This window comes from Diadema antillarum, unplaced genomic scaffold (assembly GCF_040938485.1).
Source record: "Diadema antillarum isolate AM-2024a unplaced genomic scaffold, OU_Dant_1.0 scf00000120, whole genome shotgun sequence".
Taxonomy (NCBI): Eukaryota; Metazoa; Echinodermata; class Echinoidea; order Diadematoida; family Diadematidae; genus Diadema; species Diadema antillarum.
Window position 1 is genome coordinate 1,310,452 of NW_027271009.1, and position 60,948 is coordinate 1,371,399.

Genomic DNA, 60,948 nt, shown 5'->3' on the forward strand with positions numbered 1-60,948 from the left:
AGGAAAGTACCACAGGATAGTACCACAGGACAGTACCACACGACTTGTCCTGTGGTATTTTGGGACGTACCACAGGGCAATACCACAGGACAGTACCACAGGACAGTACCACAGGATAGTACCACAGGACAGTACCACATGACTTGTCCTGTGGTATTTTGGGACATACCACAGGACAGTACCACAGGAATTGTCCTGTGGTATTTTGGGATATTACCGCAGGACAGTACCTCACGACTTGTCCTGTGGTATTTTGGGACGTACCACAGGACAGTACCACAGGGCAGTACCACAGGACAGTACCACAGGAAAGTACCACAGGATAGTACCACAGGACAGTACCACACGACTTGTCCTGTGGTATTTTGGGACGTACCACAGGGCAGTACCACAGGACAGTACCACAGGATAGTACCACAGGACAGTACCACACGACTTGTCCTGTGGTATTTTGGGACGTACCACAGGACAGTACCACAGGGCAGTACCACAGGACAGTACTACAGGATAGTACCACAGGAGTGTACCACACGACTTGTCCTGTGGTATTTTGGGACGTACCACAGGACAGTACCACAGGGCAGTACCACAGGACAGTACCACAGGAGAGTACCACAGGATAGTACCACAGGACAGTACCACATGACTTGTCCTGTGGTATTTTGGGACGTACCACAGGACATTACGACAGGAATTCCTGTGGAATTTTGGGACGTACCACAGGACAGTACGACAGGAATTCCTGTGGTAATTTTCGATGTATACCACAGGAGAGTACCACAGGAACTGTCCAATTAAATCCCACAGGAAAATCATAATATGGTGCTATTCCACACAGAAGTACCACACAGCAAATTAAATTCGTAAGTACCACAGAAAAATGCTACAGGATATTCTTTTTTTTTCCTAACATTTTATACCAGAGGACTATCACATCAGGAGAATATCAAACAGCAGTACCACACAGGAGTACCACACAGGAAAATTGTAAGGCAGAATCTACTGAAATTCATTACAAAAATACAAACAGAAAAGCACATATTAATATTTCTCAATTAATTGATAGATGAGTTATGCTGTGAATTATAGCAATTGATTTGCCATTACTTATCCTGTCCTATACTCCTACAGTATTACCTATTTAGTGAAAGTGCTGATGTAAAGCATGAGAAATTTCATAAGGACTTCTGTGGTACGGTACTCCTGTGGTACTCCTGTGGTACTCCTGTGGTACTCCTGTGGTACAAATTTTTACATAGCTCATGAATATTCATAAAAAGCACTCTAGATTTTATAAAATACATATATGACTTAAAAAGTCAAAGTATTAATGATGGAACTTACTTTGAACTGTATGAAAGATTGTCTAATTATGTTATGTTATTCCCAATATCATAGATATTGTTATGAAAGTGTAATTTCATATCTTGATAATAAAGTATGATCGAGTTAGTAACCATGCCTTAATGCTTTACGGATAGACGGCCATATATATATGTACTGATACGGTCGATGGCTACCTAGGAATAGAATATGACTATATAGATCTATTATAGGACTAGATTGGCACTTGGCCATTAGACTCTCGTTTGAGGTTATATGTTAGGAGTAGGACAGGTTATTAACTAGGGCCATGTTTGTACTGAAATCCATCACTCACCTATCAGGAATATTCCTTGATATGTGACTAAAATTCTCCCAGATTTTTTTTTTTCGAAATGCTGTGTGGTACTGCCCTGTGGTAATGCTGTGTGGTAATGATCGACCTGTGGTAGGATGTCCTGTGGTACTGTCCCAAAATACCACAGGACAGTTCCTGTGGTACTGTTCTGTGGTACTAGTCCTGTGGTACTGCCCTGTGGTACGTCCCAAAATACCACAGGATTTCCTGTGGTACTGCCCTGTGGTACGTCCCAAAATACCACAGGAATTCCTGTGGTACTGTCCTGTGGTACTGTTCTGTGGTACCGGTCCTGTGGTACTTTCCTGTGGTACTGCCCTGTGGTACGTCCCAAAATACCACAGGAATTCGTGTGGTACTGTCCTGTGGTATGTCCCAAAATACCACAGGACAATTCCTGTGGTACTGTCCTGTGGTACTTTCCTGTGGTACTGTCCTGTGGTACTGTCCTGTGGTAATTACCACAGGAGTACCACAGGACTTTTTCGTAAGGGGACTAATAGCCGCTGCAACACAGGTTACCCAGATTGGATCCATTTATTGCTACCAAGAACTTCCAAGAAAAAAACTAAGTTGTATTTACTCTACTAAGTACTGTAATTCACAAAAATTGTTAACTAGAGCAACACATGTAAAACAGAACAAAAGAAAAATATCAAAGATGAACATGACTAATGCAACAATAATGGATAAAATGTTATTATGAAATGTAAAAGATGAAAGCGAAGAGTTCTCGTAGGCATAGGCCTATAAACAGTGGCGTATCTAGGGAAAACGGCGCCCGGGGCAAGCGCGAAAATTGCGCCCGTAATTTCAGAAAAAGACTATTGTTCAACCCCAACCCCATCCCGGTAGGGACTTTAAGCAAAGTCCACATGATATGCTTTTCAAGCCCTTAAAAGGGGTCTTTTGAGGGTGATTTAAATGTAATGAATTTTGATAAATTTTGGCGAGCGAGCGCAGCGAGCGAGCCGAAAATTTGTGTATTTCAGCTGACAAAACATGGAATTCTTGTCATTTTTTGTTACCAAATCTTACAATTCTAATCAAGATAGTGACGGCCTTATAGATAACGATTTATCTATACCAACAAACTGAGTGCTTTAAAAAATATTCTAAATCAGAGGGGCATTTCATGAAGCATTTTGTCCGACAACTTGTCGGACAAAATTTGCTTTCAGCCAATCAGAAGCAAGGATTTCAGTAGCTTTTAACAGTTTGTCAGACGAAATATCTGACGAATTGCTTCATGAAATGCCCCCCCCCCCCCATGTACGCGCGAGTGAGCCGAAATTTGTGTATTTCTGCGTCATCATCACGTTTTGTTCTTATCTCCTTTTTAATTTTGATAAATTTTGGCGAGCGAGCGCAGCGAGCGAGCCGAAAATTTTTGTATTTCAGCTTACAAAACATGGAACTCTTGTCATTTTTTGCTTATCAAATCTTACAATTCTAATCAAGATATAGTGACGGCCTTATAGATAACGATTTTTACCAACAAACTGAGGGCTTGAAGAAATACTCTGAATTAGTACGAACGAGTGAGCCGAAATTTGTATATTTCCACGTCATCATTACGTTTTGTTCTTATCTTGTTTGATTTTTTTGGCGCCCCCCCCCCCCGTATGTTCGAAACCGTTGGCGCCTTCTTTTGATCCAATTGGCGATCGCTTCAGAACGAAAGAAATTGCAGCCGCTGCTCAGTGAAACATTTTGCCTGCTAAATATAAAATTACATGTGTGAACACAATAGAAATTGTCATTTTGTCCGCTTCATCATCACATTTTGTTCTTACCTTCTTCTTCTATATAAAATTTAGAGAGCGAGCGCAGCGAGCGAGCCGAAAAGGTTTTCTGCCCCCCCCCCCCCCTTCCGGTGAGTTTCTTCTTCTTCTTCTTCTTTTCTTTTTTCTTTTTTTTTCTTTTTTTCTTCGTTTTTTTTTTCTTCTTCGTTTTTTTTTCTTCTTCTTCGTTTTTTTTTTTGCGCCCCCAAGGAGTGGCGCCCGGGGCACGTGCCCCCCTTGCCCCCCCTAGATACGCCACTGCCTATAAATCAAAACTTCATTTCTAAAGAAACGAAGCATTATTTGTTGGCTAAATTTTGAAAGTTTTGAAAGTGTAGCCACATTACTTGAACAAAAGAGTTCCATCTTGTGGACATTTGGGCGATCAATTAAGCGCTTTTGAGGAGACGGTTATTATATTTTTTTTTCCTCTCGGTACAAAAATCTGGACGTATAAAAAGTTGATGAAATTCAACACCGATGGATTGCACATCATATTATCACAAAGTTCACAAAGACGTTGGCCCCTGTCAATCTTTGCATATCGTCCCCTATTGGTAAACGGTGATTTGCACAACGGAAATGACAGAGTTGAATGACCCATGTCTACGACGGTCGTATCAGTTGCCAAAAACGATATAATGACGCACTTGCTGGGCAACTGCGTTTTCTACAGATCCAATGTTCCAGGATTCCCCTTGGGTACCCCGCTTTCAATGCACCACACACCCTCTGCGACAGGAATTCCTGTGGAATTTTGGGACGTACCACAGGACAGTACGACAGGAATTCCTGTGGTAATTTTCGATGTATACCACAGGAGAGTACCACAGGAACTGTCCAATTAAATCCCACAGGAAAATCATAATATGGTGCTATTCCACACAGAAGTACCACACAGCAAATTAAATTCGTAAGTACCACAGAAAAATGCTACAGGATATTCTTTTTTTTTCCTAACATTTTATACCAGAGGACTATCACATCAGGAGAATATCAAACAGCAGTACCACACAGGAGTACCACACAGGAAAATTGTAAGGCAGAATCTACTGAAATTCATTACAAAAATACAAACAGAAAAGCACATATTAATATTTCTCAATTAATTGATAGATGAGTTATGCTGTGAATTATAGCAATTGATTTGCCATTACTTATCCTGTCCTATACTCCTACAGTATTACCTATTTAGTGAAAGTGCTGATGTAAAGCATGAGAAATTTCATAAGGACTTCTGTGGTACGGTACTCCTGTGGTACTCCTGTGGTACTCCTGTGGTACTCCTGTGGTACAAATTTTTACATAGCTCATGAATATTCATAAAAAGCACTCTAGATTTTATAAAATACATATATGACTTAAAAAGTCAAAGTATTAATGATGGAACTTACTTTGAACTGTATGAAAGATTGTCTAATTATGTTATGTTATTCCCAATATCATAGATATTGTTATGAAAGTGTAATTTCATATCTTGATAATAAAGTATGATCGAGTTAGTAACCATGCCTTAATGCTTTACGGATAGACGGCCATATATATATGTACTGATACGGTCGATGGCTACCTAGGAATAGAATATGACTATATAGATCTATTATAGGACTAGATTGGCACTTGGCCATTAGACTCTCGTTTGAGGTTATATGTTAGGAGTAGGACAGGTTATTAACTAGGGCCATGTTTGTACTGAAATCCATCACTCACCTATCAGGAATATTCCTTGATATGTGACTAAAATTCTCCCAGATTTTTTTTTTTCGAAATGCTGTGTGGTACTGCCCTGTGGTAATGCTGTGTGGTAATGATCGACCTGTGGTAGGATGTCCTGTGGTACTGTCCCAAAATACCACAGGACAGTTCCTGTGGTACTGTTCTGTGGTACTAGTCCTGTGGTACTGCCCTGTGGTACGTCCCAAAATACCACAGGATTTCCTGTGGTACTGCCCTGTGGTACGTCCCAAAATACCACAGGAATTCCTGTGGTACTGTCCTGTGGTACTGTTCTGTGGTACCGGTCCTGTGGTACTTTCCTGTGGTACTGCCCTGTGGTACGTCCCAAAATACCACAGGAATTCGTGTGGTACTGTCCTGTGGTATGTCCCAAAATACCACAGGACAATTCCTGTGGTACTGTCCTGTGGTACTGTCCTGTGGTAATTACCACAGGAGTACCACAGGACTTTTTCGTAAGGGGACTAATAGCCGCTGCAACACAGGTTACCCAGATTGGATCCATTTATTGCTACCAAGAACTTCCAAGAAAAAAACTAAGTTGTATTTACTCTACTAAGTACTGTAATTCACAAAAATTGTTAACTAGAGCAACACATGTAAAACAGAACAAAAGAAAAATATCAAAGATGAACATGACTAATGCAACAATAATGGATAAAATGTTATTATGAAATGTAAAAGATGAAAGCGAAGAGTTCTCGTAGGCATAGGCCTATAAACAGTGGCGTATCTAGGGAAAACGGCGCCCGGGGCAAGCGCGAAAATTGCGCCCGTAATTTCAGAAAAAGACTATTGTTCAACCCCAACCCCATCCCGGTAGGGACTTTAAGCAAAGTCCACATGATATGCTTTTCAAGCCCTTAAAAGGGGTCTTTTGAGGGTGATTTAAATGTAATGAATTTTGATAAATTTTGGCGAGCGAGCGCAGCGAGCGAGCCGAAAATTTGTGTATTTCAGCTGACAAAACATGGAATTCTTGTCATTTTTTGTTACCAAATCTTACAATTCTAATCAAGATAGTGACGGCCTTATAGATAACGATTTATCTATACCAACAAACTGAGTGCTTTAAAAAATATTCTAAATCAGAGGGGCATTTCATGAAGCATTTTGTCCGACAACTTGTCGGACAAAATTTGCTTTCAGCCAATCAGAAGCAAGGATTTCAGTAGCTTTTAACAGTTTGTCAGACGAAATATCTGACGAATTGCTTCATGAAATGCCCCCCCCCCCCCATGTACGCGCGAGTGAGCCGAAATTTGTGTATTTCTGCGTCATCATCACGTTTTGTTCTTATCTCCTTTTTAATTTTGATAAATTTTGGCGAGCGAGCGCAGCGAGCGAGCCGAAAATTTTTGTATTTCAGCTTACAAAACATGGAACTCTTGTCATTTTTTGCTTATCAAATCTTACAATTCTAATCAAGATATAGTGACGGCCTTATAGATAACGATTTTTACCAACAAACTGAGGGCTTGAAGAAATACTCTGAATTAGTACGAACGAGTGAGCCGAAATTTGTATATTTCCACGTCATCATTACGTTTTGTTCTTATCTTGTTTGATTTTTTTGGCGCCCCCCCCCCCCCCCGTATGTTCGAAACCGTTGGCGCCTTCTTTTGATCCAATTGGCGATCGCTTCAGAACGAAAGAAATTGCAGCCGCTGCTCAGTGAAACATTTTGCCTGCTAAATATAAAATTACATGTGTGAACACAATAGAAATTGTCATTTTGTCCGCTTCATCATCACATTTTGTTCTTACCTTCTTCTTCTATATAAAATTTAGAGAGCGAGCGCAGCGAGCGAGCCGAAAAGGTTTTCTGCCCCCCCCCCCCCCTTCCGGTGAGTTTCTTCTTCTTCTTCTTCTTTTCTTTTTTCTTTTTTTTTTTCTTTTTTTCTTCGTTTTTTTTTTCTTCTTCGTTTTTTTTTCTTCTTCTTCGTTTTTTTTTTTGCGCCCCCAAGGAGTGGCGCCCGGGGCACGTGCCCCCCTTGCCCCCCTAGATACGCCACTGCCTATAAATCAAAACTTCATTTCTAAAGAAACGAAGCATTATTTGTTGGCTAAATTTTGAAAGTTTTGAAAGTGTAGCCACATTACTTGAACAAAAGAGTTCCATCTTGTGGACATTTGGGCGATCAATTAAGCGCTTTTGAGGAGACGGTTATTATATTTTTTTTTCCTCTCGGTACAAAAATCTGGACGTATAAAAAGTTGATGAAATTCAACACCGATGGATTGCACATCATATTATCACAAAGTTCACAAAGACGTTGGCCCCTGTCAATCTTTGCATATCGTCCCCTATTGGTAAACGGTGATTTGCACAACGGAAATGACAGAGTTGAATGACCCATGTCTACGACGGTCGTATCAGTTGCCAAAAACGATATAATGACGCACTTGCTGGGCAACTGCGTTTTCTACAGATCCAATGTTCCAGGATTCCCCTTGGGTACCCCGCTTTCAATGCACCACACACCCTCTGCGTTCTCCGTTGTGACGTCATGGTAAACTTCATCGTTCTGGATGATGAGGCGTCCCGGTGAATGTCTGTCAAGGAGGATCCCAGCTGTACATGCCCTATCAACATTATATATACGCAGTGGTAGCTTCTGTGAGTGTAGATACGGCGTCCATGAAGGAGGTGGGCAAGGTCCCCGGGCAAGGGCTCCGGGCGTGGAAATCACGGGCGTGGTGCAGCAGCTAGGTGGGCTATCTAGGCCTACCGACACCAAGAGACACCACTAACCCAACAGTGACTGCATGGGATTGATGGGGTGATAGCAAACATGATCGCCACACTGTTGGTGGCGATACAGCTTGTCATCTTCCATCATGAGCCGTCTAGATCTTTTGCGGTGACCGCAGGAATGAAGACTAGGCCTAATGCTTGATGAAAAGAAGACATGGAAGGAACGAAGTGAGGATGGAATGGCAAGTGGGAGATTGAAAGGATCTGTTCAAGTTGGTCACTTCAAAGTAAGTTTAGAATGACTCAAGCAATGATCGTTTACACGGAAGGAGAATGAGAAGATCTGTTATGAAGGAGGAGGGTGAAAGTACAACACGAGTCGTGCTCCTATATACAGGTATAGCGGATCGGAGTGGACATCGAGGCCTCAAGACTTCAGCATCTGCCATCGCTTGGGTTCACCACTAGCACTGGCGGGTGACCAGCAAAGGAAAAAGAAGGTGCGCATGCCGTCATTGCGCACGTAACCAGGCGAGAGGCAAAGGCCGACCTTCATGCGCGCCAAGAAGCGTCTACGAATGATCTGAAGCATGGCATAATCAATGTAGACCCCACCCGACTCAGGAGTAAAGTCGTCGAGGAGTTTGGAAATACGCTGGCAGTGTCTGGACGATAAATGGAAAGAAATACTTTACAAGTCTGATGGGAAGCAGAGTATCAGGGTTCTAAATTCTCTAGACAATCTCCATTACATCCGCTTGGACGAGGACAGTATCAACAAGCTATCGTGGGGTCTACCTTCACATCTAGGAAGTCGCGGCACGTACATGCCTGTCCTGGTGACCTGTAACCACACATAATAATTGCTCATCGTGATCGCAAGACTGAAGATTGCAGGATTACATGTTTGCGGTATATAAGAAACGTGATTTTGGCTTTTTGATACAAAACTTCGTCGAAAAAACATAATATCATTTGTCTCAATGAAACTACACCTATTTGAATTATACTTTATATTTTTCTGGATATCGATAATTTAATTTGACAGCCCAGAAAAGAGACATTACTTTCGATTCCCCTCAGTTAGACTTGTGGGTTAGCAATTATCATTTCCAATAGATTCAAGGGCTATCATAAAATTGTAATCAGACTCAGTCTGATTCTATTTTGTTGACTAGACGTGACTAGCCTGCATGCTACTCTATTTTATTTCCCACATGAAGGATCAAAGCACATAATGAGGATATTTCGACATTGTTTTGGTTGGTTGGTTTGGTTTATTTCTGCATTTTCTTTCTCCAAAATACAATAACAAATGAAAACAAAGTGATACAGAGTATAAAAAAGAGAAGAAGAGTTTAACATACAAATCAATACAAGAAATGTCATTTTCATATAACAACATAAGTTTGTAATGGCATATGAGTCAAAATAGCATATTAAGGCATACTGTATTTAGGAAAGGGGACCGTCATCATAAGCAGAGCTTGACATGGATGAGGCCCTATGTACGAATATAATACAACACCAATTATAAATGTACTCATAAAACTCTAAATCTTAATATACAAAACACATTTTGCTAAAGAAAAAAAAAGGGAAAAGAAAAACAGTGGCTTGGCGCTTTAAAGAAAAAAAAAAACATGCAGCACCATTGACTACTGGTATAGGCGTGTGCGAGTGACAGTGCGTCGTATGTGCAGGTGACAGTGCAAGAGAGAATGAATGCTGTAGTATGCATATTTTGGTGTAGTATGCGCTTTACTGAAAGGTATACAATATACAAAATAATGAGTGCCCCTGTAAAGCCATTATCAAAGAAGAGAACGGGAGGGAATGGAAAAAATCGAAGACATTTTGTATGGGTCAGGGCTGACTGAGACTTGAGAAAAAAAAAGAAAAATAATGATCAAAAACAACTAACTGGAAACATTCCGATCAGTGTCGAAATCAGATGCTTTTTTAGATGAGCCTTAAAGGGAAAAAATGAAGTACACTGCTTTAATTGATCAGGTATAGTTTGTTCCAGACATCGGGACCGTATAATGTCTAATTGATTTCTGAGCTAAGACAGTTTTGGGGTTCACAAGGTGAAAGTCTGTCGAACGGCGAGTTGGATATTATGTGTGTATATTCGAATTTAAGTGAAATATACTTTATGAAATTAAGAGGGAAGTTGATTTGTTGCGTACTAAGTATTGTACATGAATATACCTGTTTGTAAAATGTGGATGTCATGAAGCTTCAAAGTATTCTAACGATGAAATAAAGGATCTGTATGAGATAAATAATATGTAGAATTTTGAACGACTGTACCACTGTTCAAGCTTAATGTTAGTAATGATGAGATGAGAACAGACGCAAGTAAATGGAATTGTGAAAGGGCAATAAAGGTAAAATTAGAAATATATTCATTCAAATTTTGTACGATTCAGGTAGCTGTCTTCAAAAATTTGGTTTGCGCCAAATAATTGAATGACGGTTATGAACAAGAATGGCAAGGTGATTATAGTGTGTATTGGAAAAACCCCAATGTCCAATGATGTCTGAATTGTCGAATTTTCAAGCAGACTCTAATTTTGTTGTAAGAAATACTTCCGACACTATGAATAATTTGCAGGGTAAAATTTTATGCAAATTTCTATGTACTAATCACCAATTGCCAATTCTTTCATGGAGATCAAATTCCAAGAAATGAAAGATTTTTGTACCAATTGCATATAAGGGTTATTAATTGGTGATTAATTTCAGTACCTTTTTCAGTCGTGGTGCTGCCTATCAATGAAGAACGAAAGATATATTCAAAAAGATATTATAGGAAATATCTGAATACAATTAATATAGTGGACAATTTGTTCAGTTGTGAAAATTAAGGTAGTCCTTGAGGAGTCCTTGAGGAGTGGGGGGATGATTGGCGATAGTCACCATCACCACGATTACAAGCCCATAACCGGACCGGCGCAGCCCGAGAGGGGGGGGGGGGGGGGGGGGGGGGAGAGAAGCTTGCCCCCCCCCCCCCCCCCACACACACACTTTACAGGGATCAAAATGTTCCACTGTTTTCCATGCAAAGTGGGAGGGAAGTGGTAGCAAAAATATGAAGACTTACATATATAATTATATGAAGAAATATGAAATATGAAGCCAGGATTTGATCTTATAGGGGGAGCGGTTAGATGCGAGGGAGCGATGCGAGCGAGGGGAGGGGGGAGGGTATTGGAGGGGTGTTTCCCCCTGCCACAGTGAGAACTTTTTGCATATTGATGTTGTAAATGGTGCAATTTGATGCATTTTTTTTTTGCGTGTTTTATCGCCTTGAAACAGTCCAACATGTTTAAGTTAGCAGTACATTGTATGTAGATTATTATAGAACAATTTTGCCTATAAAATGGTATCATTTAGAGAAACTTCTTGTATTAATTCTCACACTGAAGATCATGAACGCGATCATGAATTGTGACATTGTACACAGTCCAAAAACGGCCGTTTGTAGCTATATTTTTTCGCTTGGGAAATTAAGGGGGGCGCACCGGGCGCAACTGCTGGCAATTACCCGGCAGCAACATCAGGAGAATGACATGACGATTATTAATGCGAGCGAGCTGGAAAATGTTGACATTGTACAGTCCCAAAACGGCTGTTTGTACTGTAAAAGTGGTTTCTTTCGCGTATACAGAAACTTTCGCGGTTTCCATCGGTGCCGACTTTTTCGCGTGTGTTTAATTTCGCGGTCGGTAATGATAGCATTGTAACAAGCCACGAGTTCAAAACATTTTCGCGTGATGTTAAATTCGCGGTTCAACCTCAAAGCGCGAAAAGCGCGAAAACAAAACCACCGCGAAAGAAACCATTTTTACAGAGTAGCTAATTTTTTTTTTTTTTGCTTTGGAAATTAAGGGGGTGGGGGCGCACCAGGCGCAACTGGTGGCAATTACTGGCAGCAACATTAGGAGGATGACATAACGATGAAATGCGAGCGAGCGAAGCGAGCGAGCTTGAAAATTTTGACATTTACAGTCCCCAAACTGCCGTTTGTAGCTGTACTTTTTTCGCTTATAAGTCATAGGAAATTAAGGGAAGTGGGGGCGCACCGGGCGCAACTGCTGGCAATTACTGGCAGCAACATATAGGAGAATGACATAACGATTAAATGCGAGCGAGCGGAGCGAGCGAGCTTGAAAATTTTGACATTTTACAGTCCAAAAACTGCCGTTTGTAGCTGTACTTTTTTCGCTTTGGAAATTAAGGGATTGGGGCGCACCGGGCGCAATTGCTGGCAATTACCCGGCAGCAACATCAGGAGAATGGCATGACGATTAAATGCGAGCGAGCTTGAAAATTGTGACATTGACAGTGACTTGTTCCAAAACTGCCGCTTGTAGCTGTAATTTTTCGCTTATGAAATTAAGGGGAGTGGGGGCGCACCGGGCGCAACTGCTAGCAATTACTGGCAGCAACATTAGGAGAATGACATAACTATTAAATGCGAGCGAGCGAGCTTGAAAATTTTGACATTTTACAGTCCAAAAACTGCCGTTTAGTTTATATAGCTGTACTTTTTTCGCTTTGGAAATCAAGGGATGGGGGCGCACCGGGCGCAACTGCTGGCAATTACTGGCAGCAACAAATATCTCGTAAACACATTTATGATGTAATCTGGGGAAATTTCAATCCCAGAAGTGGATACTATTTTTTTAGGGGGGGGGGGGACCCTCCGTTAATTGAGAGTATCTAGATATCTCCTCCCATCCAAGGAACATTTGCATTTCTTTAAACTGAAGTAACAGACCTGGTGCACACTTTACATTAAACATTTTGAAATCTGTCAATCTAAAGTGTATTAAGTAGAAATGACTGAACGGGGAGGGTATGGGAGGGGTAAGGCCTATCCCCCTCTTACACGAGGGAGATTTTGTATTTTCAGAATTGAAATTCGGCCATCTTTCGGTGAAGTATTTAGACAGTTTTCTATCAAAAAAGTAAGAACATTTCCACATCTCGGGAGTTACGAGGAGGAGCAAAATGATCAGTTTGTCCCCAATACTTTTATGGGGGAACCATCCCCCTCCCCTTCCATCGACGCCTCTGCATATGAGGGAGTGATATGTAAGTGAAAGATCTGCTGGACACTCTTTGATAAATATAAGGAAATCAAAAGTCAATCTCAAAAGTGTACAAAGTCTATCGAAAGAGACCCAGTATAGCGGAGCTTTTGCATATTTATGATTGCACTTCCGCGATCCGGTGCATAATTCTGGCGGTAGTTGTTCAATTTTCCATAAAGAAAGTTCGAGATTTGTCCTCATCTCGGGAATTGCTTGGGGGACAAAATTGATTTGTCTGCCCCCAACATTTCCGTAGGGGCGGGACAAATGCCCCTTTGCCCCCCCCCCCCCCCCCCCCCCGAGATAGATTCGACGCCCCTGATCATCCCTGGGTATGCCCATAGATGTATCAGAGTCATCATCGTTTCAGGAATGATTCAGGAAATGGAGGGGGGGGGGGGGGTTCAATTATGGCGGTATAGTTTTTGTTATTGTTTGTTTGTTTTCGTACATAATTTGCAGATGGTCCCGAGTTGCTCGCTTCATAGCATGTTTACATGTAAGCCTATGCTATTTGACGTTGTCAACGTCTGGACCACACCTTCTGTCGATATTACTTTCTTCGCGAGCGAGATCTTGAGAAAATTATGTATACATTGTCCTACAAAATAGAATACTGTTCAGCTCTGTTACCTGTCTGAAGGCGGGCGTACGAACGTCATGCAATATGCCAAAATTGATACAATCACATTTCTGCTTCCTCCATTTTCTTATCAAATTTCAGGGGGGATGATTGTACAGGCCATCCCCCCCCCCCCCTCCTCCATTTCAGGGGGGGGGGGGAATATATCCCCCCCCCCCCCCCGGATTTACGCCCATGGTCTATATCATTATGACCAATATCATTCAAAATATCTTATTCGTCCTTTTCGTAGTGAAGATATGCCTTTTTACATACTGTACCTTCTTTGTAATTGATTTTGTCTTTCTCACTCCCCCTCTTCCTCTCCGTTTCTCATTCTCTCTCGTCTCCGTAAGTCCTTCCTTTTTCAGTTTGCTTGTCTAAGTTGATATGTATTATCATTTGATTATTCTGTACCTGCACGGTACATCTTTGCGATACCGATTTTTCTTTTTCTCAATATTTTGTACATGCCTTTTGTTTTTAAGGCTTACTATTATGTTAAGTTATCAAATTTGTCTGTCTTTCTCATTCTTCCCTCTTCCCTTCCATTTTATTTTCTTCTCTCCCTACCCCCCCCCCATTTTCCTTCCTTTTTTCTGCACATTCGTAGGCCTAACTGTATAGAGTCTATGTTTCTGTGCATCTTTACATTTTTTATCAATGACATTGTATTTGACTTACATTTGTTTTATCATGGTTATTTTGTACATTTTGATAATATGAACGCAAAGAGGTTACATATAGAACCTCTTTGTATGAAACAATGCTTCAATTTATCTTTATTGGACTCTGTTACCCACATTATTGGTTGTTGAATACGGTTCATGATAAATGATAAACTCTCAACTTTCCAACCATGGAGCTACAAGATCATGACTTCAGACTTGTGGTGTCTGTGAACTCCGTACTACTAGCAGTTGACTAGCCAACGATGTACGCGGTAATGGTGGCTCAGTGTCTTCAAAGCGATTGGCCAATGACATATCCAGATGCCTCTTACGGAGATCAGTGGTACGTACGTGTTGTCCATCCATAGCATAGTAGCAAGGAAGTTTATGCGCGCGCGCAGCATACTCAATCAGTACACACATGTCAATGCATCGCATGCAAAACATAACGAACGACAACGCAACCACGACAGAATGACGAAAACAAAATGGCTGCTGACATGATGTCCTAATACTCTGACTGAGCTTGAAGAGAAATCACCCATTTGCAAATTTTGTATACATATGAAGTCATGGCATCCAAGGAAAAACCTACCACAGTGGTTGCTCAGGGGGATAGTGTTCCCAAGTCTTTGTCCTGTCCAGCATTTCTGTCAAAATTATGGCTATTAGTAGACGACAAAAATACCGACGAATATATTCGCTGGAGCGCGGTAAGTAAAATACTACTATTACTAGTAGCCACGTACGGTACGGTAGGCCCACTCGTACAATGCGCTGCACTGTCGGGGGCACAACCAGCGGCGTCCGTCCGCGGCCGCAGTTGCGGTTGTCGCATTTGCATCGAGCGCTAGCGAGAGCTGGGCAATCCTCTGGCCGAGGTTCAGGCCAGGGGCCACTACTAGCCGCTCCACACACAAGTTTACTAGAGTACTATTAGACTAGCTCTACGCCTCTAGACCTTGGGCTTGGCAAATATGATACTTATTTAGAAAACAGCACATATTCTTCGTTTTGAAAGTGAAAGGCGCTTTTTCATAACTAACGTTAGAAGTTATCCAGAAAAAAGAGTAGATCTAGGTCTACTGTAGAAATAGTGTCTACAAGACCCCAACTTAAGAAGAGTAGAAAGGTCTAACAGCTAGACCCTATAATTATAATAATGGTTGGGTGTCCAAGACTCCAACTCCAACACATCGACACCCTGATGTTTTTCTATCAATAGACCTAGATTGTCCACTTAAAATATCTGACAATTTGCCTGAAATTTTAAAATTTGCTCACATGTAAAGAAAGTGATCTGAATTTACACGCAGTGACAAGTGCGCATTGAAAATGCGAGTTTGCGATATACGCTCCAAGATTATTATTAACTGCTTCGAATGCGTGGGTTGTTACGTGCTCAGTTGCGACGTACAACTGTATAACTGTACATGTATTTTGAAACCAGCACCCCTAACTTTACCCTCTATTGACAATGCGTGTAAAATGTACATAACGCTTTTCCTATCTATGTGCCATTCATAATCTACGGTATCATTGTTTTGCTGATGATCTTGTTGTTTATTATCAGCTTTTTTTTCAGTAATATGTTGACATCAAATCCCCAGTGAAGAATGCAAAGCCACTGCGCATAGTCTCATGCGTGAAAGTTGGTTCTTTACGCGCAGTGCCGTGATTTTAGAGGGGTGTTGGTTTCAATGTACAGTGTCGACGTGTTGGACACATACTATTTATAAAATTATAAACTAGTCTACTCTAAATATACCAATTCTGCATGCTGCACTCTCCACTGATTGCCATTGACCTATCATTAACTAATGAGTTACATGTGTAGAGTAATCAACCCAAATCAGTTTGTAGCAGGGTGCCTATATCTGGCAGGGGCACTTTCATTCATCAATAAAACAGCTGATGAACATCTAGCTCGACCAGATGCCATGCGTTTTTACAGCGACTAGGCTGTGTATAGTTGATGAACATCGTGTACTTTACTTAGCAGGAGTTTATATACTTGCAAGTCAAGTGCATGTCAAGGGGAGTGACACTTGATTGGGCCTTTTCATCAATAAATGAAACAGACCCTGCCCCGGCTGCAAACAGGCACAGTTTACAAACCTGCCGCAAACAACAAGGTTGTTTAAATAGAGTCTAGAGACATTGAATTGATATTTAAAAGAAATGCACACACAATCATTTTGATTTTTGTAGTTTTAGTGGAATGAATATCTTCCTCCAGTTTCCTGTTTAAACAATAATATAAAACTGTCAACATTCATTTAACAGTTACTGAAATTATTTAAGAAGACATAGAAGACAATATATGCAAAGATCATATGCAAGTTGCCCCCGTGGTTGCATCATTTGATTTCAGTAAGAACTATTGAAATTATTACACTGGATGATAGGAATACAATTTTATAGGCCTACACTAGGAACTCGGAAGATGTTTTCTAAAGTTGTATTAATGCTCTATTCTTTGTGATTACCCAATAGGAGGGTGACAGCTTCATAGTATCAGATCAGGTCATGTTTGCCAGCGCAGTCCTGCCATATTTCTTCAAGCACAACAACATGGCAAGCTTCATCCGCCAGCTCAACATGTGTGAGTAAAATTGTTACAATACCATTCACGCTTGAAAAGGATTTTGCATTCTACACCTATGTAGCAATCCAAAAAAGCCCTGGAACTTTGTATATGCTGCACATTATACAATACTCTGTTTCTCCTGTATCTATAGTCAAATTTCTGCATGCTTTGTTCACAAAAGATTGCCTTACCAACCACAAAGCATACCAGATGCTTACTCTGCCAAGCAACAATGAATGCAATGGAATTTTTGCGTAGATGAAACTTACTGAGAAGAGCAGCAGGGCAATAAAATAGATCAGTACTAGACTGTAGAAGAAGAAACACTGGGAATTTTAATAAATTACATAAACAGGAATATGATGTAAGCACTTTCAAACTAAATTCATGTTTCTTTCTCCCAGGACCATGTAGGATTTTACTAACGTACATTAGTCTCTAATTATGAGACTAATGTCAGAATTCTTTTGTCTATGTGTAGTGTATAGTTCAGCAAGGAATTACCTGGTAAAAAGGCATACAGTATGATGCACTGCCCTGCCATACTACCTCTTTAATGGCTTTGTCAGGATTACTTTTGTGGAATCAATTCCTTGCAAAGAGCAAGACCACATATTCACCCTGGTCATACTGGGGTTAGTGCAAGACCCAATGTGTCTCTTGTTATTACAAATTTTCCTATACCAAGGGGCAATTGGCAGATCATGCTTTGTAATCTTCTAGGAACTGACTGATACGTCATACAGAGCTGCCAGTTTCCCTGATTCTGTGGGAGGCTTTTTGCATTTCACTTTCTCCTTATGTCTTGACAAGAGAGCATTGATGCCCCGTTTATTTGGAAATTACATTGTACATTTGTCTGTTGAGATGCACACACCATCGTTGTCTTGACGATTGCTCTTTGGAATCTCCGTCATATTGATGTGCTTAATGTTGGCAGCCGTGATAATCTTATGCGTAGAAAGAAAGAGAATAGAAAGAAAGGTAAAAATTCTTCCATTTTTCTCATATTTTCTCAGTTGCAATAGATAGTTGGAAAGAAGTCTGTGATGAAGGCTTGTGCTTACTATGCTGTCAGCCCTCTTGAGATTAAATTTATGGAAGAAAGGGAGATTTTGCAAAGGAGTCCATTAGCTGCTACAGGTACATGTACCCGGTACATTTCATAGCTCAATTCATACTGGAAATTTACCACAGCATCCGTAACCTTACCCCCTATCAGATTAGATATCATTAACATGCTGTGGAATGATTCACTCATTTACAGATGGCTTCAGGAAAAGGTCCAGCTTGGAAGATGGTGCTTTGAAGACCGATCGAAAGGACATTGAATTCCAACATCCCCACTTCCTCAAGGGAAAAATCAATCAACTGCAACTCATTAAGAGGAAGGTATGTGGTGAACCTGTGTTGTCACTTTCTTGCATTCTCTCTTCTTTCATTAAGGTCTTTCATGCCTCATGCAGAGGTTTGCAAGCCATACGAATAATGTTGTGCACAGCTACTCCATAGCAACGAAAATCCTTGGGTCAAATTGCTCGCTGCCAAGCTGTCGTTTTGGTAGCAGCAATTACCATGGTTTGTGACTTTCATTGTATGCTCAAGTCGAATAAAACAGGGTCCTGATGTTTTTCATTTTTGTAGATGATGTTTCTTGTGGATGATTACCGGGGCCCCATTTCATAAAAAGCTGATATGATTGCAACTCTTGCTGCACAGCAATTGTTATGGTAATGACAAGAATCCAGCTTCCAGATTGGCTGTTGCTGAGGGAAGTTGCCATTCCACCAAGAGTTGCTATCATATCAACTTTCATGAAATGGGGTCCAGGTCTTTGGAGTTTCTGGGTACAACATGAGTACCCCACTAATTGCCCTAAATGTTGAGCAATGCAATTTGCATAGAATTATAGGAGTCAGATAAAACTTCGTTTTGTGATGTTGAATTTGTTTAAACACTCCTATCTACTGTCTATATTTGATGTTTCTGCTATGTTCAAATGCTCAGCATCAAAGGCAAAATACCAGAAATGTTTGAGATTTGTGTCGTATATGGGTTTCAATTCAGTTAAAGTTATTTCTGTAACATCAATTTACAGCATACAGAAGATCAGAAGACAAGATCTGTGGTCATAAAGCTTATTGGAGCATGCAAAGAAAAAAGAAACGAAGGAGTTTTTGGTACCCCAGGGTACCAAAAGCTGGATCATATAGAGCTATATTTGTACAGTGTATGCCATCTGTGTCTTTATGCCAGGGGACCAACAAGGATGAGACCAAACTGAAACCAAGTGAAGTTGGAAAAATGCTCTCAGATGTACGCGAGATGAAGGGGAAGCAGAATAACATCACGTCCAAATTGGAATCGATGAAAAAGTAAGATCTGGGCCCCGTTTCACAAAACTTGTTATCAGTGACAACTGCTACATTTCTATGACAAATTTGCTCTCACCCAATCAGATGCAAGGACTTCAGTAGCTTATAACAACTATGACAACTTGTCACTGATAACAAATTTTATGAAACGGGGCCCTGGTTTATTTGTTAGTCTCCCTGTAATTTGTGTGTTTTAATGCATGCTACAATTTGAATTATGTAAGAGTATTTGGTTGAATCTGGGAAAGATTTTTTTTTTCTCCATTGAAATTCTGTTTTGAAGTTGAGACTGCCATTTTGATGATTGCATGGTCTTGGGGAGCCCAAGTGCACTTCCACACTGGTTCTGGAGGAGAAAGTTCTGTGGTGTGTGACTTTCTCTGTGATGCTGGACCTAGTGTGAACACAGGGAAATAGCTCTTGTTTCTCTGTCAGAGGACTGAACATCTATTATGGTTTTATTCCAGTTCTTTGAGCACAGACCCAATGTTTCCACATGGGACAAAGTTAGTGATGAACTTCTTGGTAACACATTGTAAATGTATGCTATCAAGTATAGTTTGTGCTGTCCACAGCTGGTATGGTAGAGATTATTACACTTTGATTCTGAAGTACAGTCATCCTTGCCTAAGTTGACCTCACATAAGTTGAAAAATTGAGCACATTATGCATATTTATACGCAGCCAATTAAAAGAAAGGGACAACAACAAAATCAGAAAAAGATTCTGCCTTGATGGATTTAGATACTGTAAAACATGATATATTCGCGGCATGAATTTTTCGCGAATGGGAGCCGACGGCCTTTTTAGCGGCATGAAATTTTCGCGAACTGGAACTGGTATTCAATGCATATAGTGTAGAAAGGAACTTTCGCGTGCATTTTAATTTCGCGAATCTTCGCGCTCGCGAAATTCGCGAAATTAAAATGCACGCGAACATTTCTCGTTTTACAGTAAGGCCTATATGTTGATTCCATTGTGCAAGTCAAAACCCACATAAGTTGAAACACTTTCTGTGGTCCCTGTTAATTAGACTTAGTTGATGTTGACTTTGTTGTATAGTAAATGCATGACATTGTTCACTCGGTCTAGGGTATTTTAATCGGGCTGAGTTTGAGTCTTGATTAGACAATCTGTTGGTACAGTGTGTGTGCTCTTGACACTTAACTGTCATTCATTGTTGCCACATAGAGTTTGGTAGCATGCATTGAATACTGGAATACGTAAATGTTCTTTACGATATGTTTGATGTGGGGTTTGAATCTGCACTGCAGTTGTGACTTCAGTGCCACTGGGGTTGTAATTCCTGCATTGGAAGGTCTAGACCGCTTAATTAGAGCTTGCCTGCAGTGTAAAGTGGGCAACTCACTGGCTTTGAGACTGGGTGGTGACCTAGTGCCGACTTGAGTCTCACCGGTCTCTGCGACATCCCCAGGAGACTAGCCTGGTCTCTGTGGGATCTCAAGAAAATAGATCATGTTTGATATTTTTGAGACTTTTTTTCAGTATCCAGCTGGTCTATAGGACATCTCGGTGGCATCTCCCTAGTCACAAAGATTAATGTTGTCTGAGAAGTCTAGGAGACTTCTCTGTGACCATGCGGAGACTCATGGTGACCTATTGACGTTAGTGTGGAGATATGTTGCTGAGACATCTCACGGAGACAACGTCACAGTGATGTAGAGTACCTGCGACTTGTGGACGAGTAAGTTGTTACCTTGTTTGGAGACGTCTCTAAAGCTGGTCTGGAGTTGCCTATTTAATGAGAGCACAAGCCATTCCTTGGGATCTCTTCAGTCGCGGCTCCAGTTAGATACGATGTAGGCCCTAATGCATATACCAGACTTGACAGACTACACGTACACTGACGTTTTCTTTTCACATTACAGCGAAAACCAGGCTCTGTGGCGGGAGGTGGTTAGTCTTCGCCAGAGACACGAGAAACAGCAGAAGATTGTCAATCACCTCATTCACTTCCTCATCAGCCTGGTCCAACCAAACGGCCCAACAGGGAAGAGGAGACAGTGAGTACATCAGTGGTGCTTATTATTCACACTGTCAGCATTAGTACATGTTGTACACAAACAGGAACACCAAATGGTAATAGTAGTAGTAGTAGTAGAAGTAGTAGTAGTAGTAGTAGTAGTAGTAGTAGTAGTAGTAGTAGTAGTAATAATAATAATAATGATAATAATAATAATAGTAATAATGATAATAATAATAGTAATAATAATGATCATAATGATAATGATTGTAGTAGTAGTAGTAAAAGGAGTTGCAGTTGCTGCTTTGTCATCATGGTCATTGTCGTGTTAATGATAACAATACCAATCAATCATATTTTTTTAAAACAATTTTGTTGTTCTTGCTGCAATCACTATGATGTAAATATGAATAATAATTTTAGCATTCATCTAGCGTTGAGCGCTAACATTTCATCTGACAGTGACATCACTACTTCAAAGCACCACAGCTGCCTAATATTGGGTTTTAGCGGCTATTAAACATATCCCACTTAAATGCTATGTCTCTGTTGACACCATTTCTCACTAAAATGCAATGTCTCTGTTGATATCAGGGGGTCGCAGCTGATGATTGCAGACATCCCAGATGGGACTGGCCCCAGCAGAGCCAAATATGCACGCACCACTCCTGGCGTCGCTACAATCGATGAGATCCCGGCCAGCGAGGAGATTCCGGTGAGTTGAATTGAATGATCGCATCATTGGCTCAGTGAGGATGTCCTACTCACGATATCGTGGGTTTGGTCAAAACTATCTTTGTCTTGAAAAATTAAAAACAAAAACCTCTGAACTGTTTCTAGTGTTTCTAGTTACAAACAAAAATATAAAGAGTGCATGGTCGTAATGGATTGTAAGATTGGTACATAATTTATTTAGTTCTCATTGAGGACTGACCATTTTTGGTGCATTCCGTGTTGTGAAGGAGAAGTTGTTGAGATAGCTTGCACATGAAGGCCTGTCTTTGCTGGGCAATAGCCTAATGGCACTAGGTTTTCAGAGTGTTTTGAATTTATTATTAAAACTGCTAAGCCAAGCATCTACTCTCACATTTTGGCGTTCACCAAGGAAACATAACAATCTTGGCTCACATTATATGAATGTGCTTGGCTGATGACTGTTATGTGTTTCACATTAGTATGTACACACACGTGTGATTTGATCCACAGGCCAGCGACCTGGATCTCTTTTCGGTGGATTCAGTCGGAGGCAGTGCCATTCTGTCAGAAGTGCTGCCCGAGCCACCCATAAGCCCCGATGTGGTATTCCCAGCCACACCGTCAACCACTGCATCCGGCATTGGTGCAGGCAGCCCCATTGGGTCCTTCGATCTAGAAGGCAGCAGTATCCTCCCCGACCCCAATGCTGCTGAAGTGGCAGAAGGAAGCAATGAGGAAAGTTTGGGAGGGGGGCAGCTTGTGGTGGCCGGCACCCCCCAGGTAGTCCCTGGACCAGACAACGGCACAACTAGACCTGAAATCCAGCGTTTACTGTCCAACGAAGAGCAGAGGTGAGCTTATGCCACACTCTGATGAGCTTCTCTAGTGTCCATGAAACAGATTATCTGAGTTGTGTACAATCGCACATGGCTAAAACAACAACGTAAATGTGTATATTTTGTTTTCATTTTCGTAAGTTTTTATTCTAGAGCTCTATTTGAAGCTTTTCATGCAAGGTTATCCTAAAATCTGATCATATGAACATGTTTCACAGCAACTACCGGTAGTTAGTTTCCTAATTTCCAAACACTCCTTGACTCAGACTTTAGACTGTGATGTGAGAGGTAACTCAGATATCAAACTTTCAGTTTTCTAGACAAATATCAGATCTCTTCTTTTTTTTTGTTTTTGTTTTTGTTTTTTAAACCAACTCACATTTCTTCAGTTTTCTTAGCTCCGATGTCTTTCACTTAACCAGGTAATGGTTATAATGGTTCACATATCATATCAGAAAATTTGTATTTTACCATTTTACTTACATGGATTGTATAACGTTATATCTTCAATTGACAAGCATGTAGTCATTGTAAGTTCGTTGGCCAAATTTGTTCCATGTCTCTTTTCCTTCTCAAACACACCACGTTTGGTCTTATGTGGATTTTGCTTGTTTTCACTTATTGTCGGCACAGGCAAGAACTGGGGGACCAACTCAACAATGTACAGACTAACCTGAAAGAGTTCCAGAACTTGATCGCCAATTCTCCAAACCTATCATTTGAACTGGGAGGACTTTTGCAAGTAAGTATCAAGAATTTGAGCCTGCTCATTATTATGTACAGTCTGACCTCAATTATCCGGCCATCTATTATCCAGACTTCTCTATCATCTGGACATGTTCACTCAGTGAAGATGTCACCCCCCCCCCCAAAAAAAAAAAGCTCCCACAAAGTTATTCATCTCTAACATTCCCAACAGAGAAGTGTTTCAGTTTTCCCTAAAAAAGAAAAACACCACCAGTCTATAATTATACCCCCGCCAAACGAAGTTTGAAGGGGGTATATAGGAATCAGCGGACGGTCGGGCGGTCGGTCGGGCGGTCGGTTGGGCGGTCGGTCGGGCGGTCGGTCGGGCGGGCGGTCGGGCGGTCGGTCCGTTGCAAATCTTGCGTCGCGAACTACTTCCTCAGTTTTCAACCGATTCCCATAAAACTTCGCACAGATGTGTGCCTTGGGTTGTAGATGTGCAAGACGTATTTTTTGACAGTACCCAAAAGTACGTTACCATGGTAACGGCATATTATGGGCAAAAATGGGTACAAATCTTGCGTCGGGAACTCCTCCCACAGTTTTTGATCAATTTTTATGAAATTAGGTACAGATGTTCATCTGAATATGTTAATGTGCAAGACACATATTTCCGCAGTGGCAAAAAGTGCGTTGCCATGGTAACGGCATGTTATTGGTAAAATATAGGGCAAAATGCTTCATGGCAAAACTCCTTCATCAGTGTTCTTCCAATTCTCATGGAATTCATATTGAATGTTTGTCTTAGGATATAGGTCAGCATGACACATTTCTTGACAGTGACAAAAAGTATGTTGCCATGGTAACAGCTCACATATTATGAGCCAAAATGATGGAAAATTTTGTGTTGCAAACTACTTCCTCAGTTTTTGCCCAATTTCCATGAAACTTGGTACAGATGTGTGCCTTTGGTTGTAGATGTGCAAGACGCATTTTTTGACAGTACCCGAAAGTACGTTGCCATGGTAACGGCATGTTAATGGCAGAAGATCAAGGAAAGATCTTGCGGATTTAACTACTTCCTCAGTTTTTTGACCAAAGCTTATGAAATGTGGCACACACCTTGATCTTGGTGGGAAGATGTGGAAGACATATTTTTCGGACGTGTCAGAAGCTGCGTTGCCATGGTAACGGCATATAAATGGCAGAAGATCAAGGAAAGATCTTGTGGATTGAACTACTTCCTCTGTATTCGACTGAAGCTCATGAAATGTGGCACACACATTGGTCTTGGTGGGAAGATGTGCAAGACATATTTTTTGGACATGTCGGAAGCTGCGTTGCCATGGTAACGGCATATTAATGGTGGAAGATCAAGGAAAGATCTTGTGGATTGAACTACTTCCTCAGTTTTTGACAAAAGCTTATGAAATGTGGCACACACAATAGTCTTGGTGGGAAGATGTGCAAGACATATTTTTCGGACGTGTCGGAAGCTGCGTTGTCATGGTAACGGCATTTAAATGACAGAAGATCAAGGAAAGATCATTCCTTGGGTAAGACTGTCGTCACGGGGCGGGGGTATTAATCACCTTAAGTGATATTTCTAGTTTCAATGAGGCTAGCAGATATTACACAACTATTGCAGGGCATACTACCTACTAATAACTACCACTGGGTTGGCAGCTGCATGTAAATGTACGTAAACATTGTTTTTGCAATATCTGGCCAAATCGCTTACCCAGACAGATGCTGGTCCTGACATGCCTGGATAACAGAGGTTGTACTGTAGTTGCTATATTTTCAAGTGTTCATGTTTGTTGATTTTTTTTTTTTTATCTTGGGTGTCACATTTTACTCCATTCTTATTTGATTTGTCAAGTGGGGGAAAAATTGGTGTGATTTTGTGCTTGTGCAGGTGAATATGGACTTGGTTGGATCACATCAGCTACTTTCACTACTTTGAATAGAATGAAGTCATTGCCAGCAATGGCCTTTCATAAAAATGATTCTATGTGCTAAAGGGGCAATCACACATCGCCGGTTTAGATGGCAGTTCATGGCGGTTCTCAAACCGCCGTGAAACGTGTCCCAACGATGGCGGAAAGCACCTAAACGTGATGTGACTATGTTCTCAACACATTTTGAACACGGCGCTAATGCGGATTGGCGCGGTAGTAACACGGATCTCCCCGAAAGGTGTAGGAGTCCATACCAAGCCCTTGTAGTTGGATGCAATCAGAGCCCTTTCACTCGTCTTCAATTGGTTACAACAAGGAGATAATGCTTTGTTATGTACAAAAAGAGAATTCAAAAAGAAATTGCAAAACGTTGTAATGCCCTGTGTATTTACAGATTGACATAAGTGATGCAATAAGCAATTGTCTTCAAGTTTCAATATGCTTTTTTCTCTCTCTTTCAACTTTTAAAATAACTGTATTAACTGTTATTAATGACATACATGTCAAAGCAGAATCCAACATAGTTTACAAATTTCCTGTTCATTTGCAGGTTTTTTATATCAAGTGATGTAGAAGTACTTGCTTGTTTCAACGTCTCTTTGACCTCAGCTTTGTTTTTTCCTTTCTTATAAGTTTTCACATATCTCTAACAACAGTCAATAAAAAGACATACATATCAAAGAAGAATATAGTATATCTACATAGTTTCCTGTTTATTTACAGGTTCACGTAACATAATGATGGTGGGTTTTTTTTTTCAAGTTGGAACATCGCTTTTCCCTCTACTCTTTTAAGTTTCAACATGTCTGTATCAACATGTACTCTTTCAAAAAGGCATGCATAATCACAAAAGCAGAACCCAACATAATATTTACATAAGTCTTCTGTGCATAACTCGCAGGTTCACGTAGCTGGCCATCTTTTAAGCTATCAAGCTTTAACACAATTACTCACACACGCCTTTTAAAGTAACTGATGTACTATTCAAGAAACCTATCAACTTTCTGAATATCAAATTTTCTATTTTACTCTATTTGTTAAAATAGAAAAAGGAATGAAACTTTAGCATTCAATACAATATTTACCTGATCTAGTATTATGGGTTCATCTTTGCTTTCTTCCACATTCTTTTTATTGCTCCGCCACGAAGTGTCGCCAGAGGCATTATTCTCATTTAACCTGTTGAGGACGAGTCCCGAGTATATTCGGGTAGGTGTCTATGGAAAATGCGTGTTGTAGCAAAATCAGTCCGTCCTCAACGGGTTAAGTTCAACATTTGTTTTTGCATGAAAAGTTATGGCAGTGTTGACACCGTATCTTGTGGTGCAAACACGGAGGATGCATTCTTTACACAGTGAACGGTGTTTTGAACATGGTCCATATCAAACCGCCAAGACCGCCACGAAAAATTAAACGTGTTTAATTTTTCGGCGGTTCTTCGCGGTTCACGGGGTTTATGACGGATGAGTGACGGATTACCAGGGTTTGTGTCGGTGTGAGCACGTTCTTTGGCTTAGCACGGCGATTTGCCGAACCGCCATAAACCGCCATCTAAACCGCCGATGTGTGATCGCACCGTAAAGGACAAGTTCACCTTCATAGACATGTAGGTTGAGTGAATGCAGCAATATTAGTAGAACACATCAGTGAGAGTTTGAGCAAAATCGGACATTCCCCTAAAGGCACTCAATCGTGGCGAGTGGTTTGTGCGGCATGGAGACGAACGCAACACGCTGCCTCCCCCATTCTGTATCAAATGTAGTGACCCCGAATGAGAATAGCGCTGGCTCAATTGGTCAGCGAACAACACGCTAGACTACAAGAGCTCTGTGCTACAAATCTCCTAACCCAAAATGGCTGTCCGAGTGAGCCACGAGAGCTTCCGAATGGACGCACACTCTCAGTGCGCATGTGCATGAAGAGAGGCCAAAAGAGCCACGCGTCTTCTGGCCTCTCTCCTCCAATCACCACAGCTCGCGGTGACAATGTTTGTGTATGATGCGTACACACACACGCACACACACACACACGTGTCTCAGTGACATCATTGTTTCACACGTTTATGGATATAGCACCGAGTCTGGCATTGTGCAATTGCATGCACAAACTTCGGTCGTTCGGAGTTTACGTACCATAAGGGATGACGATTGTATGCCTTTAAAAAGTTATGAATTTTTGAAGTTTCTGCTCAGTCACGACTGGATGAAAAGACTACTTACTATAGCTTGTGATGTCACATGAGTACAACGATGTAAAGAAAGAATGAAGAAAATTCAACATATTTCCACTTTTCTCGCATAACAATAGAACACTCGACTTCTCTCTTTCGGAAGGCAGGGGAATTAATATTGCCCTTAACATTCGTCAGTAGCAAGTCGAAGAAATGTGTACTTTATTCAAAAAGTAAAGTTTTGTGAAATTCTCTTTTTATTTTCCTTATATAGTTGTATGCATGTGACATAACACTGTAGTAGTCTTCTCTTCCAGCAGTGACTGCGCAGATACTTAAAATATTCGTAACTTTTGAACGGATTGTCCAATTTTCCTCAAGCTTTCACTGATATGTTCTACTAATATTGCTGCATTCTCTCAATCCTTATGTATATGAAGGTGGACTTGTCCTTTAAGAGGATGTACACCAATCGTCATAATTCTTGTCTGACAATGAATGCTGGGATTATTGAGCACAAATAGAAACTGAAATGGTGACTTACTGTAGCCATGCCTGTGTTTATGTCATCATGTCCAATGTGATCTTCAAGCTTTCATGGTACATGTAACTCTTACTGTTTTGTCATGCGCTAAAATTGTGTTAACGTGCATAGTCATCTCTTCAAAGAGGGGGAATAATACCAAAAAAAACCCCCCAAAACCCACCGGTGTTTTGTTGAAAGCTGAGTTCAATAGTTCATATGTAGCCCCACAGTTGTATGACCACATCTGTGCTACAAATGTGGGGTTAACTTTCTCTCTGTGTAACCTTCCTTGCTGTAGGCCACTGAGTGGATTGATAATACAGTATATGACCTATCCTTAATGTTACTTTTGTGTGTGTGTGTGTCATTACACATCACAATCTCTTCTCACAGGACTTCCAAGACTTCTTTCCTGACCCAGTGACAACACTTCCAGAATTTCCCTTATCAGTAAGTAATTTTCATCTCTAGAAAATGGGATGTAGTGACATTTGCTCCTGCAACGATTGCTCCAGTCTTCTTTTCTCCAAGGACTTGGGGTTGTGATAGGGTTTTAGGTGTAGTTTGATGTGAGGATTAGGATTAGGGTTATTGCTGTGTTTATGGATACGTCTTAAGTTTGGCTTAGTGTGCAGTTATTTTATGAGAGCAATTGATGCAGGAGCAAATGTTATAGAACCAGAAAATTGAACAGCAGATTTGATCTTATCTCTTATTTGTCTATCTATCTATCTGTCTATATATCTATTTATCTATCTATCCATCTGTCTATTATGTTCATTTTCTATTTTACTGTGTATTCTTTTACATTTAAGGGTTGTTTGCATCTTAGAGAATTTAATATCAGTACTGCTATTTTTATATTTGACTGTTTGTTTTCATTATTATTTTGTAGCATTTTAACAAATGATATATCTCAATACCATGAAACATTGCAGTGCATTACTGGAGAAAAATAACAATGTGTGTGTCTTTTGTATATTGTCTGTAAAATGTTCTGATGATTTGATTATCATATATGGCGTAAATGAAGATTGTTATTTTATTTTTATTTTTTTTTTATCTTGATTTATTTCTCAGGAAAACACAGAAATGGAAGAGAAGAGTGACAATGCAGATCTACTCCGGACATCGTTAGAAACATCCGCTGAAGGTAGGACAAAGTGCGCCTCTGTTTCTAATACATTTGAGGTCCCCACATCCCACACAAATGTTTAGGAAGCTTTGTAGTCAGGAGTAAAGTGTTGTGGCTATTCTATGTTTTGTTACTGTACACGCCATATATTTTGCGAGTCTCAATTTTCACGAATCAGGAATTCCCTGACAACTTCGCGAGTTGTTGAATTCGCGATCGTGGAGTGCTGTACTGAACAGAGAAATGTGCATGCTTAGTACGTCACATTCAAATCGGGATCAGAGTCAATATTTTTGTGTGTATTTAATTTCGCGAATAGCACTTGACTCGCGAAATATTCGGTGTATACAGTAATTGATGAAGCGGCTCAAGTTCAAGTATTGATTGAAAATTGTGTTGTTTTGTTATAAACAAGGCGGACTGCTGCAAGGGACAAGTGCTTGCAATGGGCACATAGTTAAAAGGTTTTGATTGTATGGAAACGAGCAATTGCTTTGCCACTAGGAAAACAGAAGTAAATGCCTAACTTGCACTTTGTGGTGGACATGGGCAACGGTTATTGTAACATCAAACCTTATGTCCCGTTTCCACAATTATGGCATGAAAATGCGTCAGAAATACCACAGAAAGAAGTCCTGGTGGGTGGCTGCCACAGACACTGTGAGTGTTGGAAGAAATAATTATAAATTCTGAAGGGTGCAGTTGAAAGATTCCCCCCCCCCCCCCCCCCTTCTTCATCAGAGATTCCAGAAGCCGGAAGTGGCACTGGAAATATAAACTGCCACCCCCCCGCCTCATTTTTAAAAATGTGAGGCCGGCCATGTCATGATATGGGGTGTTAAAAGCAAATCATATATGCATTCATCAATGAGCAACACCAGTGGGCATTGATTAAAGCAAGTTTCCTGCAACTGCTAACTTTGATATAACAAGCCTCGTTTGTTCCAATGATTTTTCTCAAAAAAGTTTATACTAGGTGTCTGTAGAATCATGTCTTGGAGCATGTCAAGCTATGCGCCATAAATCAGAAAAAAATCATGACTCCCTTCCTCTTTGCAGTCCCGCCGAGCAATGAGCTGGTCACGTACAAGCCCTCCACATCCTACCCCATGGGTGCCTTCATGGTCGACGACGAGGACTCGCTGTTCAATACCCCGAATGACGACTCGCTTGCCCTCCAACAAGGAGACGATGACCTACTCGGTTTCGCACTCTAACTCTGTCGCGAGACGAGGGATGAGGATTGCCAGAAATTGATTCATAATTGACATCCCAGGTGGATGTATTGGTGCATGTTGAAACGAAAGTGTTTTATGTGATAGGAATGGAATGTCATTTCCTTCTCCATGTTTCCCCTTCTGCTTCCCCTTTCCCTCCCCTCCTCCCCCACCCCTCTTTTTCCTCTCTCTGAAAGAAATGATGACCACTTGGCTAGTTGATGAAATTGCAGGGCACAGAATGGCAGGCAAGTTAGGGAAAGAGTTGAGAGGTACACTTTGCTTTATGTACTTCAAGCTTCTATTGGGGTTAATGAAAAAAATGTGTAAAAAAAATTGCAATACAAACCTTTTTTTTTTTTTGCCATGTTTATTTCTGTCGCCAGCGTCTAGTGCATTTCGAATAAGTATGGAAAAGTTCAGCATGAAGTTGATATTTCTCTTTATGGTGTTTCTTTTTGTAAATGTGAACCCTGACTATCTCTTATTCAAGTTGTTATATTTTCACTTTTAGTATTGATGTGCTCGAGGGGGATCCGAGGATGAACAAAAAAGTTTCATCATGCTTACTGTATATGCAATAGAATTTTCTTTATAAGGGGCAATTGAAAAATGCTCCAGAAAGGATTTATGACTGTATCTTTCTCATAAAACTGCATGGTTATGGTTGGTGTGACATGGCAAACCTTTATACCTTAGTGCTGCAAAGGCAAAACTTGGAATCTAAACCAACAACAAGAAATAAACAGTACATCATTTAAAGTGATTTTTAATGCACTTAATTCTCATTGTTTGAGAGAAATTATATGGCGTTGCACAGTCGGTTCTTCTATCTCGGCTTATTTGTTGTACCATAGTGTATTGATGATATGCCTTGTAGTTGAAAACTGTAAATTAAGAGATGTATACATGTATTATTGATGTAAAGTAATGCCTCATGCAAGATAGAAGATGGATCTTGTAGACATTTGTGATGCTAGTATCTTCTCTCAATTCTGCCTGGGCATGGGAGAATGTAAGAAGTGGATTAAGAAGGAGATAAAGTGTGGAGCTCAGCAGCTGGTTACAGAATGTTTGCTACATCCTACTATCATCTGCGATGCCAGTTTGATCTGGGTCCTTCAAAGTCCTTGACAGCTTTTACCTATGTAATTTTACCTTGAAATTTGTGGTACTACAGTACATCCATTCTAACCATCAAATTTACAGTCTATAGAGGAGAATTATGTGTATGTGGGTATTCTGTGGCACTGTTAGTACATCAGCAGAATATTGCTTCGCTCAGCTTAATATCGCGACCTGAAGAACTTGCTGATGCAGGAACATGCAAATAGCTGCCACTTCCGGCAGAGCACTGAAAGAGATACATCTCCCACCCTGAATGGGCAGTCTGGCTAAAGGTCTTCATATTTGAATCAGGGAGGTGTTACTGAAGGAGTGGAAATTCTTCATAATCCATGCAAACACGTGCTTGGGTTCTGAAGCATTACAGTGGGATGTCTTGTGTTCTTTTATGCTTTCTGCTCAGCATCTCTCTATATCCAAGACAAAATTTGGAAACGACAAAAAGGTGTCCCATTTCGTTGAATTTTGAGCTGTACTTCAATTGAACCATTTGAATGAAATATTTAGATTTGTTGAGAATAATTAGGAAATAATTCAAAGTTATACACCTGTTCTTATGTGCCATCAAAAGGAAATGAAAATTAGGGTGAGCAAAAAACCCAATAGTTTTCCATGATGCATACATTTGTGCACTGTGGCTTCTTATCTTTATAATCTGGCTTATTTGCTCTGTTAAGTACTCAGATACAGCGCATCACAATGTGCTTATCTAATTTTTGCGTTTAAAAGTGTAATTTTACACTGCATTTGATTCGCTGGTCCAAGCCAAAGCACACATACACAGTCACTGTCGCCAGTACTTTAAAAGGGAAAACGAACAGCACCCAGGGAAGTCTTTTCTGCTGTGGGGGCGCCAGTCCTTGATTACAGCTGGGCTCTTTTGTCAAAGCACCTTAGTATCACTTGTAAGTTAAGGCATAACTTCTCTACGGTGTCAAGCACACATCAAATGAGAGCAATTACTTGTAGTTTCTTCTCCATCCGTAACACCTTGCCGCTTGAAACAGGCAAGCGCCCATTCGGATGACTTGCCCTCCTTTGGGTTTTACTGGCCCCTGGCAAGCGGGTTCGTTGCACCGTGTTGGCAGCCTTGTAGGATTTTCAGTGTTTGACAAGCTGGAGGTGCTCATTAGAACCGTGGTTTGTTTCCAAGACCACAGTGGCTGACTTGAATAATGGAAGAATGGTGGGCTGCACAATAGCATGATGGTGCTCTGGTCTCTGTTTATAGTGACTTTGACTCTGCATGCCCATTCAATGTTTTCCTATCTCATGGGAATTTGAATTTTTTTTCTGTGTTTTTTTTTTCCTGCTTTTTATGTTTTATTGTAATGCGTGAGAAATCAGTTGACTCAGAAGCATTTGTTGTATCTACACATTTTATCTAACTGTCACTTTATCCCAGCTGGTTAATGGATTTTGTTTTTCTGCCTGACAATAGGGGTGCATCATGCCATTTGTCTAGGGGCACATCACAGGTGGTGAATGCCTTATGTCAGATAGCTCTACACACTTGTATTATGCAATGATATCTTTATTGCAGTGTTTGTCACATAATAATTGAAAGAAACTCTCCTACACTCCCCACAGGTGTGTACCAGAATCACAGGCAAGTTTTGAGTTGTGACCAGTTTCTGCAAAATGGTTGAACCATAGCATTCAATATTCAGTAACCCCCTTCAAACTTGCCACTTTTGCACCAAATTCTATCAGATCAATTTGCATGTGATACTGCTGAAGGTTAAACACATGTGGAAGAATATACATCCAATGAAGGTCGTACTAAAGCAAAGATTGGTATGTGGGCAACATGTCTGATGTCAATGTTCAATTCTGTTCTCATGGGTATGTACAGTGTAGTTTTTAACGGAGGTTTGTGATGGGTAGAATTGGCAAGTTAAACAGTGCTGTTTTACTTTTATGACAATCAGAGTAATGCCCGAAATTTATTGATGTATTCGTGTTGGGAAGTTTGCAGGCTGCATTTAATAAATGTATTTCCACATCCTTCCAACCAGTGGCCCATTTGTGTTCAACTTTGCTTCAGATTATGTTACACTGTACGTACGAAACCTTCAAATCTAATGAAGTTTGAGAGCCATTTTTAGCGACTCACTTTTCTCAGCATAATGGACCTTCTGTGTAATGTATACTCAACTCAATGTGCTGTGAACACTCGCTTTTATGATTTGGAATTTCTCCATTCTTAAGAAATTGCTGTTAATACGACTATTGGTTGTTGCTGCGAAGCTGCCATGTGTTGTTCGCACGACAATAAATGAAAAAAATCTGCACAAATAGGACCCTTACCTGCATGCGAGACGTGACGTGGCCGCGTGGGTGAAGTTTGCGGGTGACTCCACAGCGCAGTACGTGCACGCGCGACTTACCAGTAGTCGTACGTAGTAGCACTATAGGTAGTAAAGTAGGCCTATATAGTGCCTACGTACATTGTACGTACTTACTTGGAAGAAGTTGCTTCGGAGACACGATAAATTCGAGATCACTGTTCGTTCCCGATTGTGTTCGCGACATCTCGACAGAGAACAAAATAAAAAAAGATGGGTATCTATGACGATATACTGTATATCCTGGTGGGTGAATATTTTCCAGCATATTTTCAGCGTATGCAGGGATGACTGATCTGTGATGTGCACATCGATCGCACGATCAAGCAGTACGCTAATTGCTTCTTTTATACTCATCAGAATCCCTGATTTCCTTCTGTTGCTCTGTATGTTTATTACAGCATACTATGTGCATTAAGCTGCAATTTAACATATGTTTTGGGGGGTTTTCCTCAGTGAGGAGTTTCATGTTCTCATTGAACAACTGTGAGCTTTCATTGACTAAGTCCTACCCCATTTTGATAATTTGCAAGAGAATTATTATTTTGCAAATATTGCTCTTTTCCATTGGTTATAATGGCACCTTGGGGGGTGCACAGGAGAAGCTGAATCGCCCCATTGGTTGTCAAAGAGCCCCTAGCGAGATTTGAAAATTTAAGCATTGAGAAGAATGACTGATCCAAACTTCTGGGAAAGCATATCTGTGCAATTCTCTGTGCTTTCCTGCAAGAACTGGACCAAATGGCAATACTTGGAAAACATGGCAACAAAGTAACAAATAAAAACAATATTCTAGACTTGGATGCACTGAGTGTATTTATGTGCTTATAAGTTACGTGCTTAAAACAAATGTGCAAAGTTAAGATTTGTTCTGTGGAGGTTGAAACATGAAGCTGGTACCTTTTATGAAAGCTTTATGGATCAATACATGTTGTCATTCATGGAATTCTTGGAATTCTGTGGACTGTCTTCACTGTAGACTGTATGACGAAAGATATTTATTTTATGCCACCCCTACCCACCCCCCCCCCTTTTCCCCTGAAGGGTGCTCATATATGTCTCTTGGTTGTCCAGCCAAACAAGCTTGACCTTTGCACACATTTACTGCATTCACCCTTGCTGTGCTTTGGTTAGTTATTGGCACACACTCTGGAATGCTCTCTTCACAGATTGACACAGATTTCTGAAATCTGGGCCCCGTTTCATAAAACTTGTTAATCAATAACAAGTTTCAGGAGTAGTTATAAGCTATTGAAGTCCTTGCATCTGATTGGCGGAGAGCAAATTTGTCATAAAAATGTGGCAGTTGTTATTAAGTACTAACTACAAGTTTTATGAAAGGGTACACTGATTGTCAATGAATGGAAATGACCTAATCCCCCTAACCCCTATAGTGTCACCATGGCCTTCCTGTTGGACTGAGGCACATTGCTGAGACCCATTACTTGCACATCTACAACTATTTGTTGGTCAAATTTTTGAGGATTTACTAGTACATGTGTACTGACCTGTCTATTTTTCACACCTGTGGTGTGCACTTTCATAGGTCAGTTTTTGGCATGTGCTGTAACTATTGACCAGCTCTCTGATCAAGTCTGGACTTTTCTCTAAGGATCATTTACTTGTTCTATGTGGCCACACTCTGTGTACAGTGTGCACACTCCAGCACACAGATAGACATTGTCACAGACTCACTCACTGATGTGCGCATGTTGAGTAACACAGTGAATGCATGTCATTGATATTCCAGTCTCTAAAGTAAAAAAAAAAACCAAAAGACCCTTTATTCAAACATTCTTCAGTTTAACAAAATGTTTTTGCATTTTGATCACTGTTTGTGGTTGAACACGGTGTTAATACAGTATCTCATTTTGAATATCATTACAGTGAGTTTCCTTAATTTTTTTTTTTTTTTTTTGGGGGGGGGGGGGAGTACTCCTCAACTTACTTTTTATCCTTGATTGGAGAGGTTTGATGCCATCCTTTGGCATTATAAGGCCTAATCTTATGATCTTATAATCTCATCATAATGAGGAATTAAGAACCATGACAATTACCGTGTTGTACGCATATCAGGTTTCTCACTATATCAGGGTACAAAAAAAAGCCCTTTGTTATTAGAGGGTTTTGTTATATCCGACCTCTTTATAACAAAGTTCCACTGTATGCATGTAATTGGCTGTACGATAAGGTAAATCCCAACTCAAAACTCCTGTAGTTATAGACTGATCCTGAAATGAATGTTTTTTTAAATGTCTCTGCCACACAATATGACTTTGTAAAACACTGTGTAAATCCTAGAGCAGAAAACGGATGTGCCGCTGAACATAGTATGAAGTGAGAAACGATTTGTCAATCTTGTGGTCTCACCCAACCCTCAACTTATACACAATGGCTGCAGGAAGTCTCACAGTCACACACAATGTAGAGCAAACCACTTGGCATGGGCGATATTTGTGTCACTGAACAGCTGCAAAAGTATGCACTTATCTGGAGCAGCCACCGCACAATGATCTATGATGAGAATCAGAAAGAGGTCTTGGAGGAAACAATGTTAATGACTCATTACTGTACGTTTGCGTTATGCCCTGTGTGAGCTGCAACGAGTCGCCAAGAGCCACCAAAACTGGTGGGAATTGTAATCTTTTGACAATGAGTCCAGTCTGACATAGATTTCTATTGTGGTCTTTTAAAGTAAGGAGAAGAAGATGGGTGCTAAATGCAGTCTTCTTGCTGTCCAGGTCTTGCAATGTGTCAAAACAGGATGAACTGTGGTAGAACAATGTTGGGCGTCTCAGTGTTGTGTAAGCTTTCATCAGCAACATGGCCACATTTTTTTTTTTTTTTTTGTTCTTGTTTTTTGTTGTTGTTGTTGTTGTTTTTTTGGTGCCTCTGTTCATTGTCCCATACCTGGATTGTAAAATGATTATGATGTTCACATATTTTGAAGATTAGAAGCAAAATAAATGACAAAGGGATAAAGTGAGATTGCTCCATTGTGTAATGTTTTTGCTGTTATGATTTCTTAGAAAGTGAAGTGTAGTGAATCAATGTATAAAGCCACCTTGTTCTTTGTATGTTTCAGAGTATCATTGGTAGTTGCCTTTTTTAACACTTCGGTTCAAATAGCTTCTTTAAGCCGCTTGCACTTGTACTTTGTGGAAAAGAAATGTGCAAAATCTCTCTCTCCATCCCTCCAGGTGGAAACGAATTATGCAATATCCTTGCAAAGTGTGATGAGAAGAACTTGAGAGAAGGGTTTAGAGAATGCTATAAGCTGGCGTTTGGAAAATAATCATGTTGGGGAAGTGACATAATCAGTGAATTGATATCAAACGCTTGTACACTATTAAGAGTTCTTTAAATCTTTGTCACTTTGAAGTTACAGTACATTAACCTGCAAGACTTAATTGGAAATTTACTGTTATACATACACTGTATATTTCATTCTCCCCACAAGAACAGGCTATAGATACTTGTTTCTCCTTTGGACTTGTTTATGTGTCTCCTCTCTCTCGCTCTCTCTCTCTCACTTTTATGTATGGTATATATTATTATACCGTATGTCCCCCCCAAAATTACAATGGTACCCTCTGCAACGATAACTTTAAAAATGGTGAATCAATCGAAATACAATTTCAGGGTATGAAACTATAACTCATTGCCCACAACGTCACTACTTGCAATATAAGGATTGCTCTCTTCGCTGCATTAGACACGTGATTGCATTATGACCTATCACTGACCAGTAGTTTTTGTGCATATGTGCACCATTTAAACTTTGCTTTAACCAAGAGGGCTTCGAAAGGTATAATATTAATCTCATCTTTGGAAAGAGATGGGGCGGGGGGGGGGGGGGGGGTGGCAAGTAAAAAAATGATTTAATATAAATGTCACAACTTGCAGGTCCTTAATGGCCTTATGTGCATGGCCTTTTGTGCTTGTTTCTCCTTTGGACTTGTTTATGTGTCTCCTCTCTCTCGCTCTCTCTCACTTTTATGTATGGCATATATTATTATACCGTATGTCCCCCCAAAATTACAATGGTACCCTCTGCAACGATAACTTTAAAAATGGTGAATCAATCGAAATACAATTTCACGGTATGAAACTATAACTCATTGCCCACATCTTACAGAAAACCACATTCGATTTGCTTCAGTGGTCAAGGACAAATGAGGGTCTTAATAGAGCATGTCAGAAATCCTTTCCATCCAAGTTCTGTCCATTGTGTTCACACATTAATGTGCAGTTCCAAGAGCATCCAAATGCTAAACTTGGGAGAAACAGACCCATGACATGTTTTACAACAATTCACATTTCTTCGTGACCCCTTAACCAATAGCAGTCATAAAGTTTAATCAATGCGGAAATCCGTTATATATATATATATATATATATATTTATATTTTTTTTTTTTTTTTTTTTTTTTTTTTTTTTTTTTTTGTGGACATAACTATGTAGAATAGGGCTCAACACGAACTCATAACTCTGGTCGCATGTTCTGGCAACTAAACGCTTTGAATTTTAAATTTTGGTAGCCTGAAAAAAGAAATGGGGCGGCCCGAAATGAAAGTTATCATAAAAATAGTTTTTGAATATTATCTGCCCATTCGATCCACCGAAAAGTAGCATTTTTTAAAAATTTGGTGGCCAGACATTAATTAATTACTAATGTTGAGCCCTGTATAATATATACATGTATGTAGGCCTATACATATATGTATATGTATTCAATTTTATATATTATATATATATATATATATATATATATATCTATATATATATATATATATGATACATAAGATAGATATACATGTAGATTGATAGGTAGATAGATAGACAGATATAGATAGAAAGATAGATAGATAGATAGATAGATAGATAGATAGATAGATAGATAGATAGACAGATAGATATTCTCTTCGTCATGGAAGTCTATCTGTTCAGGGCTTTACAATACCTCCTCAAACGGAAAGAGACACGATTACAACATTTTTATCAAGTTTAATAGATATATTTACTCTGCAGTGGTGATGTCAAATAATAATATCAAAATATAGATAGTAAAACTTAAGGAGTGGCAATGAAAGACTATAGGCATTTGTCTCTTCAACATAAACCAGAACGGCGTGTGCAACGTTAACATAGGCAGTATTGTTATTGGAATGAAATCAATGAAATATAGATGGAATGATTTTTACAGTCTATCAGTTGCGTATGATTGGCTAAACTCGTGAAGCATAATAATACATATACATGTATTTATAGAACAAAAACCGACGACGAAATAATTAAAAGATATCTGCTATGAGTGTATTACATATAAGATCAATAGCAGCATCCATTGCATTGTATTGCGTAGGTCTTTGTTAAAACTCGTCTACTTTATATACATTACCTGTTAAACTTCACACTCAAAATTGATATGCTCCACCTGTCCCACTAACTTAGCGGAAATACAAGCCGGTTGTACCGAAACACCGATACATGTTCTTAAAGTGAAGTCAAATACACTTGTTTTGAAAGTTTTGGTGCAATCAGACATGTCAGTATTGAAGTTACGGATATATTCTTCTCACAAAGCAGTGATATCGGTCCCACTTATACACACAAACTAGATGAGGCGTAAATATCTTTAAAATTTTTCTTTTAAGTAAACGTAAACAAATGAATTCGGTCAATAAATAGAGCAACGCAATTGTAAAGACTCGGTTTGTGAGAGTCCTCGTCAACTTCATTAAACCAGTTAAAATCTGTTCACAGTTCACTATAGAACCCTGGCAGGACATCCTTTTATTTGCATACCTAGCTTGTGACTGACGGGACCCTTTCATGCTGACCTACGAACTTTAAAATCCACAATACTTTCTGATTATTTTCCGTTTAATGGAATGCTCGCTCCTCTATTTAGACTAACTCCATTTAGTTGGGTCCACTTGAACATGGAGTGGGGTTTCCCACTTTAAGGTACATCACAGACTTATTTTATACAGATAGTGCATTTTAAAGGTGGAATTGACATCCCCTCGGCATTTATATTTTCCCTTAATATTTTCCTGAGATAAAACATTATCTGGAAGGGGAAATGTAACTCTCAAGGGACTGTCACGTGTTATATTACAACTATACATAGACAAGGCAACATTTGTAATATCATAATACATGTATGATCTATAATGCACATCGTTTCATTGTCGCCCCGTCGGCAGGTAGTCAAAGTTTAGAATTATATTGCCTGACGTGACGTCACTACTCGCAATATAAGGATTGCTCTCTTCGCTGCATTAGTCACGTGATTGCATTATGACCTATCACTGACCAGTAGTTTTTGTGCATATGTGCACCATTTAAACTTTGCTTTAACCAAGGGGGCTTCGAAAGGTATAATATCAATCTCATCTTTGGAAAGAGATCGGAGGGGGGGGGGGGGGGGTGGCAAGTAAAAAAAAAATGATTTAATATAAGTGTCACAACTTGCAGGTCCTTAATGGCCTTATGTGCATGGAAGCGAAACAGTTTTTAGTTGTGGCATCTGGAGGGCGCATTGAACAATCAGATAATGGTATGTAGTATGCAACTTTGCATGCAGAACATTATTCGTAAACCAACATGAAATAATATCTCTTTTATTGTTTATGCAACGTAACACTTGGAGTTCTTGCACTTCCCCATCCCACCTCACTTCTGAAGCAATGAACGATTTCCCCGTTCTCTTTGAAAGCAATACCCGATTTTTACACGTCAACCTGAAGGTCTCGTGTCATGGAAAGGTAATCAGTAAATTGCAAGTTACAGAAATCACTAACAGACTGCATGGCCACATGAGTTGCTCGCCCACAACCGATTGCCTTTCACCGTGTAGCTATCGCCATGGTGACTGTAGATTGTTTGATCAAACGGACCCAGGGTGTTACATCCGACCGATGACCAACAAGAGATGACAGTCATCGGCTTGTCAAAAGTATCAGACCGACTTTCGACAGTCAGTGAAAGGATGTAGAGTGTCAGAAGGAGGTTATTCGGACAGTTTTCGTTTTACAGCTGACGCGATAAGCTGTGTCAAGTATAATAACCACATAAACTTCCTCTTTGGCTCAGGAGGATTTCGTTTGGAATTTGATTGGTTTCCCGATGGAGCAGGAGGTGGGCAACAGTTCAGAGTATGGTTGCTGATTCTGTCTTCAGATCAGACTAAAACAACCATAAGACATAATATTTTTTATAATACAATTTGTTTTTGTTTTTGTTTTTATCTTTTTAGTGTGTGAGTGGCTCCGGGAACAAAGCAATTGGTTGGATATGAACGCTAACATCATCGCCTATATCAGAATGTAGCTCGTTTACTCCCCATGTGGCTGTGTCCGATGTATTGCTTCGTTTAAAAAAAAAAAATACGAGTGGAACTCTGATGTAAAAATTCCTTAATTTTTTTCTTCTTAAGTCCGATTCTAATGAAGCACCTTTCTCTGAAATGGAGTAGCATTTCAACCTTTAAATACAATATTCAATTTGTATTTGATTGAATGCAGAAATAAATCAAGTCAAACAAATCAGACAAACCCTTTAAATTTACTATTTACAAAGCACATGGTGACTGCATTGCTCACAAGAACACACCACAGAGAGGGCAAGAATTCAATAGTCACGCACATACAGACATATAGGGTCTAATTCTTTTCGCTGTACCTTGTCCAAAATATGCATGATATTCTTCCTTCAAGATACATGGGTGATGGTTTTGGATATATTCTTACACCCTGTGCAGCATATAATATTTATTATATTATACAGTTTCTTGCGTGCACTTTACAAGTAGCACCAATATAATTCACAATTCAAGTTATTGCACTCATTCCATTTCTTTCGACCATCGACAATAATTACTCATACAAACATGACATCAAAACTGTCAGTTCTTTCACTAGTCCAATACCCAAACACATCCAGACATACATAATCATTTCAGCCTCAGACTATATCGAGATGCAGTGGAAAGTGTACCTGATGGAGCATACAAAAAGGATATACTGCAAACCCTACAACCCCAACGTTGGCAATATTTAGCCCCATCAACGGAAGTGAATCATCCAAGCTGACCAATCATTTCTTTAAAGACTGTTATAGGCTTAATGCGCAGCTCTTCCTGAGACTCCTAGCCATGCACTTATTTACTCGGGATTATATGCGTAAAATCCATCCATTTGTGGTCACATAACTCGATTACTTCTTCCAACTGGTTTCATACTAATCGTTCGTTTTGTTGCCATCGATCGAGTCAAATGCACAAACATATAGCAATAACAATAACAACGACAACAAACTACGGCAAGAACCATACAATCTCACACAATTTTTCCCCCATTGCATTGCAGTCCCTGCCAAAAACATTATCAATGATCAATCATTCTTTTGTCTTTAAGCGTGACTTCGTTTGTGACGCCACAGACAGACCGGATCACATTTTCTCGCCATTCTGCACGCCGCCGTCTTTCGCTTCTTCGACGCCGTCGTCCTCCGATACAGTGCTCTTTTCCGGCGACACCACAAAGAAGAACTTTTGCAGACTGAGCTCCACAGCAACTGAAAATTATATGAACATTAGGAGAAGTCAAGGTGAATGAGTTGAAGATATGCGTGTGATATGCACATTTCCACAAAAGAGTTCAACAGAGAGACCATTGTTATGATTTTAAAAAAAAATGTTAAATTGATATTGGACCCTAAATGGTCGAACCAATGAAAGTAGATAATGCAGTTCAGGGTACCAGTGAGAACGAGTTCTCACATCTGGTGAATTAATCACCTTGTTATGATTGAAATCGAAAGGTTGCCAATGAAACCATTATTAGTCCTCTCTTTCACCCTGACCGATTTGTTTCTCTTGACATGGACCTATAACTTGCCACTATAGTAGATGATTATAGGAGTGGTCATCTGGGCCCCGTTTCATAGGAAAGTTGACATGATAGCAACTCTTGCTGGGATGGCAATAGTAACGACAAGAATCCAGCTTCCTGATTGGCTGTTGCTATTGGAAGTTGCCATTCAAGCAAGATTTGCCATCCTAACATCTTTTATGAAATGGGGCTCTGGACAGACAGCCTGATGGAAGCCTTACCTATCCTCTCTTTGATCCAGACCGGCTTGTTCCACTTGACACAGAGGAAGTAGACGGGGATGCCGGCCAGCGTGAGGGCGGTGCCTATGCATGCGCTGATCGGATCCGTGTAGGCCGAGAGGCCCATGAGGAAGATGATAACGAGGATAAAAGTGATGGGCACAAAGAGTGGGAGCTGGAGGGGGGGGGGGGGGGGGGGAACACAGTGACAGTTAAAGTATGTCCACATGAATAATTTGCATTCGTACAGTTTCGGTTGAGATGGATTTGAGGTTTCCAACGTTTTTTGTTTGTTTTTTGTTTTTTGTTTTTTAGTGATTTTGTGAGATGAAAAACCTACTATGAAAATATGAAAGAGAATACAATTCTAACAGGAATTCAAAGTCTATTTGATGAAAAATGGCTGAGATATCCAAAACAAAGCGATCCTAATAAAAGGTGGGACAAACTTTTTGTTAAGATCGCTTTGTTTTACTTTGTTTTTGGATATCTCAGCCATTTCAAAACCAATTTTCATCAAATAAACTTTGAATTCCTCTTAGACTAAAAGGCTTCTTAACATTTTATAAAGTGGTTTCTAAATATCTCGGAAAAGGTTAAAAGCTGAATTCTCACCTCAACCAATACTATACCATCCTTTTGATATATTGATAAATATCTCTTGTAGAACATAACCCTTCTTTCCTTTTGTATATTACCATAACAGCATTAGACCAGTTCACCATTGCCGTCGAATTTGAAGGCTTTCCGCGTTTACCGTTTAAAAAGTCATCTCGTTGCAGATCAAGAGCTTCATCGTTGAGTGACTGACTCAGCAACAACTTCATCGTAAGCAAACTGATTCCAGCAGTAGAAATATAACTACAGAAGTTCAAAATTTTGTTAAGGTTGGTGTGCGAGCGATAGGAGGCTTGTGAACCCATGACGTCATCAACGCATAGGTTACGTATGAGACCAGGTTGAGACAAAACATGTACTATTATCTGGGATATGGTAAACTTTAAGTTCCATGAACTTCTTACTTTGTGACTGAATTTGTTGAAGCTCTTATAATTTCGTTTTGTTTGATTTTACTTTAGCTGTTCAAGTGAACTTGAACTTTTGCTTTTTCTTTTCTTTCACTCAATTTTATCTTCGAGTCACCTTGAGGGGTCGCTCCATGTCGGGATGTTTCCACCGGTAGTAAGGAATGATACACGCTGTAATGGCCATGAACGCCACGATGACGAACAACATGTAATTGATGAGGGCGATGACGTCATCAAAGAGCACGTAGATCATTGCGAGAGGAAGCTAAGTGTCAGAGGTCAGGGGAAAGGGTGGAAATGCATCAGCATTGATTAGTACAAATGACAATCGAATATTGACTGCAGGGTAAGAGGACATATCACCGAGTTCTGATTGCAGCTAATCAGTCAAGGTCGTAATGTCCGCCCAGTGACTGTTGTCTTAAAGCAAATATTTGAGATACGTCGGTTAAATTTAAGCATAATAATTTTGATCAAATAGTATTTCTTTCTCTTCTTTATTATCTATTTTCTTTGTCTTTGATTATGCATATTTATTTTTTTCTGTTTCTGTCATAAACTAATAATAGCCTTATACACATTGATTTAGATTTCTCTTAAAGTCAGTTCATTCGTTTGCACAATCACGTTTGTTGAAGTGATTTTCATCAAATCAACTCACTTTAAATACAGCATGTGGTACTTAATTGTCACTTTAAAGTGTTCAATATTGGACGATATGATACGTGATACATATTTACCATAATGACAACCGCAGGAATGGGCGTTCGATGCTTCACGTTGATCATTCCCACAATGTTGGGCAAGAGTCCCTCTCGGGCAGCAACGAAAAAAAGCCTATTGATGCAAGGAGAATTGCATTGTTATACAGCTTATTCTCGCAGTCACAAAACTTTGATGTACAACACCAACGACTGCAAAATCATAAGTAGCATGTTTATTGATAATAATAATAATAATAATAATAATAACTTTCGTCACTTTCTCTTCCTTCCGCGCCTAGAGCACTCTGCAGAGTGGATTTGGCGCTATATAAATCATATCAATTATTATTATTATTATTAATAATAATAATAATAATGATAATAATAATAATAATAATAATAATAATAATAACAATAATAATAATAATAATAATAATAATAATAATAATAATAATTTTGTTATTTTCATATAATCGATGTTTGGCAATCTCGAGGTTTGATGCATCGTCAGCATTTCATAATATCATGGACTTTTTTGCTAATATAGGAAAACATCGGTACATTATGACTTCCCATCACGGTCTCTAGGCAATGACAAGATCAAAAGAAAGCAACATTTGTCAATTTTTGTAGCTCAATTTAATTCAATGCCCGATTAGCTGCGACTAAAATATGCCTACTTATTACTTAGTCAGTGATAGGGATTAAACATTTGCTCAGAGAGTATTTGGTCAAATGAGATCAAAACTCCTTCCTAATTACCTGGTATCGTCGCATATATAGATAAATCACAAGAATGATGGAAACACAAAGTTTGACAGATGGATGATTATGATAGACAGCTAGATAGATAGACCCCACATAAATTGATCAATAGATAGATAGTTAGGCAAACAGACAGACAGATATACCATATAGATGGATAGATAGGTAGATAGACAGATAGATAGATAGATAAATAGATAAATAGATAGATAGGATAGCATAGGATAGGATAGGATAGGATAGGATAGGATAGGATAGGATAAGATAGGATAGGATAGGATAGGATAGGATAGGATAGGATAGGATAGGATAGGATAGGATAGGATAGGATAGGATAAGATAGGATAGGATAGGATAGGATAGGATAGGATAGGATAGGATAGGATAGGATAGGATAGGATAGGATAAGATAGGATAGGATAGGATAGGATAGGATAGGATAGGATAGGATAGGATAGGATAGGATAGGATAGGATAGGATAGGATAGGATAGGAAAGGATAGGTAATAGGTTCCCCCAGTTATAGTATGGTCTTAAAAATATCTTATGTTAAACTTCCCCTAATCTAATCTGATTTATCACGGGACCTGCGGCTGTACAAGCTAATGCTTTTACGCAGGCCCCATCATATTTTTCGCATCATGACCACAGTTCAATTCGCATGTATGCAGACCTTGAGTTTATACTAAGACAAACTTTTGTACATTCCGGTGAAGTTTCATCTAATTTATGTTTTGTATAATTTTTGTATTTATAAACTTTATTGTGATATATGTGAGAAATATGAAAATAGATTGAAATGAAATGAAATAGACAGATCGCATACAAGTTCAATCCTAGCATATATACATTCAATGACGAATAGGAAGAGATATTATATTCATATACCTGCTGAGTCCGAACCAGTTTCCGAGAAGATTTCCAATGGCGGAAAGAGAAACAAAGACCCAAATAGTCCAGGACCAACTCCCGAGAGCTATGACACTGAAATCCTGGACAAGAGATCCAATCCAACAACAATATTCAGAGAACATCACTCTGTATTAGATGATAGGTTTGTCAAGAAAAGGTCTGTATTTGGCAGTCCAGGGTTTCTAGGGGCCTCGCACTTACAGTCACGACAAGACGCCATATTGTTACAAGAAGCCTTATTGATAAACGGTGATAAAATAAAGCGATATAATAACATTTCAAATTGTATGACTATATTTGTGACAAAGGTTGTTCCTCGCAACCGAGGAGCTTGTCAGAGATTTACCCCGATATGGAAACAACTATAACTGCATATAAATTGGATTTCAAGATCCGAAACACATTGGAGTGGTTGGAAATAGATACAATTGTCCCTGTACCAGTCTTCAGATGAAAATACTCCGCTAATGAAAACAATCGTATATCAGCCTACTTCTGAACAACTTTTGCTATAAACTCTTCGCGCTATTATTTACTGAACTGTTGCATTCCGTTTGTATTGTAGGCAGCATTCGATATCATTCTCTTTTTTTCTCAGTGTAGAAATTTGTTTGTTTTTGGTAGTGACACTAAAATTACAAAAGTCAACGGTCTATCAATAACTTACCGCAGCGACAGCGTTTGAGGCCAGGATCTGTGCAGGTGACAGGAGCGTGAAGTAAGCCAGGTTGGCCATGAGGTAGATCACAGTGATTGCCGTCAGAGAGATTGAAATCCCAAGGGGCACATTTCTGAGAGAAATGATATGAAAACACTTAAAGGAACTCCAAACTCACCAAGCTAAAGATGGAACATAATTGTAATTGTTATCAACCTGTAGAGTTGAAACTAACCAGAATTGTCGTGATGAATGGCACTGATAGTCGGCAGAAATTAAAATTTGGTACATTTCTTTCTACATGTGGTATGTTGTCATGTCTAAAACTCTAAATTCTTAAAGGCGCATTTTGATCTATATGAATTACCGTCGCTCGACTGTGTAATCTGGTGCTGTTGTGTGGTTGCTACCCCGCCGCCTCCCCCCCCCCTCCATTTTTTTTTTTTTTTTTTTTTTTGGTCATGGTTTGAAGTGCAACAATAAGGTCGGAATAATTGATGTCAGATAATTCGTGTTAAAGACCCATTATCATTTGGTCCTTGGTTTAACAGGTGTTCATGATCGACGTAACAACCAGTCTGTTTATCGAGTAGTCAGGAAACAATTCAAGAGGACCCAATTCAATCTGACGCCATCAATGCAATTTGATCGGCACTGCTCACTCATAACCGTACGGAGGATAGGCGATCGGATGAAAGAAATAACGAATGGCACGAACATTTCTAATGGGAAAAAAAAACAGGGAGTACTGGTCGGATGAACAGATTGATATTGTATATGATAAATAACCAGTTATTTTGCAAAGCGGCTCCAGTTTACCCGCAATATTTTGCCTCTCAAATTTAAAGGGAAAAGGAACTATCAACCGTTTAAATATCTTTCCATGTTGATCGTTTTTGGATCAATGTTTTTTCTTTTCCCCTAAGAGTTATACTAACATTACACTCCTTTGAAACATTATTCACTCATGGTGCTAAACATTGTAAACTTGATCGCAGTGCATGGTTGGGGACGCGTTTAACATGTAAATACCAACGTGCATGATAATCTGTTAATCGGTTGTTTAACCATTACAATATTTGTGCGCGCTTTCAGTGCCTATCGACACAGAAACACCCTAGCGTTGTACAGTATCTGATTTTCCTGGCATTGAAAGGGATAATCAACCCTCCAGTGCCTGCCCGTTTGCTTAATTGATACGACCCAAGATGCGCAATCACACCATGCATGAAAGCAAGACGTGATTGTGAAGATTATGATCAAAATATTGATCGTACCTATTTGCAATAGTCGTATTTTTCTGTCTCACCTCTCTGGCCGTTTGATCTCCTCCACGACAGTATTCACGGATTCCCTACAATGCAAGTCATTGATAATATACCAAGTGTTAAAGGGATCGTTTAGTTTTGGTTGAGATGGGGCTTCGGGGTTAAATTTTTGTGTGTGTGGGATAATGAGAAACCACTTGTGGAATATGAAAGAGCATACAATTCTGAAAGGAAATTCAAACCTTATTTGATGAAAATCGGTTCTGAAATGGCTGGGATATCCATAAACAAAGTAGTCTTAATTGTTTTTAAGACCAACTTTTATTAGGACCACTTTGTTTTCTATGGAGTTTGTTGGGTAGAATTGTCAATGGCAAAATTTTTATCTGATAATGGCACATGTAGGTGATATTCAGAAGTAAATAGAAGATAAAAAATGCATAAAACAACAACTGTTATTTCTAATTGACAATGGATGACATACAACCCACGCCATGCTCTTTTTGGCAGACGGAAACCTGATACTATTATCACTTTCCGTTTCATTGAGTAGTACTGTCGACAGCATCCTAGTCGATAATGAAAGTTTCCATGGTAACACCAAGACAACAATCAGTCAACTGCGAGTATTTCAATTGTTATAATGCACACTGCAATTACTGTTACTCTGTACTTGCCATGATTCCAAACCTGTTTACGAACGTATGAAAATGTCACAAATTTAGCAACTGTATATCAATATCTCAAGTTTTTTCACTGCTATAAAGGCAACTCTAGAATGATATGATGCAGACACAATTTCCATTCATTTTTGGAGTCGTGAATACAGCGATGATCTGTGAAAAAAAAAACCAACAACTAATTATTAGGGGATTTGTGAGGCTATTACATCAACTCATCAAAATTATGATTTCCATTCACTGTCATTATAATTGAAAAACCGTGAAAACTTAGAATTATAAACTTTTAAAAATAATTTCTTGAAACTTTCGTCCGACTTGATGAGACATTCATTGTTATGTTTATTTGGATGTTTTTTCTATATATCATCTTCGAGTTGAGCACGGAGGTGATGGAGTTTCTCTTTAAATCTATTTCTCTTTCTCATTGGGTACGATTGACGAGTCGAATCTTACCAGCCGTCGAAAGCGAAGATGCCGCTGAAGATGGCAAGGGGAATGTTCATACTCATCGAGGTTTGGAAGGCGTTCTCCAGGTACTCCGTATGACCTGCCACGGACACATGGATTTGCGTAAAACAAAAGAGGGCATTGCAGATTGTGAAAAGATAGTATAATAAACTTATTTCACTCGTATTATGATACAAGCAGTGATTGCTCTGTGGTGATTGTCTTTATCTGCGCTTCCATTTGACATTTATATGATTGTCTATATGTTCTGGACTTTTCAGGGACGCCAAATCTGATGACATAAAAAGTACATACAGTCATTTGTCTCGGTATATTCTATGTTCAAAAGAAGTCTAAGTCAAGTCTAGCGCATAAAGTCATAGTAACTGAATGCTATAATATTTTGGAGTTTATTACAGCCATCATGAACTTAGGGCAAGCAATATTGACAATGCTTTATGCATTGAGGTTTGTTGTCGAAGGTGCGACAGACAATATACAGCATGCACGCGTGATGCAGGTTTTTTGTTTGTGTGATGCGAGGGATGATGAAGCACTCAGGAAAGAAAGTATTAACAATTGACATTTGTAATCGCAAAGCACTTTGATGAAAGCACATCTGTCCTTTTGATCGTAATAACATCGATTATCACGGAGATCGTTATCTTGGGAATTGTAAGAATGATTAACATTGATTAAACAAGTCTTCTACTATCTAAATATCCGATAATATTATTGTCGTTCAAAGTTACAAGGTCACATTGCTTTTCTGACACTTCTCCATGGGGTATTTACAACTTTTGACAAAACAAATCACCGCTGAACTGTCTAACATTTTTGCCAGTAAAACGTCATCCACGACAATTTCACCTCCAACCAATCAACTTCGAACATTAGCTCAAACTCACCTCTGCCGAGGTAGATGAGACCGGAGATGATGAGGACCACGAGACCGACCACCTTGGCCACGGTCAGGATGTTGACGAGGCGTGTGGTTAGTTTCACGCTTACGCTGTTGATGAATCCAAGTGCCACTGTAAACGATCCATACAAAGATTGAGATTGTTAGAAGCAGTCCCCTACTGAGACCGTCGATGATGGTTACTCGACACCATCAGTAATAACATATATAGTCCGCATTGTTAAAGCTATTATTGAATAATATATTATGGTCCACATTATCGATATCATTATATTGCTTTGTATTACTTTATGTGGATATAAAATCATTTGAATTTGAATTGAATTGAATTGAAAGCCTCCTTGGCATTTTATGTGTGAGATATTTACTGGCACACACTGATGTATTTTTTTTTTTACTTATAAAGTATGTAATTTGTATTTCTGAATTGTTGTTCTCTCTCATTATCCTTTCTTTTTCTTTCGTCTTTTTCCCTTGCGCTACGAAACATTGTATTAAGCGCATTATAAATTTAATGTATTATTATTATTATTATTATTATTATTATTATTATTATTATTATTATGATGATGATGATTATTATTATTATCATTATTATTATTAGCACTGATAATCTAAAGAGCTTGGCCATAATCATTGACAGTCTTCGTCATCGACAGGCAATAACAGGTTTTTTCGGATCATTGTGGGTAACATAAATTGTCTTGATGATTGTTTGCTCCGTGCAAGATCGAATGTAAGATCTCCTAAGAGGCCTAATAACTCCAAAGTCTCATCCGACCATGGATCGAGCTCTCAATCCCTATTTTAGTCCCGCCCTATCTTACATCTACTGTATACGCAGGAGCCCCGATATCTCACTACAAAGTGTGTCATTATTAGCTATATACAAAATGGTTGTAAATCCATATCTGCGAATATGGGGGAAATCGTGCTTGTTGGTTTACCCTATTACTGTGGCGTTTGGGATTCCGTGTGCTTTGGTTTCATCCCGTGTCTGCTGTTTGTTTTTTGTTTTTTGTTTTTGTGCGGTTTTTTTTTTGTGTCTATGTTAACTATGTCAGGACAGTACACTGACTCCTAGTAACTACTCCTCTTTAATGTAAACTGGACTTTGACAACAAACGTTACTTTCGCATTCACTTTTTGCACTTTCCATGACAATGTCATTGTTCTTGATCCTGGTGAACCTCCTTATCACACTTTCTTTCTTCATGTCATGCATAACGTATGTACATGTCACGCATACTAGTATGTCACGGACTAACACAAAGAACAGCCATTGGTTGAAAGTGAGTGGAGCGTTGTGAAATAAAATGAACGCTATGTCTGCCAACATAAACGATCCAATCTACCCGGATAACTGCATAAGATATTGTTGATAGGAGGAAGTATTAATCTAGGTTAGGCCTACTATGATAAGTAAGTGAAAAAAGATACAAGTTCATCCAGTCCATTTGCTCTTGCTTCGCCGCGAGAATCCCCATTCAAATCCTGAAAATGCTGCAGCGCCATAGCGTTTTTGGTGGCACCGGCTATACCAGCGACGTTCCAATTTCATGACATTTATACCATGTACATAATAGCTTAGTCCCAAGACCATACAGCATTGTATCGAAAGTTGTGGCCCTCATGAGAACTAAATCTATGCGAGAAAAGAATTATAGAGGGTAAATTGATTATTACAATAGTCCTAAATATGACTGTTTTTGTCACTTTTTCGTATTGTGCAAGGAACAGCGCTAAGCTTACGTATGACAGCGATGCCGATGAGTCTGATGGCGTGTATTGGCACCTCTTCGCAGTCGGAGAAGAATGGGGCCGTGAGGTAGTTAGCGATGGTGTTTCCCTGAACGATTGCCACGGCTGGTAGGATGATGAACAGGTAGGTCCACATCCTGAGGAAGGCGAGGAGCGGCCCGAAGGCCTCGAGGATGAAGGTGAACTCCCCGCCAGACTTGCGGAATGTGGTGCTGAGCTCGGTGTAGCACAGCGCGCCGAACAGCGAGATGACCGCACAAATGACCCAGAGGATGAGCGCCAAGCCAGGGGACCCTCCAGCGCCCGCTAAGACACCTGGCTCAAACAGAGACAAGATGGAAAGAAAGATTGATAGGGAGATTGGTTTATGCGTCGTCTTCTACTCCTTCCCCTCAATTTTAATGGTCTTTTTTTTCTCCTCTCATTTTTCACCCTTCTGCACCATTGTTCATTATGAATATAAGCAGAGCTCGACAGCTACATTTTTCTCTGGTGGCCCGTTCGGGCCACTAAAATCCCTTGATTTGAAATGTTAGTGGCCCGAAAAGGAAATGTAGTCACTGGTAGTGGCCCGAACCAAAAGGAAATTATATCTTATATGATTTCTTTTTTTAATTTACCTGCCCTATCGGGCCATCAAAAGATAACCTTTTTTTTTCTTTTTCTTTTTTTTTTTTTGGTGGAAATTTTATGGCCTTACATCAATTTTTAGTGGCCCCGGGCCCCGGGAGATAATGTCGGGCCCTTTATGAGGCTGCAAGACTCAGAAGTAATACAACAATCGAAAAGACTTGCGCGAGCCCTCCAATTCGTCAAAACAAACTTGAAATAAACCAAAACCAAAACATCCTACTGCAATACACTCATCCACATAATATAGCATTCCTAAAGTGTTGTAATGACGCCCGAAATCTCCACAAAGCTTCTATAGAATGACTTTAATTAAAGGATGAAATGAAAACAAACGGAAGGGTAGTAGCTTTGATTACACAATTTTTGTCAGAAATAAAGATAAAAAACGTTCAGTTTATGGCAATTCAAATGTTTGAATGCGTCCAACTGATCAAACGGACATACACAAAAATAGATGGGGCATTGATAGATTTGTCTCTGTTTATCAACATGGATTATTTCGATTCTCTGTTGATGAGAGCTTTTAACTCAATAATGGGACCACAATGATAAGCCCACATAAGCACATTCGCTAGAATCTACTTTTGTTTACCGATAATTCATTCTAACCGGAATTATCTGTATGAACCATGAAAGCAAAAACCCTATAACTGCATGGAAGCATAACCATGACACAAGCATTCGCTTTAGTATTCCTTTATCAAAAGTCCCGCATCCTCCATGTTGCACATTGCTTCTATATTAATGGTCAAAAGGCTCGACAGTCATCATTTCAAAAACAATGACTGATAAATTGTATAAAGAAAACAACAACAATAACGACGACGACGACAAAGTGAGTGACGAGCCCGATGTGAAATCCGGTAGATTTTTCGTTTAATTGCCTATCGACAATATCGCTGGTACCACCATAGATCGGTTTCTTTTTCATATTATACTTCCGTTGGTTTGATATTTAAAAGACTGGTACAAATAGCCAGTATACTTCATTCGATAATAATCTAGATTGGCTAAGTATTATGTACTATGTTCTGCAATAAACACCCTATCCGGACTCACACAGCAGCATCTGCAAGATGTATAAACGTGCGACATGTATACTTCACTCAATTAGTTTTCGCCACGTGAGAACGACATGCAGAACCACAACCTTATATCAAAAGCAGCTGAGAAGGATTTGCAGCAATATCATCTTATGCCATCGCTGCCTCTAGTTTAAAGAAAATTATATAATTAATGAAATGGAGAGATGTGTCAACAAAACGAAGAAAATTCATTGACACTGTCTTTGTTGGCTTGCTTCGCCGCTTACTCCATCGAAATTTACATGTATTTTGTTTCATGTAACAGATGAGTAAAATACTGGTGAGTGTTCCAAAAATGAAATCAGAACTCCCTCAGGACTCTTCAAGAACCAGGAAATATCTTAAGAAAATAATGCAGAATTTCAATTTTGCCTAACATTTTAATTGACTATATATTAAAGCTATGTATGCTATTTTTACGATGTAATTCCTCAATTGTGACGACATCGATCATGCATCACAATCATCAAGAGCAACAATGTTGTGAGACAGCTATCTCTGACAGTCTGTATATGATCTTTTATGCCATCTCCCACTAACCGGCTAAAGGGGATGAATTCCCACAAAACAGTTTCCGATGTATGTTCCTTCCATGCCCTTAATCGAACCACCATGTGAAACAATACTGGCAAGCTGCAAAAGCAGAGCTATCCGGTCCACAGGAGTCACAAGCGATCTTCAGGTTTCGGGTTTGTTTTTGTTTTGTTTTGTTTTGTTTTTCTCCCCCCCCCCCCCCCCCAATGAAAAGCCAGGTAGGGCCTGCCAGCAAAGACATTGGGCAGGAACATATCGGCAGGTAATAGACTATGAAGATAAAGTTCACATCGGTTCCTGACTCAGAATCCGAACAGAGAATCGAATATCCTCAAAGTCAATTGAGAACTTAAAATACTGGTATGATGGCCTTCCATGCACTTTACACGATGTAGGCCTACCGTATAAAGCACGGTAAGGAATGCATGCACGCCTAGCTATCCTTTGGCGCGTGAACTTCATTCTTGCGAATCTCTTCTGGGGGCGGAACCCTCGAAAAGTCCGAGGGTTCCTCCCAAAGTTTTCGTTTTCTCTCCCCCCCCCCCCTTTCTTTCTCTCTCTCTCTCTCTCTCTCTTTCAGGATTAGTCGCGGTTTTCGTTTGTTATTGTTGTTGTTGTTGTTTTGTGTGTTTTGTTTGTTTGTTAGTTTTGGTAAGAGACAAAAAATGTGTGTGTGTGTGGAGGGGGGGGGGGGGGGTGGCGCTCCGGCCCCTGCATGTACTCTCGGCCTCGTACGTGAATTATACGACTGTAAGTATCCGTTGTAATCATTAACATACAAAAAGATTTATTATACATCTTCTTCTTTATGACTGCCAGACATAGGCCTATACACATATAACGTTATGCAGCATCTTCATTATAACGCATATCAAAAGTTAAAGACGGTTTAATTTTCTAAAGCGTCGGCTAGACCGTTTAAGATGCTGAACAGCCGCATATATGGATTTGATATTTCAAGCATTAATTCCTGTCCGTTCAAGAATAATGGTTATGGCCGATGCAATGCTAAGATTGATAAACATTAAGTTGTGATAATACTGGCGCATGATGAGGATTCCAAACGTGAATAAGGACCAAAATATCTTACACATGTCTTAATCAAAATGATATGAAGACATGATTTCATTCACAGAGTTACGACGGATCGCTACGAGAATGTAATTAAATCAAAATTACAGTGGACAGAGTTCGACAACCTGCAGTTCTAGATACTTTGGGTGAGTTGAGAGCTCCATCCGTGGTCCTCTACTGGGATTAACCCTTTGGGCGCTCTGAGTGCCGACTTGCACGTAAAGTCCATAGCCTTGTACACACATTGTCCATTGCCCTTGGCACAGGGAGGGCTTATCTATAGATTAATTTAATCGCGACAGTCCGAGCTTATAACAAGCCGTGCCCCAAATGGCAACAGCTGACACGCTGCTATGAGGGCATATACTCTTTACTTGTTGCCGCAGCACTATAGGAGTGAAATAACTATGTATGACACACTTGTGTAATCATCAGTCTTATATATATTTCAACATCATTGCCACCAATGTCACAAATACTACCACCACCATTTACTACTACTACTACTACTCCTACTACTACTACTACTACTACTACTATTATTACTACTACTACATTGTACTATTACTACTATTTCTATTTCTATTTCTATTTCTATTTCTATTTCTATTTCTATTTCTATTTCTATTTCTATTTCTATTTCTATTTCTATTTCTATTTCTATTTCTACAGGTGTACTACCATTAATTGCTATCATTTCAACGCTATTATACTCATTTTGAAGTCGGCCGGTGTTATCATTTCCTGGAATTTCCGGACGCTGCAGGTATGGCCTGCGGCCAATACCTTTTATACCAGATGCGTGCATTGAAATGAAGCGGCCATGAACTTATCTCTCTCTCTCTCTCTCTCTCTCTCTCTCTCTCTCTCTCTCTATATATATATATATATATATATATATATATATATATGTGTGTGTGTGTGTGTGTGTGTGTGTGTGTGTGTGGGTGTGTGTGGGTGTGTGTGTGGGTGTGTGTTTGTGGGTGTGGGTGTGGGTGTGTGGCTTTTATAAAGGATTTCATTCTCAACTTGTGTATGTGTAGGGCTGTTATAAAAGATTCCATTTTTTAGTTGTATGAAAGGACCTTACTTTTTGGAATATAGAATATATTCTCTTTCAAGTGGAATATGAGTAATTTTAGGTTATATTCAAGAAGAAAATGATTTAATATGTCTACATGTATGTATTCAAGTGGAATATAATGCATATGTTATTATAAGTATTGTTTCGTTACCGTAGTTGGTTTGACTACAACTGATTTACTATCATTGTCGATGTTTAAGTGACTACATTGCAGTAAATACTGCAAAATGATATTTGTCTTAAACTGTATCAATGTGTATATGTCTTTTTTTCTTTGTATCCAGTTAGAAGATGTATTGAATGCAATCAATAAAGATCATGGAAAATACAAAAACAGTATTTGTGTGTGTGTTTTTGTATGTGTGTTTCCTTTTCTTCTCTTGCAAACTCCCACATACAGATCATGTTTGGAACTATCATACGTGGGAACGTACAAGTATATCCATCACATTATAAAGAACAAAGCTGGGTGTGTGCATTGACCTTCAGAATGACTTTCCTAGCTTTCAAACAAAAGACAAGGAATTGTTCAGACTAGACAACAAAAGGAGATGGCTCAGGGTCTCTGTCAGTCTCGTTATAAATTTATTTTAGTTACTTTTTTTTCCCCTCTGTTTGAACCCATCTGATCACAGACCGACTTTTTGTTGTTGTTGGGTTTTTTTACCTCCTGAAGAGAAAACAATTCAGAATACATTATTTCGTCTGAGGACAAAGTGGTTGCTGACCTTCGCAATGACTTTCTAAAAGACGGGGTAAACCCGAGGGTAAGCCAACACGAAGTGACATCAAACAAACGGGGTGAAACCTAGGTTGAAAGGTCAATACCATATTTATATGAGGCGCATGGTTGTTGCCGAGGTTGTTGCCACAGGGACGATTATAACCAGACTGCACCGGCTTGTCCAGATGGTTTCGATATCAGACGATTTCATTCAGTGCATTGGAAGTACGCTACCGGGTAATTCATGAAAATCGTAATCGGTTTTCTATCGATAATTACAGCCAGACGGATGAGAGATAACACAGATCGCCAATATGGCGGAAGACCGAAAGGAATCTCGCTCACGACGAAGTTCTTTGTTACGTCTTCGAAAAAATAAAAGAGTCTTAGAACGCATCACGAAATGGCAGAACAACACTCTGTCTAAGCCAGATAAATCGGACAATTCCTCTCGAATGTTGGCATAGGGCCAAATAATTCAAAACAGTAGTCACAGCGAGAAAAATGCATTTACACGCCACCGGGGTGACAAGGTAAATATGTTAAAGGTAGGGGATACCTTTTGCAGACCTCCCAAAATGCAGCAAAACATTAAATATGAACCTCAGGGGACTTGCTTAGGCCACTACTTAGAAATTTGGAAGTCAACAGTTATCTAAAATTTGAATAATGCACAAAACTCAACTACTCAGTAGTTCTGTGTGTCAGCCACACTTAAGCCTTTTTGTTGCATTCTTCTCTATTTGTGATCTATAAACACAAATCTAAACGTACAAGGGCTGATGTAATAACATATAGAGTGTGTGGCAAGAATGTATATAGAAATGTTTGTAAGTGTTGATGAACTTTCTTCACAAAATATACATGATGGACACATATGCAGTACATGGGTCTGCAAAGGTAGCCTAGTAAAGTACTGGAATTTATGGTGAGCCCCGAAAACAATTCAATTCAAAATCTAACGGTCAAAAAATTGTACTAAATGTTACCTTCCACTTTCAATACTTTATGGGAGTTTCTAAAATGATAATCTCTTCAACATACCACTGTATTTATACAACTCTTCATTTAAGGCGTGCAAATGGGATTCCCTACCTGGAATTGGAACAACCGGAACATTATTACGAGATTGTAGATTCCTATATAAGCTCCTAGGTAATATCAACTTCCGTCGTCACCATTTTTGCTCTGTTAATTTCTTTTTTTATTTCATTTTGGCTGTGATGTGCTATGTGGCACAGTAGCATCTTGCAAGTTTACGATGACCATGATACGATGTACCCAACTTATGAGCCCCTTCAGTAGTGGCACTGCCTTTCCATATTATAGGGGTCCCTACCATTATCCATATCCCACCATTGAATACACCCGGTTGAAAATGGACATAGCTGGTAAAAGAGGGCTCTGAGAAATTGGGCAGGATTCGAACTCGAGACCTCCTGCTTGAGAGTTTTTCCAGTAGTCCACTTTGCTTCCATCAAGAGAACGTCTGGGCATGGAGCTACTGGCCCCTATGGTCCGAGAATATGGACTGCCCCTCGGTGACCACCGTCACCGCAGCACCACAAGATTTCTTGGCCGTTGTCCGTCGGGAATGTTGCTGACCACCATCATCATAGCACCTCAAGACTTCCTGGCCGTTGTCCGTCGGGAATGCTCCCTTGCCACTCAAACCAGGCGCTTCCTCGCCTCCCATAACACATATTCACAAGTGTCCCTTATGACTTCCGGTGTAGTTAATTCATATCATTCAAAAGCTTCAAGCAATTTGCTGTATTTCATGAAGTCTCTCAATGCCACCAATATAGAACAGTGCATTCACTACCCATGTACAAAGTCTGTCGCATCCAATGTACTAAATAATCGAAAATATTGCCGATTAATAACACTATTAACAAAAACGTCGTGGTAATGATTTCACATATCTTGCCATCAATCAAAATCTTTTCATAATCAGAGCTTATCCTACACGGAGAATTCATTTGAAACAGACGACAACAAAATAATCGTAGTATTTTTGGTAAAGCTACCAGCAACATAGTGATCGTGATAACATTTTGGTATGATAATGTATTTACATCTGATTCTGTTGATTTTTATTGATATATTTCTTGATGAGTTGCTCATTTTTTTCAACTGATTTTAATCAAAATGATGAAGTATGCAATGATATTCTTATGGTTAAATATATATATATATATATATATATATATATATATATATATACACTCCACATGTTTCCTGACAACAGTACGATTTTTTTTTTCACAGTTCCTCGTAAATCCGGTTATGGACAGTTTGTTATTTTAAAGGCTTCTTATTCCGAAAGTTCGTAAATCCGAAAACGAAAAAAATGTGCGTTATTTCGAATGTCCGTTAATTGGAAAAATGAAATTAGGTTCGTAAGAATACGCACCTCTTTCCGGTTTAAGGAACCTTATTTCATTTTTGGATCAACAAACCTTCGGAATAACGATTTTTTTTTTTCATTTTCGAATGAATGTAGCGGAATAACCAACCTGATTTCATCTTGGATTAAAAAACCTTCAGAATAAAGAACATCACCCACAATTTAAGGGCGGTTTTGTGCGTTGTTTCACTATGGATAGGTATATGAGCCGGTTGTTACGTAATCTTTCAATCATTTTCAGCTAATAGTCTTGTGGAAGTCCCAGGGATTGCATGTGTTTCTACGAGTAGATTGGCCTGGATGACTCAACACAGAGGAAATTCGATTGACATATGCAACCTTGGGTTGCACTTACTTAAAGTACGTAGATTAACAAGATCACATAACAATGGTGGCAAATTAATCTTGTCGTTGTGCGATTTGGTTAGGTGTTTCGGGCTATTTGTTTCCCGACAGGATCCGTTATGTTTGTTTGCCTGTTTGGTGTTGATGATCTGCCGTCGTTTTGTTTGTTCGGTTTCTTTCGTGATAAGCATATCTGTTTTGTTTTCTCATAATGACGTATAGTCTTACTTGTACATCTGAAAACTGTCTTGGGGTTTTTGTTGTTGTTGTTGTTGTTGTTGTTTTCTCACAGCCGCAGGCTGCACCCACTGACGCATCTATGGCCATGTATAACAATCACCGGTAGAGCGTTGAGTTAACATAATATTACATATCATCATACCCCTAGCGCAGATCTGCTCACTCACCCTTGGGAGAAATGAAGATTCCTGTACCAATGATTATGCCCATGACCATACCAATGCACTCCTTCAGCCCCAGCGTGCGCTCCAGCACGACTTTGTCGGATCCTCCGTCGTCATGGCTACCACCATCCTTGGCGCTCACTCCGTTGGCGTTCTTCTTCTCTTTGCCTGTCATGCTGTTTTTGGAGATGGTGGTCGGTCGGCACTAACTAAAAACATGGGAACAATCAATGGTCAAATTAGTTCTGATGGTGTATTATGCCGATAGTGTTGATGGCGGAGAAAATTATGATTAAAGTAATAAATGATAATATCGACGTTCGAGCTATAAAATATGTAGTGATGATAATAAGAAAATGAAAATCATGAAAATAGAGATAGTAAGAACCATAATATGAGTTTCATGAAGATTGGACATGGAGTAGGACAGTTATGTCA

General features: G+C 39.6%; 2 protein-coding genes across 2 annotated transcripts; one reads left to right on the top strand and one right to left on the bottom strand.

Annotated features, from left to right (window-relative positions):
* The first annotated feature begins 14,818 nt into the window (after positions 1-14,818).
* Positions 14,819-30,865, top strand: LOC139720045 (heat shock factor protein-like). Its single transcript, XM_071631419.1, has 11 exons — positions 14,819-15,011; positions 16,795-16,903; positions 18,156-18,280; positions 19,145-19,263; positions 21,153-21,287; positions 21,842-21,962; positions 22,454-22,794; positions 23,413-23,521; positions 28,517-28,573; positions 29,204-29,276; positions 30,318-30,865. The coding sequence occupies exons 1-11, from the start codon at positions 14,871-14,873 to the stop codon at positions 30,473-30,475; spliced, it is 1,488 nt and encodes a 495-aa protein (XP_071487520.1). The 5' UTR covers positions 14,819-14,870; the 3' UTR covers positions 30,476-30,865.
* Positions 30,866-42,406: 11,541 nt separating this feature from the next.
* Positions 42,407-60,685, bottom strand: LOC139720080 (Y+L amino acid transporter 2-like). Its single transcript, XM_071631449.1, has 11 exons — positions 60,514-60,685; positions 52,209-52,532; positions 50,443-50,568; positions 49,541-49,634; positions 48,446-48,490; positions 47,146-47,269; positions 46,455-46,558; positions 44,838-44,934; positions 44,213-44,362; positions 43,070-43,244; positions 42,407-42,531 (listed from the first exon to the last, which is right to left on the bottom strand). The coding sequence occupies exons 1-11, from the start codon at positions 60,683-60,685 to the stop codon at positions 42,407-42,409; spliced, it is 1,536 nt and encodes a 511-aa protein (XP_071487550.1).
* Positions 60,686-60,948: the final 263 nt, after the last annotated feature.

What these genes read in the sequence shown, in the direction of transcription:
- LOC139720045 (XM_071631419.1), top strand. Translation starts at nt 14,871, where the DNA reads ATGGCATCCAAGGAAAAACCTACCACAGTGGTTGCTCAGGGGGATAGT. An exon ending in CATCCGCCAGCTCAACATGT is followed by an intron (nt 16,904 to 18,155) that starts GTGAGTAAAATT and finishes ACTCATTTACAG; the next exon opens with ATGGCTTCAGGAAAAGGTCC. An exon ending in CTGTCCAACGAAGAGCAGAG is followed by an intron (nt 22,795 to 23,412) that starts GTGAGCTTATGC and finishes TTGTCGGCACAG; the next exon opens with GCAAGAACTGGGGGACCAAC.
- LOC139720080 (XM_071631449.1), bottom strand. Translation starts at nt 60,685, where the DNA reads ATGACAGGCAAAGAGAAGAAGAACGCCAACGGAGTGAGCGCCAAGGAT. An exon ending in CATCGGCATCGCTGTCATAC is followed by an intron (nt 50,569 to 52,208) that starts GTAAGCTTAGCG and finishes GATCGTTTACAG; the next exon opens with TGGCACTTGGATTCATCAAC. An exon ending in CTGGATCAAAGAGAGGATAG is followed by an intron (nt 42,532 to 43,069) that starts GTAAGGCTTCCA and finishes TATAATTTTCAG; the next exon opens with TTGCTGTGGAGCTCAGTCTG.